The 71,687-nt window shown below is 48.1% G+C and overlaps 1 protein-coding gene across 2 annotated transcripts; it reads right to left on the reverse strand.

Annotated features, from left to right (window-relative positions):
• Positions 1–227: 227 nt before the first annotated feature.
• Positions 228–52,246, reverse strand: Vangl1 (VANGL planar cell polarity protein 1). Of its 2 annotated transcripts, XM_057793784.1 has the most exons (9): positions 52,106–52,246; positions 43,787–43,975; positions 36,273–36,411; positions 30,431–31,038; positions 13,147–13,280; positions 12,131–12,169; positions 11,712–11,844; positions 10,298–10,532; positions 228–4,953 (listed from the first exon to the last, which is right to left on the reverse strand). In XM_057793784.1, exons 2-9 carry the CDS (start codon positions 43,855–43,857, stop codon positions 4,693–4,695), a joined length of 1,620 nt encoding a protein of 539 aa, XP_057649767.1. In that variant the 5' UTR covers positions 43,858–43,975; positions 52,106–52,246; the 3' UTR covers positions 228–4,692. The 2 variants fall into 2 exon arrangements, with proteins under 2 accessions (XP_057649767.1, XP_057649768.1); XM_057793785.1 differs by lacking the exon at positions 12,131–12,169.
• Positions 52,247–71,687: the final 19,441 nt, after the last annotated feature.

A 71,687-nucleotide genomic window follows, 5' to 3' on the forward strand; every position in this document is an offset into this window, starting at 1 on the left:
TGCATACTCCACTCATTTTCATATGAAAGATGTCAGAAGGAAACCCATCGCTCTACACACACTAACTGAAAAAAACAAAAAACAGAAACCTGTGTCCCAGATCAGATTTTTCTGAGCATCTGATTAAAACTCAGTAGGTGCTTTCAGAGGGGTCGAACTGGGGTCAGCTCACGACTCTGGTGAGTACCAATCAAGAACTGCACTCCGGGTTTAGAAACAAGGCATGTTTTATTTATAATGGGATATGACAAGGTTACATAGTAGTAAATTCACAGTAGTGATTTATCTTTTGTGATGTAACAAGATCCATAAAGAGCAAACACTACCTAGAAATACTTTAGGCCATTTTATAACCATTGAGGTCTCCACTACAGGACTCTTTAAATTATCATCCAGACATTCCTGTCAATTTCCATAACTAATCATCGGTTGTTTCTTTTAAAAGTTACATAGTAAACGCACAGAGGCTTCCAGGGAAGTAAACCTTGCAGTAATCCCCATAGTGCTTGCCCTTTCTTTCTTGCTTGCTGTGTGCAGGTTACAGAGGTTCTAATACAAGAACAGATTTAACGGGCAGGCTTGCAGGCTGACAATGGGCTCCCACAGACATCTCCTCAGTGAGGGGACAGTATAAGGGATAAAGGAGAACACAGACAAGGAGCCACCTTAGAGTGACCCTCCAAAAGCTGGGGGCTCGGAGGAACTCTCTGAAGAGATGTAGACCCCACAGGCTGCCATACACACATGTACACATGAGACATACACTGATTTGGCCACATGAATGTCACGATTGCCAATAGGCAAACATGTCTACCTGGCAACACATGCTCAGAGAAATACAGGCGGAAACCAACCCTCCCCTTTCTTGGTTTGCACCCACACGTAGGGAGTCTAACACAGCAGGGCCAGGGTTGACAAGTGTAAACCAGGGACTTCGCCTCGTTGTTTCCCTGGGTCAGTGGTTGGCAATGAGGAGTGGGAAGGCAATGTCTGGAGTTCAATACATTGATAGATGCTTACAGAGCTCTGCACTGGCTAGTTTTATGTCAACTGGACACCGCCTCGTTGTTTCCCTGGGTCAGTGGTTGGCAATGAGGAGTGGGAAGGCAATGTCTGGAGTTCAATACATTGATAGATGCTTACAGAGCTCTGCACTGGCTAGTTTTATGTCAACTGGACACAAACTAGTTATCAGAGAGGAAGGAGCCTCAATTGAGACACACCTCCACAAGATCTGTCTGAAGGCATTTTCTTAGAAGGTGATCCATGGAGGAGGTCCCAGCCCATTGTGGGTGGTGCCACCCCTGGGTTGGTGGGCCTGGGCTCCATAAGAAAGCAGGCTGAGCAAGCCATGAGGAACAAGCCAGTAAGCAGCACCCCTCCACGGCCTCTGCATCAGCTCCTGCCTCCAGGTTCCTGCCATGCTTGAGTTCCAGTCCTGATTTCCTTTGATGATGAACAGTGATGTGGAATCATTAGCACAATAAACCCTTTCCTCCCCAAGTGCTTTTGGTCATAGTGTTTCAGCACTGCAATAGCAACCCTAAGACAGGCTGTTACATTTAAGACATGCGCCCAAGAAGACGGTATAGAAAGGAGACTGACTACCACCACTCAAGGAGTGGCAAGAGTGAGCACCGTAAGACTTTGTAAGACTCACCAGAATGGCCAGGCCCCCCATGCTCCTAACAATGAATTGCGGTGAGACAAACACACATGAGCAGGCCACTGACTTCACCCTCTCTGCAGTAAAGAACCTGTCTTCTTGCAGATCTCAAAAGGGAGATCAGAGGAAGAAAGGGAAGCAGCTACTGTCAGGAGATCAGGGGCGTGATGGCTAAGCATTTCCTCTGGGGCTTACTTTGTGAACTTTAGCCAAAAGATCTTGACTCTGTGGCTAACCTAAGGATGAATGAGCCTTATTACTTTAAATCCTATTCAAATTTCCATGGTGCAGACTTTTTGAATAGTCAATTCATAAACTATTAAAGACTGTTCCCCCCTTTTTTTATAGCACACACTTTTGAACAAAAGTTGTCTACTTTTGTAGACAACTGAAAATCACCGGGGGGGGGGGGACAGCCATAGGGAACCTACTCTTGGCATTGAATTCTTTCACACTTAATGTTAGAATTTTAATAACTTAGGTTGGAAGTTATAGGGGAAAAATCTATAAACATTTGGGTTAATGGAATCCTGTGTACTCTAACAGGATCATGCATCCTACTAGCTTTAGGGCACAATTTACGTCCTTTAAAAAGAATAGGCTGTGGGGCTCCAAGAAATGAAATAAAAATTTATTGTCTTTAATCGTATGATGTAGCTTTCTGCATCTTTCCACTGTTTTTTTCCAAACTATCATTCACATGGTCCCACTTCGCTAGTAACTCAAGCTGTTGAGATGCGAGAGCTACAAGGGCCTAATTTGCCTTTGATTTTTGTTTCTCCTTTGGGAAGAAATCGATGCAAACTTTGTGTTTTGCAAAAAAAAAAAAAGAAAATCGATATTCAATTTACAACCAAAACAATAATTTCAGGAAGTCTGAAATTCTACTATGTAAAGAGTCATAGAGGGAGAGGGGGGCAGGAGAGAAAATAAATTAATTCCTTAATTTAAACCTTTCTTACCCTGCTGCAAATGCACATACCAGTACAGGGCTCCAACTTAACCCCTTCGAGAGCCAGGATCTAAGACAGCGTAGGGAGCACAGTATTTTAAGCGCTGATGCGCAGTGTTACATCTAACCCCACATTCTGTACATTTATGGCACTTAGAGCCACATGGTATTCGTGGCCAAGCAGCTAGCCTGTGACATTACCCTCCACACACAGCCAGTCTCTCCCAGACTGCCCACCCCTTACCTTACCTCCTAAAATATTCCTGAGAAAGACATCACAAGGAACTTCCAGTCAGAAGGGACCTAACGGGAAAAACTAAGACCAAAGCACCGTGGTTCCACTCTGTGTGTCCTAAACAGAGTCATGCTACTAACACAGGGTCTCCTGGCTCTGTGCCTTGCCCATGCGATTCCCCTTCCTTCCCCAACACACCTTCCTGAGCTAAAAGTTGTCGAGTGAAGAATGTTCGCTTTCCCAAGTATAAATATTACAAATATCCCAAGCCAATTTTGATTTTTTTAAAAAATGACAGATAAAATAGTGTGATTTACCAAGTGCATAAACAGGAAGGGACACATGCAGGGACAAGGGGGCACGGTGACAGCGTTCTCCTTTCCTGAAACCAGATCCCTGAAGCCAGGAAAGGAAAGAGTGAATACTTGGGGGATCATTGCTTCAGATACAGGAAGGTAAACAGAGACCAAGACACCCCGCTTTAAGGTTTCAGGACATGGCTCTGTTGGCACACCCTGGCACAGGGTTCTATGTCTACTTATGTCTACAAATGGTCCTCTGAAACCTGTTACAAAACTAGCTGACAAAAGAGGCCTCCTGGACTGCAATGCTGACCGCCCCCCCACACACACTCTCCCTTTTCCAAGCACCCCCTTTCCCTTTCTCTTCCTGACCAGTAATTAGCGGCAGAGTACCCCTTTTCCTTGCAGTACATTGCACAGTGATGGTGGTCACAAACCACAGCGACGAGACAGCAACAGTTGCCAGCGTGTGGGCATTGTTTGGTCTCCTGTGATAGGGCAACTTGGCACATAAACTTTGTGAGTACCCGTCTCCCTGGGAAATTAAATGGCTCCAAGGGGCACCTGCCAACTGGGAGTCACAGTGTTGGTCTCTCCTGGTTTGTGAGAAGCAGGGCTAAGGAAGCAGGGGCCCCTGTTGCAGCCTAAGGGGGGCTCTGCAGCCAAATGGCTCCCCGGGGTCACACCTTACTTCTGAAAAGGACTCTGCAGGAGAGGCTGAGGCTGTGCAAAGAACTTGTGGACACCCTGGGAAAGCTCTGTGGGGGGTGTAGGGGGGGGACAGAGCTAGCCTCGCCAGGGCCGCCCACCAGGTGGGGCTGTGGTCTGGGGTGCTCAACAAGGGCTACAGTGGGGTTTAGGTGGTCAATCCCAGGGCTAGGGAAAGGCTACCTGCCTCAGGCCAATTAGAGGAGCAGGGCCAGATACAGGGCAGGTAGTTCTCTCCATCGGGAAAAGAGAAAGCAAATCACTGAACAGCTGCAACCCGGCAGCACACAGTTTCTGTTGGGCTCTTTCTCTGCGGAACTTAAGGCAACAAAGAACAGATGCTGGTGGGTGGGTAACTTCCTGGACTGCCCAGGAGGGTGTAGTGATATGGATAATTACAGGTGCAAACACACGTGTGCATGTGTAGTTTCCTGAAGCAGGACAAAGGGAGTTCCCTAGAACCTACGAAGGGTCGACCAGAAGTACAGGGGAACATGGTAGTGGGGGCGACAGGCAGGGACCAGTAAGGCGAGGCTCCCAAGGACACAGCAGCCCCACTTTGGTTTACAGCTGTCACAGGAACTCCAGGGAACAGCTTCTCCAGAAGTCCCATCTATTAAAGTCAGATGCCACCAGTCGCTTGTCGGGGTAGACATCTGCTTCCTTCCAAATAAAGTGCAGATGGTCGAAGGGTACTGGTCTATCATCTGCCAGTTTCAGTCAGCATTGAAGAATTAAAAAAAAAAATCTTTATAAAAGGACCCCCCAGGACATATATATCTCTATATATTCTTCTTTTGTTTTTCATAAAGCCACAAATATAGACCTTTCAAACCGACGTCTCGGACTGTAAGCGAAGAACAAACTTGTGAGATTTGGGGTCTATGAACTCTTCAGAGAGTACGATGAACGGAATTTTCTTCACATTGACTACGAGGCTGAAGTCCAAACATTTAAGGACGAAAACAATTCCATCCCGTAACCCGTTCGTCACGGCTTCGTCACTAATAAGTCTCCACTGTGTCGAGAGCCAGCGATCCTTGTCATACTGCAAGGTGGGACCCGCGCTGAGGTATCGTTCAAGGAAAGCCTGAAAGCCAGAGAAGAGTATTAGGAACTCACAAGGGCGGCTGTACCATGCAGCCAGGGGTCATCTAGTTTATTCCTCGGAAATGTTACTCCTTACACAGAGACCCTAGACCAGAGTTTGACTCCTTAGGCTAAAGCCCCATGAGACTTTCTCTGGGGAAGGAAAACTTCTTGGGCTTCCCCATTGGTTTTGCTTGCTTATTTGCTTTTGTTTTGTGTTTTGTTGGTTTGTTCTGGAATTTGCAACTGAAGGATGAGGCGAGAGAAGTAGAGTAGCTACTAGCATTGGTCAGAAGGCATTTCTAAGGTGACAAGGCACCTGTAGACACAGGCACCACTGTACACGCTCTTCCACCTCCCCCGCTAAAGCAAAAGATCCTCGAGGGCAGGTCAAGTACCTGGTACAGAGGGAAAGTCAGTGACTCCAAGACAGACAGACAAGAACAACCACATAAACAAAACTGCATGCTCTTATCACCTGCTGGCTGTGCCTTTGCTCAGTCATTCACCCTCTGTCTGGGTGGAGGTGACACTATCTCACTCCCTGGGCTACCACGAGGTGGGAAGGTTCGGTTCCCGCTGGAGCTCAGCTGGCACACGGTGACTGGCGGTTAGGACTGAACCCGCGAGGCCAGTTCTAGGGACAGGCAGACGACCAACGTCCCCTCCCCTCTTCTAAGCTCTTGCTCCAGGGACACCAAGCTAACCGAAGTTCTCCGCTTCTACTAAATCCTCCCATGTGCCGTTCCTCCTTAAACTATTTCCTTGACCCTTTCAGATGATCGACACGCTCTTCCGTAAAGCTCTTGAAATGACTGGGATGATCCCGTGCCATAGCTTACTTTCTGAACTATGAACAACTTGCTGTCTCCTCCCTAGGCGGCTTCATGCTCATAGAGGGCAAGACCTACATCAACACTGTCCTCTTCTTTTTAAAGTGTGACTTTCTGGTCCGTCTGGCACAGCATTAAATACACAAGTCAGTTTAGTTGAGAGAAAGAATGAGCCAGTAATATAAATTGAAAAATACTGGCATGTATCCATCTGGTCCTAGGCCGAGGTCAAGACGTTTTCAGTTTTCAAGCAATCCTCTTTCGTAACTCCTCTACCCCACTGCGCACTGCCAGCAGCCGTAGCCATGGTGATAGGTACACAAGGAGGTGTGGCTGTGTTCCAGTGAAATCGGAGTCACAGAAACAGCCAACCCCCGGGCTTTGACTCAACTCAATTCAAATGTGCATCAACAGACAAGCGGCTAGGCAAATCTGCGGACCTGGCGGAATCAGACCCAGCTCTTCACAGGGAGCAAGTCGGAGCTGTGCGAGCCAGGCTAGAGGGTATGGAAAAGAAGGTCCAAGAAGCCTTGAGTGGAGAAAGCGGGTTTCCAAAGTACGAACACGGATCAAAGCATTTCCACCCTAAACACTAGAACACATGCCAGCTCTCATCAGTGAGAAGTGTGGGAGTGGAGGAGACAGGGCTTTTTTTCCTCAAAAAAAATTTTTTTTTAATTTTAGTTTTTGGGTTACTGATTACTTTATTTAGTGTGTGTGTGTGCATGCATGTGTGTGTGTGTGTGTGCACGTGCACCCTCATGCTCATGCATGCCTTGGCATGTGTGTGACCTGAAAATAACCTTCAGGAGTCCTGTCTCTCCTTCCAGCATGTAGGTGCTGGGGCTTGAACTCAGGCTTGGTGACAAGCGCCTTTATCCACAGAACCATCTCACCAGCTCTAGTGGCTTTTGTTGTTTGTCTGTTTGTTTGTTTTTTGTTTCCATGAAGGGTCCTTCTAGGTAGCCCAGGTTGGACTAGAACTTACATAGCCCAGGGTAGCTATGAACTCATGATCTTTTTGCCTCAGCCTCCCAAGGACTGTGATTACAACCTTCTACACGCGATTTTTCTTACTCTATGATATATATTCAAGAAGGCATAAGTTTTCAAAAGAAATGGGAAGACATCAGACTTTTAGCAACCCTGAAGAAAGGAGGACAGCTGTCTCTCGTCCTTGCCAGAGACCACTCCTCTGCACAGAGACACGCAGTTTTCTATTTATACCCTGTGTTCATGCTCTGTTGGATTTGGAGTTTTGTAACTAAATACTCAAACATCTTTTTCCCCACATTCCAATAGATGATATACCACATAGCATGTTAGACACATTTGTAAATGATTTCCAGTTTGGAGTCACATAGAATATTCTGGATGGGAGCAATCCACCTTCAATGTATGGTTGTGCATACAGATAGTAATTGAAAAGCTGATTTCAAGAAAGCCCCCCATATACTAAAATCTGATGTTCAAGCCCCTAATATAAAATGGCACAGCAAGTAACCTGCAGACATCTGTATACTTTCGAGTCCATCATCTCTAGGGACCTTACAAGATCTACTACAACATGAAGCTAGCTGGTGGCTACACTGTGTTGTTCAGGGGACAGTGATGGGGAAGTTATGTACACACTCAATGTATCAGGAAAGCATGCATACGTGCTCAGTGTGACGGGAGCGTGTGCACCTGCTCAGTGTGACAGGAGAGTGTGTACCTGCTCAGTGTGGTGGGAGCGTGTGTGCACGTGCTCAGTGTGACAGGAGCGTGTGTACCTGCTCAGTGTGACGGGAGTGTGAGTGCACATGCTCAGTGTGACAGGGGCGTGTGTACCTGCTCAGTGTGACAGGAGCATGTGTGCACATGCTCAGTGTGATGGGAGCGTGTGCACCTGCTCAGTGTGACAGGAGAGTGTGTACCTGCTCAGTGTGGTGGGAGCGTGTGTGCACGTGCTCAGTGTGACAGGAGAGTGTGTACCTGCTCAGTGTGACGGGAGCGTGAGTGCACATGCTCAGTGTGACGGGAGCGTGTGTACCTGCTCAATGTGACAGGAGCGTGTGTGCACATGCTCAGTGTGACGGGAGTGTGTGTACCTGCTCAGTGTGACAGGAGCGTGTGTGCACATGCTCAGTGTGACGGGAGCGTGTGTACCTGCTCAGTGTGACGGGAGTGTGTGTGTACCTGCTCAGTGTGACAGGAGAGTATGTGCACATGCTCAGTGTCACAGGAACGTGTGTACCTGCTCAATATGACAGGAGCATGTGTGCACATGCTCAGTGTGACGGGAGTGTGTGTGCATGCGCTCAGTGTGACAGAAGCGTGTGTGCACGTGCTCAGTGTGACAGGAGCGTGTGTGCACGTGCTCAGTGTGACAGGAGCGTGTGTGCACGTGCTCAGTGTGACGGGACCGTGTGTGCACGTGCTCAGTGTGACGGGACCGTGTGTGCACGTGCTCAGTGTGACGGGAGCGTATGTGCATGTGCTCAGTGTGACAGGAGAGTGTGTGCACGTGCTCAGTGTGACAGGAGAGTGTGTGCACGTGCTCAGTGTGACAGGAGAGTGTGTGCGCATGCTCAGAGTGACAAGCGTTTGTGCGCATGCTCAGTGTGACAGGAGAGTGTGTGCGCATGCTCAAAGTGACAAGAGCGTTTGTGCACATGCTCAGTGTAACAGGAGTGTGTGTGCACATGCTGAGAGTGACAAGAGAGTGTGTGTATGTGCTTAGTGCAGGGATGCATGTTTCCATTCATGACCGGCTGACACCACGGGTGAGGAGCCCACAGATACAGGAAACTGACTATGGACCTGACTGTGTTGGAGCGGTTTCCTGGGTGAGAGACTACTGAGTGAAAGAAATGGAAAGCGCTACAGTTTCTCTCTGGAGATTTCTGCACGGCTTTTCCAAGTCTGTAGCACTGACACCTGTGGGACATGTAAGAGTAACATGTCCTTAGGACAAGGCCTATTAATTATTACCTATGTACCAATGCCAACGCCATTCATGGTTCCGTATGATTCACATGCTATGTAGCCTTATTTATCATCATTTCCTACACAGTGACCTTGTCGAGCAGATATCCCTATTTTATATGGGGGGGGGTGGGAGTACAGACAAAACTTATGCACAGCTACAAACCAACTGAGTGGTTGGGGCGAGGACCTGAACTCACCACACACCCGCTGCACCCACCCTTTGTCTTTTGGCCACAGTTCTCTACTAAATCACATTTCACTGTAATATCCATCCCTAAAAGTGTTTTAATGCCTTTATCCAAAAGTGCAGTGGCATTTCATTTGTATTTTAATAAAGTTTGCCAGAAGATTAGAAAAGTAAGTCAGCCATACTGGTCAGTCTTACAGACCAGGCAGCAATGGCACACACCTTTAATCCCAGTAGCCACATTAGCCTGCCATAGAACCCAGGCAGTAGTGGTGCACGCCCTTAATCCTAGAGCTAGAGAGGATTATAAGACAGGAGGAGTCAGCTCTCAGTTTCATTCTGAGGTTTCCTGGAGGCAGGATCACCATTTTCGGACTGAGGTCAAGGTAAGAGTCAGTGAGTGGCTGCGATGCTTCTCTGGTCTTCAAGTTAAACCCCAATATCTCTAAGATTTTATTAATTGTGTTTCAAAAAAAAAAACTGTTCAGTAAAACAAATTCTACAACATCCAAATTGGTGGCACCCTACCAAAAATCGATAGTTACTAAGTTAGGCTTTATGAAACGACAGGTATGGTGTTAAGCATATGACAGGAATTAACATGAAGTGTTAGGAACACCCTCAGTTTATAAGTTAGGGAACGGAGGCATAGCACTAGAAGCTATTTGCATGAGGCAATACAGCCAGACAGTTGGTGGAAGACCCAGGTTACAATGGGTCGGTTTAGCTCTAGGGTCCACCCTAGTCACTACACTGTACTGATAAAAAAAGAAATATTGTTTTCTCTGTCATAGAATCGAGAGACCTTCAAAACGTACATTTAAACAAAACAACTGTACTGGGCTGTGAGGCAGCTCAGTGGGCAAAGTGTCTGCTGTGCAAACATGAGGACCTGGGTTCAGATCCTCAGCACTGCCACAAAAGGCCAGCCATGGCAGTTTATGCTTGTAACCCACTACTGGGGAGGCAGAGAGGAGGGGCCAAAGGGCTCACTGATCAGCCGGTCCAGCAGGATCACTGAGTTCTATGTTCAATGAGAGACCCTGTGTCAAAGACGAAGTGGAAGGGCTGGAGAGATGGCGCAGCAGTTAAAGAGATCTTGCTGCTCTTCCAGAAGACCCCAGTTTGGTTCCCAGCACCATCAGGAGACTCAGTCACCTGCAACTCTAGCTACAGGAGGTCTAACTTTGTCTTCTGGCTTTTTTTTTTTTTTCTGTGGCATCCAAACACATGCGAGAGATGCTCACACAGAAACACGCAAGTGCATATAAACAAACAAAGCAAAGCAATGTGGTGGCAACAGAGGAGACACAGGACGTCAGGTGACTGCCCACCCACCAAGCCTGGCAGCGCACCTTGGGGGTCATGCTGTTGGTGATGCAGAAGGCCAGATGCTGCAGGATGCTCTCCATACTGTGGTAGTGCTGCTGCCGCGTGGTACGCAGGTACTTCTGCAGCGCCCTGGCCATGGAGGGGAAGATGGCCTGAGCTGCCTCCCTGGGGTCCATCACCTCTCCAGGAGACTTCTGCTGCTCCTCAGCCTGGAGACGCTGGATGTGGATGAAGGCTTCCTCTACTGCCACTACCAATCTGGGAGGAGATGAGGCGCAGTCGTCAAGGCCGAGCCCACTGCAGGGTTTGGGGACAGTCCCCTAAGACCCAAAGGGCCTCTTGTGCCTACCACCAACTTCTCCAAGATTCTGTCACACTGCTCATCCCTAGCTGTCCTCCAGGGGATGGGAAGACACCAGGAGAAAGAAAACTAACAGGAGAAATAAGGTTGGAGGGGCTGGGGTTGGGGTAGGGGTGAAGGTGGAGATTATTCTGCCAATAATGAGCTCAGAAAATGCACTTTAACCTGTGCTTTAATTTTTCCAATAAAAGGTGAGATAGAAAGGCTTCTGCTCAAACTCCATCTGGGAAGAGGAAATGGGTTTACAGGAGCAGCTGATGAAGAACCAGAGCTGGGGAGCGTCTGTTGGTGGCGTGTTTGCCCAGTACCACAAGACCTAGGAGAGATCCCCAGCACCTCATGTGGTTAAGCATTCCTGAAAGCCAGCACTGAGGGGGGGACATGGTGAGAAGTCAGACTGACAAGATGGCTCAGGGTAAAGGCCTTTGCTGAACTCATGGTGGAAGGAAAGAACCAATCCCCAAAGTTGTCCTGATCTCCACATGTGTACTGTGGCATACATGAACAAGTACATGGACACACGGGTACACACACACACACACACACACACACACACAAATAGATAAATGCTTTAAAAAAGGTTTTAAAAAATAAGTTCAATGTTATCCTCAGATACACAGAGAATTCAAAGCCTGAGCTACAAAAACAGAAAAGAAACCAGAGCTTGGGCCCCCTTGCTCCACCCTCCCTCCCACCCCAGCAGCTCAGGAAAAGGAAGAATGGGGCAGCAGGCATAAGGGAAGTCACCTCTGTCACCTTCAATTAACAGGGGAAACAGTGTGGGTGGGGCAGGCATCCTCCAAGGGCAGTGGCAGAAAAGCCCCTGGGAATCTGCGCTAGCTGCAAATTCCAAGCCCCATCCTGGACCCTCAGACTGTGCAGGAGGCTATGAACCTGTGATGGGCATTAGAGGTATATCTGGCTGGTGGTGATTACCCCTACACAAAATCTGAGAAACACGAGAGTACAGTGGACTGTCAGCAGGCACGCAGGTCATGTTTGCAAACATAAAATTAATCCTAGAGGTGAAAACAAACTATTCCACCAGAGGGGCCAGATGCGTGAGGGTCACAAACCTTGCTCTCCGCTTCTTCACCCGCCGCTCGTGTTCAGCCTCCTCATAATACAGCTCATTGTGGCTGGAGTCCCTGCGCCGGGCAGCTGCAGCAATCATGGCTCGGGACTGACCAGAGGCATTGTTGCTGGGCCCTGGGATGAAAGGAGAATGGCGGGATAGCTTTAACATCAAAGGCCAGGAAATGGAACAGAAAAACAGTACCAGGGTACTCTCCCACCCGCCCCCTATGGAGCGCACAGGGATGCTAAAAGTAACTTCCCCTGGACACCGTACTCCATAGTCACAGCAGCCGAGAAATCTAACCCCAGCCTGATGGGGAAATGGAAAAGGAACTCTGAAGAGGCTGCAGGAGGCTCAGCACTGAGAACGCTGGCCAAGAACAACACCCCCAGAGCGGCCGAAGATGACGTCACTTACCATCTGCGACACAAAGTTTCAGTTTGGCCATAAGGGCAGCTGGGACGTCACATGCAGCGGACAGTGAGAGAGAAAGAGCAGGACAGGAGAACAAGGACAGACAGAGAAAAAAGAGAGTCAAAGGGCACGCACAGTGACCACACACAGGAAAACACGCTAAGCCGGGGAGCGGCCTTTACAGTCCCCACCCCAGACACCAGCGACTAGCGGCCACAAAATGCCCCATCTGTGAATGTCACTGTGAGTGCTATAGGAGAGATGTGGCAGGACCTCAGTTTCTTCTGGGTGACCTGCTACTGAGGATTTGGTCTCACTAAATTTTTCCATGGGGTGAAGCTTACACTTTATAGAGAGAGAGAGCGCGAGAGAGATTGCCATCACCAAAGCTGCTATGTATGTAAATCAGCTGACTGGCTGACGATGTGATTCTCTTCTGGAGTCGGCCAAGCCCTGTTCTTATCCCAGGCGCCCAGCGAGAAATGACACGGAAGGAGGGAGTCCAGTTTCTCACACTTAAGCACTTGACACCCTGAATGAAGCTGGGCTCTGACTCCTCAAGTCTGGCTCCAGCTTCTCGCCACCATTCAACTCCTGCTCCTAGCCAGGACTGAGAAGCCCGAGGGGAGCTCTCAGGTGCCTGAACTACTGACATGTCTCAGCCTCATGCCTTTGGAGGAGCATTCTAGTCTTTGGGTGAGCTGCTCCAATTTGGAAAAGCAGCCCTTTCCCGAGGGCTTCCAATCGAAGATGCTCCCAGCAGGAGGCAGGAAACACAACTACAGTTTCCAATATCAAAATCCCCAAATGCATGAACTTGCCATGTATGCAGACCGTGAACTGACATTCCCCTGGAAAACATGTTTGCCTACAAGTAAAATAAAATAGAAACTGTTCTGAAGTGGGGAAGGCCCGCAAGGCAATGGCGGAGCACAGGAAGAGGCAAATGTAACACAAAGTTTAGGTGACGAAGGCGCCTAACTGTGGCCTTCGCAACACACGCACAGTTTCAAGCATACCATCTACATTGTAGACTTTCAGACCAGCCATGTGCTTCGCAGCTCGGAATTTGGATGCCGTTAGAAGGTTGGGGTTGTAGATGGTGAAGTCCTTGTAGTAATTCTCCAGAACCACCAAGGCTGCTCTCTGGATGCTATGAAGGGAGAGTAAAAATTAACACAGGGTTGTCACGGAATACCACCAGTCTGCAATGAGAAGTCCTTTGTGTCAGGTTGGTAACTGCAAAGCACGGAAGTCTGCTGCCTGCACTCCTCGCGCGGTCCACTGTTAAGTGGCTCCCTTCCCTCTCCTGGGCTCCGTCATTCCCCTTATCCCATCCAGCCAGTGGTGGAAGAGAAGAAAGTTACAACCTGAAACTGAAACCTAGGGTTAGCATATACAGAACTTTTCCTGCTTGTCCTTAGTTTACAAAGGAAAAAAGAAAGCTGAGGAGCCTCCCACCCACCCAAAGGTAGGAGGTGTGAAGGTGGTCACAGGGCTCGTGAACGAAAGAAAGGTCACGGTTTCTGAGGCCCTCACTAATGCTAGGTTGCACACAGATTACAGTGATGGCCTCCCTATGAAGCAGAGTCAGCTTGAAATGAGGCTTCAGTTAAGACCGTCTGGTCATAAGATCCTGGGAGCCCCTGCCCTTGCCATCTTGGTCATCCTGCGGATGATAGCTCCAAGCTGCCATTTTTGAGCCTGGAGATAACACCCATACCCAGGACTAAGGGTGCATGCTGGGAACTGTTTCAGAGAGATCACCCAGAAGTGATGCAGGAAGGGCCTACATCCGGCCCATCTCATCTGATACTCAAGATCACTCCAGGCAAGAAAACAAAGGTACAGAAACCCATAAGCCACACAATGGTATGGCATGCACTATAGTCTGACTAGAACCACGTGCAGACCAACAACCCAGAAGCTGGCTTTTCACTCTATGCTACGTGTTCTGACGCCTGCAGCATCTGAAGACATTCACCAACCCCAGCGTGCTAAACACCACGGCTCTGTTTTATCTTGCCCTCTTGCGTCTTCTTCCCAACACTCTAAGATGGCAGGCTTATAAGGATTATTTACAATAGCCAGAACCGCAGGACAGGGACAGTCTTGGATTCCTGGACGACCACGTGGCATCCCAGTGCTCTGACAGTGGCTCATAGACCTTCACTTCATTCTGACCGTGCAACCCTTAACCAACCAGCTGAAGCTCTTGTGTGCCCCCGCCACTCCCTTTGGAACTCTGCTTTAAGAGCTGAACCCAGGTCGCGGTGAGGCTCAGTTGGCAGAGTGTTGTCCTCTGGACTGCAATGGCCGAACAGGCACTAAGACAGTGTGGGATGCAAAAGTAACTTCCCCAAGGGGTGGCCCTTGGTTGGCAGGGATTCAGCGCAGATTTTCATGTATTTCTGAGCTCTGTTCAGTGTGGCTTCCATCTCTGCCCCACCCTCCTCTGTGACTTTCTCCATTGTGGGGCAAGGGTTCCTTCACCTGCACGGGACCCAAAGGTATGTCCTCCTCCATCACATGCGTGCTTCCTTGAACACTGCTGCTGCTCTTCTGCCTCTGCCCACACTAATTTCCTAGAACCTCTGGGCCTAAGGCAAGGTAAAGGCCCTAAGCACGAACATAAGTCTCAGTTATATACAGACACACCAGTTCAAACTAATCCATCCTGTGCTTCTACACCAGCAGAAGAGCATCTCTAGGTGCCTGGATTATAACAGAAAATTCTTCCATAATCCAAAGTTAAGAACTTGCATGGAGGGATTGAGAAATGGCTTAGCTATCAAGCACTGGCTGTTCTCGTAGAGGCCCCAGGCTCAGCCCTCAGCCCCCATATGGCAGTTTAAAGCACCTGTAACTGACATTTCAGGAGATCCAATACTCTTCTGGTGTCTGTGGGCTCCTGCTTACATGTGGGGCACATAAACTCTGAAGGTACATACATATTATCAATAAGTAAATAAAATAAATCCTTTTTTTAAAAAAAAAGTGAAGAATTTAAAGGCAGTGTCAGAAGTTCTCCCCAGGGCCATCTTCAAAGCTTCTTGTGGTGGCTGCTGGGTTTTGATTTTCATCCTGGCTACAAGCAGGGGCCCATGCGCTGAGGAAACGGTATTGTTGCTCAATGCCTTCGCCCCACAAATGCCATCTTTAGAAGTGGCTTTTGTCCTTGTCTCGCTCGAGCAGAGCACCTACCCTGTCACCTTCCAGCATGGCTAGAACAGGCTGAGACAAGGCCCCTGGCTGCCAATGTTGGGGCAAATCCCTAGGCAGCTGGTGTTCTGGGACAGAGACCTGCTTCCCACAGGGGCTCAGTCCTCCCAAGGCCAGAGGAGCTCATCTCCTAAGAATCACAGAAGAGAAGAGCAGGCATCCCGCTCCTTCCCCACCCCATCATCTCACAGAGGCACCAGGGTGACTCAGAGCCCGGCAAGGGCCTGGCCAGCTGCCCAGACTGACAGGCTAGTTCAGGAGCTGACTTACACTCACGCCAAGTTTCTAAACTCCTCCAAGAGCTGTGCACACTCTCGCCTACAGAGAACCATTTGTTTGGCATCTAACAATATGAGAGAGTGAGAATTCCCACAGAACTAAGACAATACATGACCAGTGTCCCCAACTTTAAAGGGGACCGTTTGGGTTAAACGCCAACGTGTTTCATCTTTTTACAGAGCAAACCATGGTGCGACAGGCCTGAAGTTTTGTCGAGACCTGGGATGGTGATTCTCTGTGTTCACGGCTTAGCTGTGCTTCATACGTAACCGCTGAAGACTTGGGTCCAATCATCGGCTAGAGGCCACCTGTCCCCATGCTCTGCTCCAGGCTATGGTAACAATCGAAATACTCAGAACTCGACGGCTGATGTCATTTTCTACATTCTCCCTTGTTGTTGGCTATCAAAGTCATTTCAGTGGCTTAGATGCTGGCTTAAGTCATAGCCCTGCAAGACCAGGACATACAGTGCAAGCATTCTTTCAGCCAGTGTCAGTGTTCAGATACCATTCTTGCCTCTGTTTCTCTGTATCCTCCAACTATGGTACCACACAGGGCCAGGGCAGGCCTGGCCTCTTTCAGGAAGTTGTTCACATTCTTTAGACCCCATGGCCTGTCCCTAGATTCAGAGTACTCCCAGTGCCACACAGACCGTTGTCATGCTACACGGAGTCAGGCAGTGCAATCTCTGGCTCTTTAACAACTCCTTGCAGAAGTCCCTCACAGGCAAGGGAGGCCTCCTTTATTTCTTCCACACAAAACACTTGTTGGCTCAACTTGTTCATTTATGAAACCTTAGAATTCCCATAGGTTTAAGACTGGCCAAGAAGTATTTCCTAAAACCATTCAAGGCAAAGGGGGAATGAGAGATGCATGAAATCAAATCCTTCAAGGTACCCTGATTCCTAGACAAGATCATCTCTGGGGAGTGAGAGGGGCAAGGGAAATCAGACTGATGAAGAGCTTGGCATCACGCTGTCAGCACCAGATTCAGAGACAAGAGGCCAAGCCATCTTTAAGCAGGAAATCTGGGACACAGGCTGTGGGCACAACCCTACCATATTCCCAGAACTGTAGGAATGAAAGCAATCTCCTTCTTCTCCCCAAAGTTCAATAATCAAACAAATCATAATTCATCTAGCCCAATATCCCAATCCATGAAACAATTCTATTGATAATACCCCAGACAACTCCTGTCTCTGGAGAGAAAAAAAGAGGGAGATCATGTCATCTTAAATTATTCATTTCATTCGTTTTTGTCTTGAGTAGGATGGGACTAAAAACCCAGAATACCTGGCTCTGCCATGGGACGTGGGCTCCAAAAGCTGGCTGATATGAAGTGTGTCACTGGAGGGTGAATGAAATGAATGGGGCAGGCTGGCGAAGTTAGAAATTCCAGCGAGAGACCCTGAGGTGCTGGCGAAGGCTGGCTTCAGGGAGAGCCGCCTTCAGAGCTTCAAGGCTGGCGGGCAAATGCTGAATTCAGACTTTCTCCAAGTTCACTCTGACTGACATTTAGGGCAGGAAAAATATTGGAGCTTGGGGATTTTGCCTTCTGCCTTTCCACATTGACTTGTCTGTTTAGTTTAGGCTTTGTAAGATTTAATAAGATAATATAATTTAAACGGTCTGGTCTGAGGCACATGCCTCATAAATTATACTGCCATGAGTTTCTCTATCCATGTGTGTGCTGGGGAGGCTGATCTGCCCCGTGTGCACCCATACCAATCTCTCCCACCCAGGAGGGCTGCCTTTAGAATGAGCCAACGTGGAGCCCTCTGAAAAGCTTTCCCTGGGGAGAGGAACCACAAGCACACAAGGTTCCAGCATCCTTTGACAACTCGCAGCCTCTTGACAGTACGGTCTACTTATTGGGAGGCAGCCATGACTCACAGGTGGAGAAAACACTGGCCTCCGAAGCAGAAAGTCGAGATTCCAGATCTGATCTTGTCTTTCTGTTACTTTCTAGACTGTTTCCTCTTGGTTTGTGATGAAGAGATAAAAACAGCTACCTTATGAAGCCGTTGAGATTAACTGAAATCATGCCTGTGAATGTGTTTATAAACCACAAAGCCTTATAAAAATAGCATCATATTATTGAAAATGGGTATAATCATCCTATAATAGGGAATAGGGTTGATTGGTTCATGCCACTCCTGGGCATAAAAGCATGGCTCAAAATCCATTTATGCTGAATGACTTGTTAAGCTTTGTGTCTTCAATGTTCCCTTCAAAGACTATATCCTCAGGGTTCAGTTGCCAGCTTGGGGAACTGTGAGGACAAAACCCTTGAGGTAGAAAATTACAGAAGGTCACTAGGAGTGTGCTCTTGAAAGGGACACTGGGATTGCTGTTTGGCCCTGTCTCTCTTTTTGCTTCCTGGCTGCCATGGGTTGAGCAGCTGGCTGGACTATATGCTCCCACCCCAAAGCTCTGCCTGGGCCAAGTGAGCAAAGACAAAACAAACAAACAAATGAAAACTGAAATTGTGAGCTGAGCCCAAATAAGTCATTCCTCCTAAAAAACTAACCATTTCAGGTATTTTGCCTCAACAACAGAAAACTGACCAACATATTCCTAGAATTCTAGAAATGGAAGTAACCTCACTGCTCTGCCAGAGATTCAAGAATTAAAGAAATCAGAATTCATCTGGTTTAGTTTTGCTAATCTATGTAACAACTCCCTTGATAACACCCCAGACAAAACCAACCTCTGAAAAGAAGACCATTCTCCCACTGTGCTGAACTAATCTCTAACTTCTGCTATTGTCCTCATTGCTTTCCCTGGGGACATGTCCCTCTGACTGAGGAGAACATCTCATACTTGGAGGAACAACTGTGGCCATAAACCATCTCTTTTTAAACCATCCCCTAGGTTGCAGAAAGAGAAGGATTGAAGTCTAGAGAAGCATGCACTCACGCACATATATGAGGTCATACATACATACATACATGTATACCTCCACACGCAGTCCCTTATTTACTGTTCATTTGCTTTCCCCTGGCTTGACTGTGCCTTCTGCAACCAAACTAGTCCACATGACAAAAATGGCTAATGAAAACTGGCACCTAGGCTAACTTCCTCACATCCCCAACTCCTCTCTGACCAAGGGAAGACAGCGTGACACAGGTAAGGCCCTCTTAAGTCTTAGCCTTTTCCAATATTAACTGGACCTGTCTAGCTCAATGAAACAGCTTTCTCCACGAGGAGAAAATGTGAACATCTTCCTTATATGCAACTGCCCCCCATCAGCGCCTGACCACTGTTCCGATTACCTGGGTGTGTGTTGACTGAAGATGAGCATTAAACAGTTTTTTCATCATAGCAAAATCTGGAAAGATGGCCATTTAGGGCATGTGCTCATTCTTCGAGTCAACTACGCCGACGTCCAGAAATGACGTCTCCATCCCGGCCATTGCAAACCCTGAACACCTGTGATATTCCAGTCACTAAGCTCCAAGCCAAACTTTGTTTTGCATGCTTTTTTTTTAATTTATGAATTTCACATTGTGCACCTCAATCCTGCTCATTTCCCAGTCCTTTCATATCCACTTCCACCCTTGTAAGCATCCCATAAAAGAAAATAAGTTGTGGTGTGTCAGTGTGTCATACCGCATATCCTTTTGCCCAAATGGCTTTACTCGCAAATGTTCATTGCAATGGGTCATTGGCTTGGCTCAAGGCCTCTGGCTTTTGCTACACCGTCAATACTGGCCCCTCACCGAGACTCCTCTCGGCTATCTGCTGTTGCCCTGAGTCATGGAGATCCTGCAGCTTTGGTTCTGCAGGACCACTCCCTTCGGGTGCTCTAGCATGGGGTAGACGCTGGGGCAGGCCAACTCAAAGCCCTGAATCTGGGACTGAGTGGTAGCTGAGTTGGTCAGCCTGCCAACTCTCCTGAACTGCCCAGGAGAGGGACAGGATCAATTCTCCTGTTCCCACAACATTGTTGGCACCACTGTGCAGTGGCTGGTGAGAGGTGGGGCCAGCTCAGCATGGCACTGGTCATCAACATATACTCAGACTGAAGCTCAGACAGGAAATCTGTATGGTCTTTGTTGGTAACATTGGCCAGGTACCCTAGGTGCTATAGGGCCACAGACCCAGATATGGCCCTTGGCAGCGGCATGGCCCCAGATATCACCATGACCTCAGACAGCAGTGCAGGCCTCTCGCCACAGTCAAGTCTCCAGCTCTTCCTCTCTTCCCAGTGCACAAGCCTGCTTCTCTCTCATCTCTCTACCACATACTTGTTCATTGTAGTGGCGCCTGCCCTGGGCCAGTGTGGCTGTGAGCTGGGCCCGTGTCCTCTGACAAACCAGACTTTGGAAAGGACTTTCATTCTTCCAATAGGCAGTGGCAAGCACCCAAACAAAGAGTACACGTGAAAGGCTCGCGCAAGTGGCAGCAAACACATATGTAGAGGAAGGGGGTGGGGTTTTAGCTGAGGTCCACCCAGCAGGCAACACTAACTGCCCAAGCTAAGTCTTAACAGGTGAATGCTGGTCCCACTCTGAGGACACTGGACTCCAAAAACTCCAAGCGGAGGAAACAGTATGAGTAGAAAGATATGCAGTGGGAACCACAGGGTCAGTGTTCACCACTGGATGGCTCTGAGAAACCCAATGTAGTTTCTCAGACGGTTTCCTGAAATCTGCATCTGTCTGGACCCTCGGAGTGTGACCTGAACTGGAGATGGCATCTTTGCAGGTGTCACGGTCACTCAACCTGGTATGCCTGACAAGATCTAGGGACAGGGAGAGCCAGGACGGTCAGCATACTACACCAGATGCAGGAACAGCTGAGGAAGGGGTTCCCTTAAAGCCTTCAAAAGGATTGAGGCCCTGCCAAGATGGAGACCACAGGTGTCTGAGACACCAAAAGCTGTAGCCCCTTCTTCTTGCTGCCCCAAGAAGCTAGTAAGAAGATGAATCAGGAAAGAAGGGAAGCTAGTCAAGGGTAAGAGGGGAGTGAGCTCACTGGTAGCTGAAGTTCTGCACAAGCACGAAGGGAAACTGAGGCACTTGGACAATAAAGAGAGCGCCGAAACCAAGACTACCAATAGAAACGTCGACCGCGTCCCCTGTCACCTACCCTTTACGGTATGGCTGCTGCAGGGGCTACATTTTAGGGCTCACACTCAGGTCTTCTTACAACAACACAAAAAACACAGGATCTCAAGTTCAAGTTGACTCTGCTGTCAAAAACTCCCAGCCCGGGTAAGACATCTGTGGTTAATACTGACAGCAAGCTTGAAGGGACCTGAGCATCACTTTGGAGACAAAGCTGCGAGTAACGATCTAGGTTAGTTTAAGGGAGCTGGGAAGAGCCGCACACAAAGGAGCGGATGCAATACGACCAGCCACCTAAGGATCAAGCTGCCACGACTCCACAACTCTGGGCTGTATCCTGAACCCAAACAAAGCCTTTCTTCTGTGGGTTGCTTTTGTTAGGTATCTGACAGCAACAACCAGACAAGTAACCAACAGAACCGTTAGTGCCCCCCACCCCCTGCCCGCACCACCATTTAGCCAACGGCCAGTTCTCCCCAGCAAAGTATATATGAGAGCCGAATCAGTCTGCATGCATACAGCTCACTAGCCCAGAGCTCTAGCTAGACACAGCTGGGGCTCACTTGCAGCTATATTTGTGTGAATCCCGGAGAAGCAAATAGAATTAGCCCCCGAGTGCCGCTGTTGCCCTGGCCAGGCACAAATAGTGTTTACATTTCCAGACCCTCTGCCGTTTAATTAAGATGTCTGTATTTGCGAAGCTATCTTGAGATCAAGTCCCACCCAAATAACAGGCAGCACGCACCTTGAAACTCAAGAGACCAGAAGGGGCAAAAACTGGAACCGGCTTATGTTTATTATCCAGGAGATAGAGTGAGCTTTCTGGGACAAGGCATCTTGTGGTAATTTCTTGGACCCAGGCTGACTGCGATCTTTAACCACCAGGCAGGCACACTACCGATCCCGAAGGGGCAAGCAGATCAGTGGCCTCAGTTGGCTGGGGAGGCTGCAGGAAATCCCAGTCCGTCGCCGCCTGGATCCACAGGTGATCCAAGTCTGCTAGTGCAAGCAGGAGGAAGCTTTGAATCAATAATCACAGGCAGCAAAGTGTTGCTGGCCTCCACACTGACTACCAGAGTGGGGCGAGACTCACAGCTAATCCTTGTCCTTAGTGAAGGAAGGGCGAACCAATGAGAAGCCTGGGGTACCGAGACTAGACCGCCAAGACAGAACCAACAGAACTGAGTCACCACGGCATGGCCTCCAAAGTGCAGGGTAGGGGACACCTTGAGCACTTTCCCACGCGTTCACTGTCGCCATGTTAGTTTATAATGAAAGCGAAACTCTGAAAGATAGTCACTTTTGTACTGCGAGTGGAGCCACACACAGAGCATGCGCACACTGGGAGGGGCGCGTGAAAGAGACCTGCTTGTTTTGATCTCGGGAAAGAAACGACACAAAGCTGCCACGGGCGTGCACCGTCCCTGGTCATCATGCATGATCCTATGTAGGGCTCTGAGTGTGGGGGAGGGCACTGATAGACACTGGAGCCCTCTCACATCTGGTACCAAGGAGACCTGTTCCGATAGACGAAAGCCCTGTGGCCCTGCCACTAACTTCCCAGAGGGTTGTAGCTCTGCCTCAGGCTGTAGCATAGAACCCCACCATGCTCGGGTGGTGGCGGCAGTGCATGCCTTTAATCCCAGCACTCAGGAGGCAGAGGCAGGTGGATTTCTGTGAGTTTGAGGCCAGTCTGGTTTACCAGAACTAGTTCCGGGATAGGCACCAAAGCTACACAGAAAAACCCGTCTCAAAAAAACCAAAAGAACCCCATCACACTGTCACCTGTTTGTCAGTCCCGTCTGGGCCAGAGTCCCGATCTGGAAACTGGCTTTTCTTAATTTGATAATTACTGTGTGAATCATACAAAGATCAAACACCAGAGACCCCAGGATCAGAGACCAGGGCCTGCCTAGCGTGTCTGAAAGCAGCCATGACGGAGACTAAGGCCTGCAGACACAGCTGAGAGGCGCTGCTGGCCTTCCTGTCCGTATCCCACCTTCCTCGATCGGCCCCCCTAGCTTTAGGAAGGCTATGGGAGCACAGGTCGTAAGTCTGGGCTCCAACAGTTAACAGCTACCCAATGGAACCTGTGACTGCAAGACGGGGCCAAGCTATACCTGGAACAGAGCTGAGTGCCATCCAATGAGTCAGAGGGCAGAGGCGCCAGGCACCACTTCCCTTCTCGGCGGTGCCCCGACAAGCACAATCACACCTGTATTTATGGGTGAGAGCTGGAGTGTGGGACCAACCCACAGGAGCCCTTCAGGGAAAGGGGTGGTGTCCTGTTCAGGAAGCATGGCCGTTTCTCTTTTAGGGCAGCTACCTTCACCAGCATGATTCCCCAGGAAGGTTGCCTATACTCACACTGTTCTGGGGAAGGTTCTCTATGCCAGCATGGGTCCCAAGTAGCCTGTCTATGCCAGCGTGGCATCCGAGTAGTCTGTCTACACCAGCATGGCCCCCAAGTAAGCTGTCCACACTAGCACGGGTCCCAAGAAAGCAGTTCATGGAGCTATCATGGATCTTACAAAAATACTGGTTGGCCTCCATACAAACATGGTCCCCACGAAGGCCTTCCACACCAGGATGGGTCCTAAGAAGGCATATATAAGCATAGCCCTTAGGAAGGCATTCTCAACTGCCACAGCCCCTGCCACCACCAACCCCCCCAGCCCCCCCCCCACAAGGGAGTGGAAACCAGCTTGCCTTCCGTGGGCACTGTGCCCTCTGAGAGTGAGTCCTCTCGCCACGGCATGAGGCTGTGGGCAGACGCCATGCACAGCAAGCCACTCCAGCTGTGGCGGCTGCCAGAGAGCAGCTGTATAAACAGAGCGCCACAGTGTCCAGAAACTTACACTCCCATTACAACCACTTTTAAGAGGCACCACAGCACCAAACCACAAACGGCAGCTCTGAGCCTGCCTCCAAGTTCTCCTGCGGCACAGGCTGCACGGACCCCGTTCCCTCTAGTCTTCAGCTTGCATTCATTTTTAGCTGTTGCTTTTTTAAGGGAGTGGGCATGGGGACTGGTGAAATATTGTTATTGGAAAATGGTTACAAGTGAAAACACTCATTTCTATATGAAATCACGGTAGTAATAACATGAGCCAAGGACTGCAGTAAGCACTTAAAAACACTCCTGGTGTCAGGGCCGATGGCTCTGGGTCCTCAGCAGCCTCCCAAGACCATTGGTGCCGGTCCCTAGTGTAGGAGGGGAGGCGGGTGTCAGCTTCATGACTGAGCCTGACCCACAGCCTGAAGGGCTGCTTGTTTACTACTGGAGTCAGAGTCAGGGATACAAGCCTTCCCAGGGTGCCTGACTCTCCCTTTCTTGTTTTAGCTAGAAAGCATAGAATTTGCAGGGAAATAAAGCCCCCTACTCAAGCCTGGAAGAGAGTGGATGAGCCACCCAGATGACAAGACCAACCCTGTTTCACTAGGGACAAAATGTGCTTACTGACCCCACAGATTCCTGCGTTTTAGTGTCAAAAATTACCAGTTCTGATAATAATCCCATCTTAGCCTTGCCTATGATAACGTGGATGAACCCGAGTAAATTATGCGACATAAATCGTTTTCTCGCAGTTTTGAGGCCTGGAAGCCAACATCAAGGTTTCAGTCGATTCGGTTCCTGTGATAGCTCCTATCCTGGCTTTCAGATGGCTGCCTACACTATCTCACATGGCTTGTGTTTGTGTGCACGTGGAAATAGAACAGGGTGTTCTGGTATCCCTGTACATAAGGATGTTAATCCTATCTAGATTCTTAGCTTATGACTTCAAATGAGGCAGTAATTTCACTACAGCCCATCTCCAAATACTGCCACATTAGGGGCAAGGGTGTCACTGTATGTGTGGAAAAAGGAACATAAAACCACCTTTTAACAAAGCCATCCAACAGCTGTATATAATTATAATCATATATTCCTATGATTTAGAAAGCGATTCCAGAACCACTTCTTACAAAGCATAGAAGGTCCTCTGGTTAGATACCAGCCCTGTGACGTAGAGGTTCATGTTCACTGGCAATTTATAAGGTACTCATAGTCTTACTGAATGAAGCATTGAAAAAGACAGTTAAAATCTACAGGGGGCTTGCTGCGAGTCCCATGGACATTCGTGTGTTCCTTTTCTCTCTTCCTGATGATGATTATCATCAACAAGGTATTCATATTTGTGCACCACCTCAGAGAAGCACGTTGTCCCCACTTGTAACCTACTTCTAGTCCTTTAAGATAGAGAAATTAATATCAGAGCTATATGCAAAATCAAGTTTAGCAGACTGGGAACGAGGAGCCTGGGGTGGTAGGTGTTGACAGGATCCAGGAGATCCTAGGAGATAAGCCTGGAAGAGATTATTTAGACGGTTAGCCTCTGAGCAGGGTTATGAGAGAGGAAGGGCTGACTGGGTTAACGAAGGGCTGGTGTCCTGGACTGAAGAAGGAGAAAGTGAACAGAGCACCAGCATCCATCTCTCTCTGCCTGTAGACGCCATGAAAGCACTCACCTCAAGCTCCTGTAGCCATGACTACCCCACCATGACTGACAACATGCTCAAACCGGGCCAACACAAACTCTTTATATCTGGGCTTGCCTTCCCCAAGGAAGAACATACCAAAAGTGATGCCGGGCCAGTTCTAGATCTCAGCTCTCAGCGCCTGAGAACGACTTGGATATCTTTTGAATCCTTGAGCTACCACTGATATCTAGATACTGACGCAGAAGCAGTAAAGAGCCCATGAGGGGATGGAGAGTGTATCAGGACATGCAGAAAGAAAGCAAGGCACAGCCATGCTGGGTCATATGTGTGCGTAACTGCACAGGGACCCAGGCAAGATCTATGGAAGAACCATCCAGCTGAGTCCACCCCACACTGCAGAACTGTTAGAAATAAAATGATGGTTGCTTTATGCTAGCTATTACACAGCACCAGGGCAAAGGCATCTTTGAAGCAGGTAAAGTAGGGAAGGTAAAAAAAAAAAGGGTCCACCAGAGCCTCCAACACACTGCGGCAGTCCCAAGGCCCAGCCTTTGTCAACTGGTGAATTAAAGGACTGCTGGAGCCCAAGGGACCAGAGAGAAAAAGCCAGTCTGACATCTGCATCCTGGCCACTCCACTCCAAAGAGCCGGACGAATACAGCAGTACCCACGGCATCAGCTAACACCTGCCAGGCGTACACTAAGCCCACACAGGGTGCTTGCAAGTCCCTCATGTGCCCTTCCAGCAGGACCATGAACATGAGCACAAAACCTCCATCTAGGGCCAGTACCAGGAGTGGCGAAGGCCATTTCTGAAACCACACCGTCAGGGTTCAAATGTTGTCTCTCACAATGGCAAACACCTCCGTGCCTCCAATTCCTCATCTACAGGTGAAGAAGACAGTGCCTCCCCCACAGGATTGTCCTAAAAATTGAGTTTTGCATTCAAAGTTGAGAAGGCGTCTGACGGCTGACAGCCAGCTAGGTAGCTGCTTGCTATCAACTACATCAGTGCCTGCTCCAATATTTATGGAGTTTTGCTTTAAAGATTTCAAGACACAGAAAATATTGATGTTATTAAAGGTCATTTAAAGACCTGTCTCCCACATTCTTCTGTGTTACTCCCCTCATAAGTCAGCTTTTAAAAAATACATTTCTAATAAAGTTAAAGAAAATTATCAAATCACTGTGAGAACTGGGCCAAAGAAGTGACCAGTGGAATATGTACGAGCAGCTGACACAGACCTCCACACCCACGTCAGGTGCCACAGAGAACATAGGTCGTGCTGCCTGCCAGTAACCGCGAACAGGTCCCTTAACCTGCCCTCAGTGGGAAAAGCTGTATGCCAGTGTTCCACCTGCTCTGACCCCCAGAGGTGAGGTAAATTAAGCAAACATGAAAAGCCCTTGTAGCTCCTAAGGCATTAGTTAAAGGTTAGTTCACATCTTGCATCTATTTATGGAATTTCACAGCCCACAACAATGATCTCTCCCATTTTGGAAGGTTTTCAAATAAACCCCAAATGATCCCTGCCCACGAGGGAAGCCACAGCCAGGGCCTTTTAAGGGGGCTAAGAAGACCGTTTCCTTTATGAACCTGAGGAGGAGGCATTCTTTTGAACACTCTCAAAAATAGCTCAGCCCATTCAGGAAAACCACCTTTGAACAGGGAAGAAAGAGCTCCCCATCGCTCCGAAACGAAGCACAATAGGTCACTCTGCACAGCAAAGGCTTTGCATAAAGGGAAAAAGGAAGGGCATGGGGTTTGGTTGGGTCTGGTGAAGACCTGCTATTCTGACATCTGGGGCTTGCTTTGTCCATCCTGCTCCCCGCTTCCCTCCTGTCTTGAAAATTCACAAAAGGGCTCAGAAGTTCTATTTCTGGCCCAGTGATTGTTCCAGCCACTGCTGGGTTCGGACTGGATTTAGCCCACGGAGCAGCAGGCACAAGCGATAAGACCTGCACAGTGCCAGGGGGAGGAGCCAACCCTGCTTCATCTCTCTGAGCCTGGTTGTTACAGGACACCTAGCCCTGACCAAGGGCTCTATCAGAAGGAGAGACGGGAAACCTCTCCTTCCACCTCAGAATTCAGAATCACCACGTAAGGGACAAAAATGCCCCGATAAAGGAGGGGGAGGATGCTCCCCTCCAAGCCTGGCAGACATGTAGTTTTCCTGAAGTGTTTATTAGCAGCAAGCCAGGAGCCACAGAGTAGTCTGGCTTCTCCCACCAGTTCTGCCCCTTACCCACATAGTTAAGCAGTTAGATACCAAAGCTGCTTGTCAGTTTCTGGTTTTTTGTTTTGTTTTTTTTTTCTTTCTTCCTACTTTCTAGAAGCTGTTGGGTTGGCGCCTTCCATAAGCACCCAGGTCCCATGTGCAGTTGAGGTCAACCTGTCTCAGAGCAGGGTGGGAACCTAGGAGGAGCCATTTGTCCCAGCAGCCTGGACTGGCCTACAGTGAGGAAGAGTTCACCCTTCCCTGTGCAAGTGGGAATTACAGTACTCAGAATGAAGGCCAAGACGCAAGGCTGTATCTGGTCTCACTCACAGCCTACAGCTGCCACACTCCCGAATGCTGTTCCCCTGCTCCAGGACCACAGGTTTCTCTGCACAGTGTTGACTTCAGCAAAAATCGCCTCAGAACTAGACCTGTTTCCCAAGAGGCTTTATAGCTGCCCTGTCAGAAACCCCCTGTTCTCCTGTGCCCCAGTCCCCTATCTTCAGGCCCGGCACAGCAACTGCCCACGTCAAAGCCATATGCTAGTCTCTTTCCAGGTGCCTGGGAGCTGCAGGAAACTCTTGGCTTGGGCTCTGTAAGGAATCGTCATGGGGGTCCCTCTTGAGTACAAAGAGAAGAAAGTTCTCTAAGGTTCCAATGCCCCAGTGATTTATTTGCATCCGGAGCTTTACTTGCACCCTTGGAGGATTTGGAACACCAATGTATGCTGCACAAGCTCACTCATCCAAAAAGAAACTCCTCTGAGAATCAATCATGGTGGCTGCAGCCTGGAAAACTAAACCAGTTAGTCCTCAGGCAGTATGAGCTGAGCCAGAGACATGGATGCAAGTACACGCCAACGAGACATTAGTTGGACAGTGGAATCTGACTCCAAACTGGGGCAGGGCCACCTCTGTGGGTAGCCAAAACAATGACAAAGCCAGTTCTTCCAATAGCCACTAAGGTGTCCTCACCAGTCCTGACTGCTTTGCCATGTATGTAACATACATCGGAATTTACTACTCAGGCCAGTGAAACTTTAAAGCCAGATATCCAAGGTAGGTGACTTAGTTATTTTTCTATGACTGTGAAGAGACACCATGACCAAGGAAATTTATAAAAGAAAGCATTCAATTTGGAGGGTCACAGTTCCAGAGGGTGAGAGTCCATGATCATCACAGCAGGGAGCATGCAGCTCAGAGCTCACATCTCCCTCAGGCAGTGGCAGAGAGAAGAGAGAGATGGTTGGAAATGCCATGGGTTTTGAAACCTCCAAGCCACCCACCCTCAGTGACACACCTCCTCTAACAAGGCCACACCTCCTAATCCTTCCCGAACAGTTTTACCAACTGAGGACCAAGCATTCGAATATATGGGCATTTATGGGGCTCATTCTCTTTCAAACCGCCACACTGGATCACTCACCCAAGGTCCATAGGACTGCCAACTGTGTACCATGCTCCATGCCAGGCAACAAGGGCGCCAGAAGGAGTAAGGCACGGCTTGTGGTCTCAGAGATCTCACAATTTACGGAAGGAAACAAACGGAAGAGTAAGCTGCTACGGGGAAGGAGATGTGTCATAACTGGATCATTAATTCAGCCCCAGGACATGGGAGGAATCCAAATAAGGCGGACATGCTATGTTGTGCAAATTACTTACACCCTCTATCCCCAGTTCCGCGTCCAAAACACTGGGATTAATAATATCACAAGGTTTCACAGTGATAACCAGCATAGAGTGCTTACCTTCCTTTATAAAAACAAACAAAAACCAAACCATTCCCACCCTTGGAATTAAACACGAAATAATGCACTAATATAAATGAGTTTTAACCTTTCCTTGCACAGACATTTTATAAACACTTAACCCTTACACATTTGTGGCCTTCAGTCAGAGACTCCTTTTTTTTTTTTGAGACAGGGTTTCCCTGTTGTAGCCCTGGCTGTCCTGGAACTCATTACGTAGACCAGGCCAGCCTTAAACTCACAGAGTTCTGTCTCCTGAGTGCTGGGATTAAAGGCATAGGCCACTAACCCCAGTCAGAGCCTGACACTTTTATTAGTCACTAGCATGACTACACAACTGATTGACCAAATCAGATTATCTCTGAAAGTGGAAGTGAAAAGGAAGAGCTACTAATCCCACTGAGGCACCAGAGCAAACCAGAGTGTTTAAAAAATGGTATTATAGTTTTGAATACTGAGTTCAGGGGTATTAGGTATATTTGCTGTACAAAAAGTAATATATTTCATAATGATGCCTTAGATGAAATATGTCATGTATTTTAACCATACTCATTCCCATAGCACCCACACACCTCTCCTATTCCTCCTTCTCCTCTCTTAAACCCCCAGTTCCCTCTGTTTCCCTCCTAAGTAATTTCCTTCTATTTTCATGTGTGTGTACGTGTCTATACATCATACATACATATGTACACCTATAAAACCTACGTTCTATATGAGAGAAAATGTGATTACCTATTCTGTAGGTCTAGCTTACTTTTGCTTAACACAATCATCCCCAATTCTGTCGATTTTCCTGCCAATGACACAATTTCATTCTTTATAACTAAATAAAATTCTACCACACACACATACACACATACATACACACACCACATTTTTTATCCATTCATCTGCCAGTGGATAGCTAGGATGATTCCAAAACTTGGGTATAGCAAGTACCTGAAGCATCATTTTGGACAAAATGGAATAGTCACCTTATAGTCATCATCCATAAGCCAAGTTTTCAGGCAAGGTAGGTAGCTGTCACTATGCCTATCTTTTCTCTGCTACTTTAGAAACTGCCAGAGAGGTAGGGAATGAGTCCGATAAAACCCTGAACACAGCCGAGAGCCCCAGTGTGAAGGCATGGAGACCCCTGACCTCACATAGCCCCTACTAGACCCAGAGAGTCCGGCCCCAGTTGTACATTTATATCTAGGACTGCATCTCAGCCCGGCCAGCTGAGGACCAGCTGTCTTTTAGTTATAGGTCATCCTTTTTGCTCGGTGTGCATGCCCCTTACCTCAGGTGTCCCAAGCTGTAGAAGCGGGACTCTCCATCAGTGGAGCGGACCACCTGCAGTGTGAACATAGGTTGTAGCTGCCGCAGCTCCAGCAGCACAATGGCAAGGTAGTGGATAAAAAGCAGCGCGTCCACGAGGGAGACGGCATATTGCACAATGTCCTTGTAATTCTGGTCCCTAGAGTCCAAGATGCGGACCCCATAAAAAAGCCAGTAAGAAACCACGAACAGGAAGATGAGGACCAATAAAAGGGCTCGGAACACAAATACCCGCGGCACATCTGCTCTTTGCTTGCGGAAGAAGAGTGCCCAGGTTCCGATGAGCAGAATAAGCAGTTTGAACGATACAGAAATGAGGAGTCCCTCGCAGATGGCGCCACAGGGTTTCAGCTCCTCCCTCCACAGGATTGGAGGCAGCAGGATGAAGGCTATGGGGGTGAGGAACACGAGCAGTCCAAGGAATGCGGCGACAGTAAGGCCCAGATAGCGCTTGCAATCCAGCCCCACGCTGTCCTCCATGTCCTTGCTAATCCTGGCAATGTCCTCTTGGGATATACTGTGCTCCGAGGTGCCCGTGATGGCTGTGGTGGTCTCTCCCCAGTTGTCATCCTGATGGCAGAGGAAACAGGGAGGGGGATTTGTAAAAAGCCACGGCAAAATAAAACAGAAAAGAAAGACACTTCAGTTACCCGACCTTCTAGGAAGCGAAAGTACAGTCAGCTTTTCATTTTTATGATTTATTTTTTATTATATGTGCATTGATATTTTGTCTACATGTGTGTCTGTGTGAGGATGCCAGATTCCCTGGAACTGGAGTTACAGACAGTTGTGAGTTGCTAATGTGGGTGCTGGGAATTGAACCTGGGTCCTTGGGAAGAGCCATCTCTCCAGCCCCTAGAATCAGCTTTTAATACAGGGACGCTTTTAAACTTTAGCCATTTTCACTGACATTTTCAAAATAGATTCTATATTTGTCCTTTGAACACAGAAAACACAATCTAGCTTTTGAATTTGTTTGGGTGATCCATCACTGTGATGCACTGTCATCCCTCAGGCTGAAAAGTCCTGAGAAGCCCAGGGGCCTGGCCTTTCTGCTCCGACTTGACTAGCAGTTGTTAGACTAAGCTGCAGTGAAGTTGTTACAGGAGGGTACCCACTACTACATACCAGTGCACCCTGCCCCTGTCACCCACTACCACACACCAGTGCACCCCACCCCCTGCTAAGTTCTAGGCTTACAAAGCCCAAATCTCGCCTCCAGTAGCTCTGCAGAGCAGAGGGCATAAAAAAGGAATGGGCATCACATCACACGAGTTCAAATGCACCCACAGCTGAATCCCACATTATCTAAACTTCTGTATGACATTTATAGGCTTTACTTCAGTGAGGAGCAGCAATAAGAACTCTTCGATAACATTTCTCATTGACTAAGCAAAGAAAATCCAAAACTCTATCTATGGCTAGATCAGCTCAAAAGTTCTTTCTGAAACATGTTTTCATGATAAACTAAACAGCAAGGGCATAGTAAATATCGAGGCATGGCATTTATTATGGTTATTATTTCTTTAACTCCATTGCTTTCTTCCTTTAAACTTCTAGAGAGCTGCTAGTGGGAGCACTTGACCCGTTCATTCAACGAGAGTCTGTTAAATTCTTCCATGGTTTTTCTGTCAACTAGGGCTCTATCTCAGGGCACAATAGAGTCAGGAGGCACCAGAGATGACCATGTGAGTTCCACGCGTTATGATTTAACTGAAAAACTTAGTCATATACAGTAGCAAAGTGGTGGGATGAGGACATCAGCTTACGACAGATGGAGTTTCAGTACATGGATAAAATGGCGGCATAATCACTCGTGACCAAAGAAACCACGTTCTCACCCATCCGTGGATTCTAGCAGTGAATCTTTGGATTTGTGTATTTCATTTGGAGTACCCATCAGAGAGGGACCACTGGTGGGGAGGAAGAAGAAGAAGGATCTTAAAGGAGGGGGTGTGTAGGATACAGGCAATAGGAAGGGAAGAGGGAAAGGGAAGTCTAACTGGGGGAGGATAAACTTCACAAACACATTTATTCACATAAAAGAGTTTAATTGTAATCATCCTGCACAAGGCATCAAGCTCCTCCCAGAAGCCACAGGTTACCAAATAAAAAGCCCAGTGCTGGGTGTGTGTGCCCAGCAGAAGCAGACGGTAAGACATTACTGCTCAGACATCACATCCTTTGGTCTCAGGGAATGGGAAAACCAAGTAGGCACTGACAAAGATTCCTCCCTGCTGGCTAGTTTTTCTAGTACAGAAGATGCTGTGCAGGTGGTTGGGGAGTTGGGGGTAGGGGAGTCATCAATAGTTTGACTCAGTTCAACTGTGAACTCTCTGAGCTATAATAATGACCAGTGTAGGAAGAGAGGCCCATGGCCGCAATAGTGGCATGAATGTTATGATGGTAACCAACTGGTTTCTGATTGGACTTAAAGCCAATGTGGCCAAGAACCCATGGTTGGGGAGGTCACAGACCTCAAAGGGACACCACTGCCATTATTCTGCTAAACAGATGTAATATCAAAGCACCTTCTAAAGTTGCATCTCTTTACCTCTCGGCCCTCATCAGAAGGATTTCTTTGTGTACTGGATGACAATTAACACAGAAATTCGGAACTAGAGCAAAACCAAAATGTGCCTCAGTCACAAACGGGATATCTGTATCATAACCGTTCTGTATGAGGACCATTGCAGGGGAGGGGAAGCAAAGACTGTAATGACCAGAAATCAGGGAGAAAACAGGAAGACAGCAGCATCTCTGGAACACGACAGGACCCTGTACTCATGAACTCACAGAGTTGTGGTTGCCTAGACAAGAATCAAGCCAGCCAACATTCCAGTACAGAGCAGGCAAGGGGCTCACAAGTCCTCACTTCTAACTGAGGAGCTCTTGGCAGCTAATGGATTCTGGAGGCGAGAGAGTCAGTTGTTTGTTTCAAGGTCTGGCCCATAGCAGGTTGAAAACACTCCAGGGAATGACTCACGCAAACACATATCCTGGACTAGGTAAGTTCTTTAAAGAAGAAGATGTATAGTTGGGAGGGGTGAGAAGTTGAGAGTGGATGTGGGCAAAGTTATTGGGAGGAGTGAATATGATCAAATAAATTGTATGCGTGTGTAAAATTCTTAAAGAATCAATAAGAACATCACATTTAATTTTTAAAAGATCCAGGCTAAGAAATATTGTTTTATCATTAAAAAAATCATAATTTATGAACACATCAGCAAATACTAGGGGTGAGTAGTAAAGATTTTAATCTAGGAACACACAGGTTATCAACTTGGGAAGGCAGAGGTATCATGGGGCGTTAGAGAAATGAGCACAGACAATGGCCAGAAGCAGCCAGGCACTGCTGGTGGAGGTTTAAGATGGTTTACCACTGCCAGCAAACGGGCCTGACACTTTCACAGGAATTTAGATACATATTTAACCACACGGCCCAGCAATTCGACTCCTAGGCTTTACCAAAAGTTAATGGAAATATGTCCACAAAAAACTTATATAAATATTCATAAGAGCTTAATCCATTATAGAATTTGTATACCTCCAAGGTCCACCCGCCAGTAGAACAGATAACAAACTGTGGTCAGTTCAATGGAATACTAGTCAGCAAAAATAATAAAGGGTGAACTGTTGAAACACATAGACCATGGGTAAATATCAAAATCATCATGCTGAGTGGGGAAAAACTCATATGATTCCAATTATATTCAATTCTCCAACAGGCAAAACCAATTCACTGAGATGGAAATCAAAATAGCGGTTGCCCTAGAGAGGTGTGGATGGCGGTGTGGATCAACTAGGAAGAGCCAGGAGAATTTTCTGAGCCGAAGGGTGTGGGTTCATCTGTTGAAACTATCAAAGTATACCCTTGAGAACAATTTGATTTCTGCGTGTGAATTTAGGTCAGTTAAGAAAAAATGCATCAGCGGGAGAAAACAAAGCACAAAGACATACAACTTGCTGCAATATAAGACAAATTCACAGGTTAAAGGAAACAGTTGGCCTTGGAATACTGTCTCAGGGAAGACAAATGCTGGATTCTGCACACGTGACTGATAGCCCTGCTGAGGTAACCAGTACTGATGTCATGTGGACATTTTGTTCATAACACTGCTCTGACTCAGCTGTGCACACAACTTCCTGCCAGTGAGTGGCTAACTAAGTGCCTGCTCATTTTACAAACCCATGCACATCTCTGTCTAAAAAAAGTATAGCTGTACAAAGGCGTCTCTCAAATTCGAGGTCTTCAGGGAAGAAAAGTGCATCTGAACTTCACCAATCAAATTCCCTAGATTTTTGGTAAAGAAGCTGAGGCCAACAAAAGTTGTAGTTCCCAAAGTTAACATGGCTGCTGAAACACACAACCTCCAAAAGTCCTTCCCATCACACCATCCTGCTGAAAGCATCAACAGTTTCCCAGAGAGCTCAGGGTACAAAGAAGGAAAAGCCTACACGGTGGGTTACTGGCACCTCTGAATCCACTTCTGGGGGAAACTGACCCGTGAGGCTTTTAAGGATGATCCAGTCGTAAGACTGACCACATCCATCCGTCATCCATCCATCCTTCATCCATCCATCCACACACACATTCGTCACCCATTCATCTACCATCCATCCATCCATCCATCCATCCATCCATCCATCCATCCATCCATCCATCTGTCCTCTTAGAACCAAAGCAAGCAGCAAACAGTATTAAAAGAATTTGCTCGCTCCTGAACAAACCCCACATTCAGTGGGGAAGCATAGTTATCAGTCCCAACGGCATTTGTAGCCTTGAAGGGATTGTAGTTTCAGGGTTCCAATCTGATTATAAATGCTTATCTGTGGGTACCTACAGGTGTGCATGGGTATATGCTTATCTTTGTTCCTGTATCTTTATGGCTGTGAATTCGTGCAATGCTTTGTTTGTGTGAGGCAAGGCTGGGCATGCAATATTTCAGACGTGGGGGTGTGTGTGCAAACATACTTCTGAGTATAGCTCAGATGGTTATTTAAATCAAGTAGGCTGCCAGACAGTAGGGACTCAAAAAGATCCCACACATTTTATTAAAGTAATAAAGTGTTGATATTTTAAAACTGGTTGACTTCATATGAGGTCCAAAAGCTAATATTTCTGAAACAGGTCAGGCCTAGTAAACCCGAACTCCTGCAGTCCTGAGTGGCAGTGGTCTGGAGCAGAGAAGCTTTGTGTCTTGCCAGAGGAAACCCCTTCTCCAATTTGTGCCAGCACCAACCAATAGCCTTGACATTAAGGTGCCCCAAAGACCACAGCTACTAACCCCGAAGTTTGCTGACATACTTCTGATTCTGATCTTTGACTCTAGTTCTCTCATTCATTCAGATTTCTATGCTTGCCATCCAAGAGCCAAGGACTTGATTTCTTCGTATTCCGAGTTTCTGGGCCGTCTTCTCTCGTCAGTGTCAAGCATTCCTTGGGTGTTTTTTGGGGAGGGAGTTTCCCGCCCTCTCCGGTTCCATTCCATTTTGGAATGAGTCTCCAGGGACTCTTGCCTGGAACTTCTCCCATTTCTGACTTGTCATCAGCCAAGCTGGCTTCTTCCCAACATCATTCAAAGGAGGCCACCAATCATACTTCAGAAGGACCCCAAACTGCCCAATGGTAGGACATGTCTCTTAGACCAGCAAGAAAACCAGAGAAATACATAAACTCATTAAGATGTTAGAAAAACAAAAATTAAAAACCCAAGAGAACTTACTGCGACAAGACTTAGGAAAACACGGGAGGAGGTGGGGCTGAGTAGCAGCCTGCCCACAGGGGTGCCTTTGATCCTTACCTGAACTTCCTCTGCGCCTGTGGGGATGGAGTCATTTGCCAGCAGGGGCTCTCCAGTGGGAGCCTGGATAGTGACAGACTTTTCTGACCCTCTGCCATCTTTACTCCTTGGAGATTTGTGTCTTTCTCGTGTTCTCTCCCTGGGGAGAAATCCAGTAATCAGATATCAAGCTTATGCCAAGTTCATTACTCTCTAGCTCACTGAAACATAAATTTTATTTTGATGTTAGGGAAATTCTATGCCTATACCTATACCCCACTCCCACCTGTACACATGGCATCTGTTGCTACCCATCCCCACAGCCTGCAAGGAGTAAGATTATCTTGAATCCCCTACTTAGTATTTCCTTTCTGCCAGTTTAAAACCCAAAACAAAGACTTGGCCACTCCTCCACCAACAATGATCACTTTTTTTTTTGTAGCCTAATTTGAGAAATACTATGGCTAAGGCATATTTTACTATAATAATTACTCAGTTGATTTGGTTATCATTTGCCTAAGCTACTTAGAAATGCTTTTTACTGCATCATATCTAAACTTTGGTCTGGCCAAAAAAAAAAAAAAAAAATCTGGGACACAATGTTACCCTATACTTTGGGGGACAAGGACAGAAGAAAGGAAATTCTAAACCCAGACAGAGAATCATTTACTTCTCATTCTTACAAACCCAACATGAAAGCCATTCCTGTAGGTTTTGGCGGAGTTCAAAGACACCCATAGGAACAAAGAAGGCAAAACAAATGACCCTTCGGGGGGGGGGGGGTGTGTGTCTTCAGGCCACCTGAGAAAAGCAGGCTTTCCACACTGGCACCCCAGAGGGACTTTGTGGGTGGTCCTCCAGAGACAGTGGGAGGACACCCTGTTGTTAAGTCTTAAAACTACAAAAGGACTCAGCCACAGTGGCCAAGCCCTAGAGGTCACAAGCGGGTCAATAAGCTGTGGCTCAAAAGCAGCCCTGTGGCCAACATCCGAACATCCCATCCCGGTTTCCTGGGCCTCCTGTCCCCATGTGCCATTTGACAACAGTCTTTCCTACTGCCACCTCTCCTCATACCCAAGGTTTCCCATTCTGTGTGCAGAGCCAGTTAGCTCTCGATCTGCCCATGAGATGTGTGACCTTGTGCAGGGTACTTGACCTCAGTTTCCCTTCGCGGGAAACATAATGGGGGCCATGAGGATGCCACACAGACAAGGAAAAGTGCATGTGCCCAGTACAAGGGTGTGGAGGGAGCTCCCAACATACAGTGGCCATTATTAGCCAACGGCAACAACCGAGTCTGGACCTTGGGACAGAGAGTATGCCGCCCTGAAGAAAGGGCGTAAAAGAGCCACAAGCAGCACACTACCAAGCCTCTTCCTCGCTGAACATCTATCTCCTATTAACCTACTACTTAGCAACAACAACAAAGCCCTAAAACAAAACAACGGAATGGCTGATCTCTTGGCAGACTCCTATCTTGGGAACCCCTCCCTTGGATAAGCAGTGGACAATTGCTTCAAGGAACAAAGGGTTTCCCACGGCAGGCAGTTTTCTAGCGACAATACCTCCGTTCTTAGCCTGTTCAAAAGAAAGAGAAGTGCTCTGGTTAGCTGTGTGTGCGAGTCAGGCAACCAAACAAGCAGAGGATCTAGCTCTTCACCCAGGGCTCTGGGTAATGCGGCCAGCTTCCCCTGCTCTGACCCAGCCACACAGCACTGTGGAGAGCTTGACTGGATTAGCGCCATTCAATTCTAACAAATGGCTCTGAGGCCAGTATTATTGTCCCATCTCACAGATGAAAACGTTGAGGCTCAGGGAGCTTGAGTGCTTTCCAGAAGTTGTGGTAGGGAGCAGAACAGGAACTGAAGACAAGTCTGTTGCCACTATGTCTATTCAAAGCCACTATGTTATACTGTTTTGGGAGAACAGTGAGATTTTTTTAATTAGCATAAATAATTCTGTAAAACAATGGGATTTTTACTATGACACTTTCCATACCTGAAGATAATGTACTTTGATCACATTGACCCTCTTCTACCTTCTTTTCCTCCTCCCTACTGGTTCCCTTTCTCTTCCTAAATATCTGAAATCTGGAGATTTTATAGCGTAAATATTCCTAGCGCTCACGTTCACACCCCCGTGCAATCACACTGCTGGAGGCGTGAAGCCGGCCTTTGAAGCCGTGACAGTCAGTAGCCTTAGCTGTGCCGTCTGGGCTGTCCAATACCAGCGCTCCAAAAGGCATTTTCTGTGAGCAACATTGAGCTATGTGGGGGATTCTTGCTAGGTCAGTCTTCAAAATGAACTTCAGGCTAGGTCTAGAGCTGCTTTTCCACCAGGTCCCGCCTGTACCTGGATTGCCCAGGGGTGACCCCATGCTCTTCAGCTCCCCCGCACTGCTCTTCTGTTTGTCACTCTCTTGTTGGCCAGTGGCTGAGTCACATGCTTATCTAACCTGACTCTCTATTGAAAAACCTCACAGGTCAAATCCTGTGACGGCAAAGATTGTTCTGGAACCAAATCCTTCCACTTCGTGCTAGCTTCTGGTTCCTAAACACCGCCAGGGCTGAAGCAGATAGAAACTAACAGGAACTAAAAAGGACCACACTCCTCTCTCTGGACCACCCAGCTGGCAGGGCTCGTAAATGGCCCCCGAGAGTGCTGACATGGAACAGCCAGTATCCTGGCAACTCTGTCTCACAACACCCCGGATAGCACCGGAAGTGAACCAGGTACGAACTTGATACATAACGCTCCATCCTCCCGCACCTGCCACTCTACACCAGTGCCTCCCGTTTCTCAGACCCTTTGTGCAGACAAGCCACCGTGGGTGCAGAGACTGGGTGGCCCTGCCCTCAGAGAATTTGTCTGGAAGAGAGACAACAGGAATCTACTTTTTTTTTTCTCACCAGCACCCCAGGCCATCAGGACGCAGGTGATGCAAGGATTATTCCTGAGGACTTTCCCACCCCCTGTTCCGGGCAGACAGGGGCGGGGGAGGGGGGGGACGGCGCTGTGAAAATTCCTACTTAGAAGTCTGCCTATGTGTGAAAAGCCTTGGGAATGGCAGGGGATCAAAATCAGGGGGTGCTCGGCTGTGTAGCGCTGTAATACACAGTGCGTGTTTATTAAAATAGTGGAGCTGGAGAGATGGCTCAACAGTTAAGGGTGCTTTCTGCTCTCCCAGAGGTCTGAGTTCTGTTCCCAGCACCCACATGGAGAGACTGGCAAACACCTGTATTTGATAGTGTAACTCCTGCTTCCGGGTTCCATGAGTACCTTTAGGATACACAAACACGGACTCGTAAATAAAAATAAGTCTTTTAATTTTGGTAGTGCACGGATGAGGTAAAGCACACAAGCCCAACTGAGGGTTACCCAGAACAGGGAGGCTCTCATCGGCACTTCCCCAAGTAAGCTAGCTGTTCCCAGTACTGGTCTCGCCATAGAAGGGAGTGAGACACACCATGGTAGCTCCAGAAATCACTGCTGCTAGTTACTGCTCCGGGCAGGTCTCCAAGTCAAGCCAGGACTTGAGAGTGATGTCCAAGAAAAACACTGTTGATCATCCATCCAGGACTTTCTAGTTTGCAGAACTACAAACCTCTAAGAGGTCATTCCACTGCAGAATATACCTCAATGCTCATCTCTGTAGCTCCAGAGGCAGTAACGGGGCAATGGAGATGGAGCTCAGACGGTAGAGGGCTTGCCTAGCTTTACTGAAGCCCTGGGTTCAATCGCCAGCACCACATAAAACCAGACATAATGGCACACACCTGTTACCCTTTCAGAATTTGAGGCCAGACTGGGACAGCAAACTGGTGCTGTGACCTAAAGGGACATCTATCTGTGGCTGTCCATTATCTTGGAAGAGAGCTCTCCAATGATGAAGCTATGTCGAGTCAAGGGTGGGGGCGGGGGCGGAATAAACAGTTTACTAAACCAATAAATGGAACATTAAGACGCACTCAAGATTTAACTGCCTAAGTGGTCGGGATCACCTGAGGCTCTTGCTGGGCAGCCTCATCACCCACAGGAATCTGCGTCTTTATCGCTAAATCTGTCTTCCTGATTCCTTGGCCCACAGGAGTAAAGATAAGGCTGTCAGGGCAAAGATAAGTGTATCTGTGCACTGTGGGTACACAGGCACGAGAGGGTGGGGAGGGCAAGTGGCAGCACGCAGGAGGCAACCGTGTGCACAGGCAAATGCATCATCATTTAGGCAATTTGCTAGCCGAGCCGTGGGGAGCTCTTGTACCCCCCTTCGGTTTAGCCGGAATGCCTGAGATTCCCACACTGTCCCTACTTACAGTCAGCATTTCCTGGGAAGGCTGTTTCCTCCTGTTCCGTTGCTTGTCCGTTTCTAAATGGGGAAAGCCATCCCACCGGTTACTCCTCCCTTTCCTCCCCCACCACCACCCACTCATTACCTGTCCTCTGCCTGTGGACTGCAGGCCTGCTGGGTGTGGAGAACAAAGAGGCTGATGGGGCGCGGGGCTGGGGCTCCACCACTGCCTGGGCAGCCCTTTACAACAATGCATTCTAACACAGTAGCCACATTTTCCTTCCAAAGGACCAACAAGCCTGAAACTTGCCAAGTGGTCCTACTTGCCAGGCAATATCTGGTAGCCATGTTCCTCTCTGTGCCTCAGTTTCCCCACCTGTAAAACGGTGCCCCCGATCCCCAATACTCTAGGACTGTTGTAAGCATGGGAGACGGTGACCATGACGGACCTTGCAGGGACTCTCAAAACGATGCTTCATGTTCCCAGCAGCTGCTGGCCTCAGGAGCCCCACAGGTCAGGCGAGGTTGGCTGCAGTTTGTACCACTCTCTCGGCAAGCTAACTAACTGGACGCTCTCTGGAGAACGCAGGCATCAGTGATCTCTTTGTCAGAAAACGGACTTGGGCAGTGGCCAATCCTCCAAGACCATCAGTGTCCTCAGGCACTTCATTATTCTTTTCTGAGCTGGAGCAGCGCTAAAGTTACCAAAAGACCTGGTCCCTTTCTTTTCCTACCAGAAATGCCCGAGGCAGCTGGTTCTCGTGCCTGCGGAGGGCTTCTTAACCATTGGACATTCTTCGCACCCTGGCTGAGCACTCCACAGTACCCACTGTGAGTGGGTTACAAACTTTGCCCTGTGGTTCCTATGACCTCTGTGGTCCTCCCTCGGGCAACACAATGCAACAGAAGGGGGGGGCTCCAGAGATCCACTAAGTGCATTTACTTACACAGCCCTCCAGCTCAAATCCCGCACTCAGCTCCACTCGGAATGGGCACTCAGCAGTATTCCCTGATCAACCGTTGGGAAGCAGAGCTCCACTCGGGCCTCCCAGCAGGAGCTCCACAGCGTTCCTTGATCAATTGATTAAAAGCCTCAGCTCCAGCTCGCATCTGCCAAGTACTTTCCACAAGGGATCAAGAAAGAACTAAGCGTTCTGCGTGTCATCTTAATTGAAAGTTATAGTCTCTTACAGTTCCCATAACAGCACTAGAGCCATGCATTTCGGGGACCCCAGGAGGTCCGGGGAAGCAGCAGCAAGCAGCAATGGGCCAGGGAGGTGCACATCTTGCTGGGTGTGGAGACAAAAGAAGCCGGGGCTGGCTCCATTCAGAATTTTGCAAGCCACTCTCCTCTCCTGCTCACCCCAAGCTCCAAAGAAACCCCAAATTCCTACTCATACTATAAAGGTGAGGAAGCCTGACACCCCAACAACCCAGCTGCTTTTTCCAGTTCGGTCCAAAAAGCAGATATTTGAAAACAGCTCTTTCTGGTATTTTAGGACAAATCTGTTAAGCTTGTCCACTGATCAAAATCTGTTATCATTTTTAAAACCAGTGGAAGAGGGGGGTTCTGACTTTCTCAGGATCTGGGCTATAGAATGTCACCCCCAAAGTGACCACTCCGCGCCTTCCGTCCTCACTGGAAAAGAGAGCGGGGCTCCAGCACAGGGAGTTATTAAAATAATGCAGGAATGTTTGGAAAAGAAAGCAATTAAAAAGAAGAACCACCCAGAAGCCTGTTTCTTTGAAATAATGTCGTCCAGTGAGCACAGTCTTGAAAAGCTTCCCTTTATGCTATTATCTCATTCGTTTTACCGTTTTGAAGACAGGGTCTCACTGCGGAGCCCTGCCTGGCCTGGAACTGGCTACTTGTCAGGTAGACCAGGCTGGCCTCCAACTCACACAGCTAGCACGCCTCTGTTCCCTACGTGCTAGGACTAAAGGCCCCTGCTCCCTTATCAAGGCTCCATTCACTTTTATAAAAAAATTACAAGCTACACATTTGTACAGAAAAATCAAGTTTACTTGGATAAGTCGCCACTTCCCAGGCACCACTGCCAGGAGCCCCTTCCCTGAAGATGCCACTCTGGCAGCCTGGACAACACTTGGAGGCTTCTTTCCAGGCGTGGCCATCCACACAGGAGCCACAAAACATATATCCTAACCTGAAATCTCACTCTGGGCACAGTTACTTATATGGTGATCTGCTCAGGGAGATAAACAAGTACCAGGGTGGTAACCATTCCATACAGCACACAGCTGTGGCCAGTGGCCCTCCGAGCTAGGGGCAGAGGTCACCTTCGAACACAGGTGCTGAAATACCAAGACTAAACAGCATGGACACAGCCTCTAGCGAGAGGCCTCCTACTATGGCCGAGCCACTCATTTCCCAAGCATAGCTCATTCAGTCTAGGAGAGGGACTCCCTATACCCATTTCACAGAGGAGGAGACCCCTCACCTGTTGTATTCTTACCCTGCACAGTACAACGCCACCCATTGCCTCATTTACGTGTCTGTTCGTCCATCCATTCCTGTGCCCCGCGACTCAGCAAGCATTCTGCAGGCCAGAACGCACATGGCCCTCTGAGTACCAAAGCAGGCCTGTTTCTATCAGCAAGGAGGGAGAGTTGGTCCCCACCACGCAGAACAGTGTTTTCAAATCATGAGCTTGCTCACTTGGAAGACTAGTCAAAGAGAGATCAGATGCCAGGCTAATCACGCCCATGTGTGGGTGTCAGCGTGTGTCCCCCCTCCCACCCCTGGTCCCCTTACCCCTCCCCCCCCCCCGTCCCCTTACCCCCCCCCCCACATGCCCGAGATAGTCTCAGGGCAGATGCTTAATGGCCTGTGAGTCAGCAGCTCGGGGTGAAGCGAGAAATTAACACCTACTTTTAAACTTTCATTCGCATTCACAGAGTTGGTAAAGCTCTGGGAGAACTTTCCATCTATGAGAAGTACTTAGAAATGAGAACCATTTCCACTGCTGGGAAAACTTTAATTTAAAACCAATTGTGAGAAATTAAGGTCATCAACTCTAATGGCGGCTATAAAATGTAAATTGGCAGAGCCCTGTCTCTGCCAGCCTGTCAGCCGCTCTTACAGCTTGGCTTCTCACGCACCAGCCGGCTGAACCCTTAACATCCTCAGCCCTTTGGGCAGGCTGTTGAAAGCCTGGTTCTCTGACAGCAAGCCCTACCAACCTGCAGGCATTCCCAAAGAGAAGCGCCGACTGAGGCATTGCTTACATACCCTTGCCTGTGAGATTTTTTTGAATGGCTTGAGTAGTAGGAATATCCAGAATATGTGGATTCGGTATCCATAGCAATGGCGAGCTTCCCCGGATGGCGGACGGAGCAGGCTCTCTTCTCCCACGAGCAGTCTCACCCACTGGCTCCTAAAGTCTTGTGGGCCTCAGAGATGCTACTCTTCAACAGGACTCTGGGAAGGGGAGAAAATGGAGAGATTAATCCTCAAAGTCAATCATAAAAGGGCGGAAAAATAAACCGACAATAACCGACTCTCCTTGGAGATTCCCGTTATGGAATATGGGGTAAGCATAAAACTCAAACCTTCAAATGGGCTGCTCACCCAGGAACAAGCTTCGCAGGTCTCTGAGAGGTGAGAGGGGTACCGAGCGTGCTGGACCCCATCACAACTACAGGAAGAAGGTTTGGGAGAAGCCTGGGCATGGAGACATGTATTTCTCATGGCTTTGGCTGTAGGAACTGCTTCTCACACCAACCCCCAGACAAATGTCTATCCCACCCCCAACTGTCAGTTATAAAAACAACTCCCAGGGAAATCACTTAGTCAGCACTTTGGCCATCGTTTCCAAAAGTCAATTAAAGTTTTTTTTTTTCCTTAGTCTCGTTGAGAATCCAGACACCTAGAAATTTACCTTAGATAATTAAAAATCAACAACCACCACAATTGCCTTGCTGCCCTATGATAATAAAAAGCCAGAAGCAATGTAAATGCCTCCCCAAGCCAAGGAATAGCTAGGGGGAGAATATGATTCAGTCCGTCGAAGAAAATACCATGTATCTGTATAAAATGACAATTTTGAAGAATGGAGATTTTAATAAGCAGGAAACAGGACTGCAGGTAGCCAGTGAGCCTACACAACTGTTACAATGATGTACGGAAGGCGGGACTGCTACACAGGGCCATCAGGAAAGGTGATTTATTAGTTGCAAGGTCCTAGGTCCTTTCCCACTTCCCTCAAATATTGCTCTGCAATAAAAATAAATTGGAAACACTTGCGAGCCCATTCCTGCGCCTCCTCATGCTCAGGCTCCACTTCTAGGAAGCCGGATCTAGAGTTCTGCCTCGGACCGCACCCCTCTCCCAGGCCTGGTCTAGGCCCCGCAGGGTTTCCCAGCCTGCAGTGTCCTGGAGGTTAAAACTCAAACAGGGCCAGTGAGATAAAGTGCGCAGAAAACAAAGGAGTTGCAAAGTCCACACCCAGCCCCGGTGCGGGAGGAGGCTGGGGTCCCAGACCACAACAACAGCTCAGACTGGGAGACATTTCAAACTGGGAGCTTTAACTGGGCCTGGATGTCACAGCTGCACAGTTACACAGGCCTAGAGCCTAGAAGTGGCATTTTCTTCCTTCCAGGATGGAAGGTTCTTCCTAAAGAGATCCCGTGCCTAGGGGTTACCTGCCTTGTTCTAGATGCCTCAACTCATGATTTCACTAGGAACTGACCTCAGAGCACTAATTCTTCATGCTAAAAAGAGATCTCCCCACTCTCTAATGTGAGTAAAAGCTAAAAGCGATGAAAATGTCCCCTAAACCAAGAGCACATATGGCCCAGTCACCCCCAAAATAGCACACATCGGTAGGAAATGATAATTATGGAGTCCAACCCCAAGGCCACTCCTTGCCCTCCTGCTCTGTCCATGCCTTTCTCACGGCACTGATGCATCTATTTCACGTCCGTGTTATTAAGGAGCCAGGAGACCCTGCTCCGGAGTGCTAGAGCCACAGGGCTGTGGCAGGACGGGCTTCTTTCCCTGGCCCTGCCCATTTCCGATCGGATGCCACTCATAGCCCTCTTTCTCTACCGCTTGGTCTTCTTTCCCCATATCAGGTTATTACTTAACAGCCGTCTGTCAGCAAGAGCCAAAGCCTAGTCATGGGGAAGCGTGGAGCCCAGGCTATGCTTAGGCACCTGTGATCAGCCCCTCTCTTGCCTTCTTGAATCCAAATCTACTCACTCGTCACGCGCAAGCCGCCATCATCCCATAGCAGAGATATAAACAGACACAGACTCGACTCGCTTCCTAGCTGTGGGGCCTCAAACGATGGAGCCTCTTTGAAGTCCCATCTATAAAATGTGAGCCTCGGGAGCATTTGGATGACTGTACGAGCGGACAGAGGTAACAGTACCCAGCATGAGCACCAGATGCGCTGGGTAAGTAAAAGTGGGTGGCTCCGAGAGCTTCCTTTGGAGGTTTCTAAACTCCATGATCTCCTTGGTCTTTCTCAGCAAGAGAAAAGCTTAGAGGGCACCTCCCTCTAGGCTATCCCACCCAAGGCATACCTGCTGCAGGTGGGCAGAACGGGGCTGCCTCTCAGGTGGCCTGCTCACCCACCAGCTTGTGTACTGGAAGAAGTTTAATCTTGGCGCTGTGGGTTTCCTACCTAGTAAAAGGAAGTCAAGCAGCTTGCTTGGGAGGAAAGCGGTGGTGGTAAAGACTAAATGTGAAACCAATCAGGCACTCTCAAAACACTAGCTTAGCTCCAGGGCTATCTCCCAGGGATTTCACCAGCCATTCACCAAGCTTTCAGCACGCAGGAGTCTCCCTCCTTTCTGCTCTGGGCTATGATCCTGTCACTGGCCTTCGGGCTGACAGACAAGCACCCTTAGGAGGTCCAGCCAGGTTAGGGAGCCTAGCAGGGACCAATCCTCTTTCCTTGATAGCCCCTGGCCCAGCTGTCTGTTGACCTACAGATTCCATGGTTTGCCTCCTTTGTCAGAAAGCTGACCATTCTCTGCATTCATAACTGACTCCCCTCCATCCTGACACTTGCTTCTTCCACCTTCCAGCCTGTAACTCCTGGCTCTCCATTCTACCCTAACTTCTGATTTCTCACCAGCGATCGAGGGGCATCTTGGAGGAAGGTAGCTCCAACCCAGAACACCATGAGTGATTCTGTGTTCATACTGCCTTGCTGTTATACCTCAGGGCAGGTGCTTCTGCTCTGTCCCATACCCAAGTTCCCAGTAAGATGACATCATTAATATTCCCTTCTCAAGGTCATTATGAGGAATAAACAAGACTCCTGAGTATAATCTCTAGCGCATAGAACCCAAATCTCTTTCCCTTCTCCCTCTGCTGAAGGTCATCATCATTCTTTGTCCTCATTAAAATGTGGACCATCCATTAAGGCAACGCCAGGCATGTCCCTCAAAGGAAACCCCAGCTCTCAATAGCCCCCCTCTGGGAAACGTCTCTTCCTAACTGTACCAACTACCCTCAGGTTTTCTCCAAAGAGAAGAATCTTGTATGAGATCCACCCCAACCTCATACCTACTGCCACTAAATCCTCCATCCTTCCCCCTTCATTGAAGAAACTCTAAGTTAGCCAGAGACTGCCTTGAGTCATCTCCAAAGGTCACACCCTTGTCCTCTTTCTCCTGGCCCATCTTAACCCTTTGATTCACCCCTTCATATTTCATGAGTAGCCACCAGACCCTGCTCAGTGAGAGAGAGATGACTTCAACGGGGGCACACATCTGCCCTCGTTAAGTTTCACTGATGTCTAGCTTCTAGCTCGATGGCACTTGTACTGTTTGTTGTCCCTTCTCCTCTAACACATCTTCCTACAACCCCCCTATCAAGTTTTCACCCCGTATTCTTCTCCGTCTCTGGTGATAAACTCCTCAGAGTCAGGAGCAATGGTCCTCTTCCCCAAATATTATAAACACTTCCTGAAAACTAAAGCCAAATGCCCCCCCCTTTTTTTTCTGCTCTTTCAGCTCTTGTCCATAGCTGTGCTCTTTGGTCTTGTCTTGGTCTTTCCGCTATCCTCGGCCTGTGATGCTGCCAGCCGAGTCAGTGGGTGGACCCGCTCTTGCTGTTTTCAGTACTCTCTCCCGTTCATCCACGCATCCCAACAGCGCCAAGCTCTGCCTGTCCTCAGGTCAGCCCCCATCCTCTCCCAGTACATGGCAGCAGAGAGGTAGCCTAGAGAACACCTCCAGGTTTCCAGGTTTCCTCACCTGAGCCAGCCCACACAGAGCCTGGCCTTCCTAAGTCTCTCCGCTTTCACTATGGTTAACCAGCTCTTGCCTCATCTAAGATCTGAGTGAGCAGTCAGGAGGGACACTGATAAGAGGCAGGGTGAACGCCTTCCAGAACAGGGCTTGACCTCAGGTAGGGGCGCCCACTTGAGTTAATCAAGGCACACATCCCGATGCTCATCTCTGAAAGGATGAACGTATAAGGAACTAACGAAGTGCACGAGGGACACCTTTATCAGCAAAGACAATAAAGTAAGGAAAAGAAGTCCCTTTCCCTGGGCAGCAAGCTAATGACAGGTTGCAGTGCCCAGAATGGGATAGAGGCAGGGAGGCGTGTACACGGAGAATCCTTGAACCTGCAGCTGTCTATCATACTGGCCCCTGACAGGACCTGTATTGTGTTTGGTCCAGGCAGGGTAGTAGCCAAACTGGCCTCACCCACTTGCTTTCAAATCCCCCCATGGTGTTCCCTGGACTTTAAAACACATTTGATCAGCAGTCTTGCCAGCTGTTCCAGTTCCTCCGGGGCCCAGTTCCTTCCAGCCCCAGCACCTTAGCAGAGTCCAGTTTATCTGCTGGGGCTCGTTCTTTTCACACGTACCATTTTGGCCAATTCCTCTCCGTTTAAACACACTTCTTTGGCGAGACCTTGTTGACCCTCCAGTCCACACCTGGCCAGCCCACCACCTGCATTCTCCCTACTGGTCTTCCAAGTTACACATTCACTTGGGTGACAACTGAGTGAGCATCAGGCTCCCTGAGAGGCTTCTGGGGTGCAGGGACCATGTTCCTTACCCTCTCCCCGGCTGCTGGTAAACAAGAGGCCCATTAATAAATATTGGCCGACTGAACGAAGAGAATGTCCTGAGAAGTGCATGTCTCAGGCCACAGAGGCACGCCTTTACCATAGAAGAAAGCCTGCAGAGAGTAGATAAAGTGGAGATCTGGGGACTATCCGGAAGGAAGCTACACTGTTGGTGCACAGGGCAGCTTGCTCAGCAACAGAACATGTGGTCCAGATGTGCTCAAGGGTGACCAGCACCATTGCTTCAGCTACTATCCAAGAGCATCCAGCCCTGGTCTGAGCCGGAATACACCAAACTACAGGCCCTGAGGAACATTGCATTGCCGAGACAGCATCTCACACTGTGCAGTGAACTTTCCCCACCACCCTGGACTAAAACAAGGTCAAAGTCAGTGACCTCAAGGAGAATCTTCCCCTGAAGTCACATTTACTCCTATAAAATACATGACTCCTACTTGAAAGAAAGACAGTGCTCAGGGAAAAAAAAATCATATAAAGGAAATAACAGGTTATGATAATGACCGTGGTAAGCGGAAGCTAGCCTCTGTGAAAAGGAAGTTATAAGAAACTCTCAACAGTTTCTTCCCAGAGCAATTAATTACAGGGGCTCTGCTTGGGAAGGGAGAAAAGCTACTGCACAGGGGGTCCAGAGAGTAGCGTGTGCAGGTTCACTTGGAGGCTCTCAGGTGCAGAAGGATGGTGCGGAGGGGCGTGGCTAAGACGCCTTGCTGAACTCGCACCTGTAAATCATAGAACAAGATCCAAGACGGTGACAGGAGGCTCTGCAGAGCTCAGGCGCCCGTGACAAAGCCATGGCCCTTTCCCAGCAGGAGAACTCCTCAAAATGCAAGGCTGAGGGCCACTGTTCACCTGGAAAGAAAATGCCAGCCTCATTTTATACCTGGCTTCCCAGAGCTCAACTCACACTCCCAGACCAACTGCGATTGAGTCTTTAATCACCTCTGGAACACCTCTCGGCATCTGGACACAGATTGTTGAAGAGCTGTGGATAGTTACTGTGTCTATGATGGAGAGTCACTTTGTCTATGATGGAGAGTTACTGTGTCTATGATGGAGAGTTACTGTGTCTATGATGGAGAGTTACTGTGTCTATGATGGATCTTTTTTTTTTTCAAGCAAACCCTTGCCCCCTCCTAGATCTGGAAGCCCCAGAAACAGATGTGATGCACTCCACATATTCCACGGTGCCAGGTACAGCGCTCTAAGTGGGACTGGGGTGGGAGATGGGTGGAGACAAAGCAGCAGAGATGCGGGCGGCTTTTCTTCTGCCTTCAGGAGGACCTAGACAGCTATCAGAACGAGTCCAGTCATAGCCACTGAATTTGTCCTCCTTATGGGCAGCTTCGGGCAATCATGCCAGTGTGCAGCAGAGGCGCTGGGCACAGGCACTTCCCGCCACAGCAATGATGGCAGTTCCAGTCTGACAACAAGTGCTTACTGTGTGTTAAGACTGAGGTCATTTGCATGAAATACCTCAATCCTCAGAACAAGCGTAAGTGGACAAAACAGAACGTTATGGTACAGTTAAGAAAACAAGGTCTCACAGACACAAGGAAGCGCCCCCACTTGAACTTCAGGAGTCTGCTTTTAGAGAGCCCAGGAAAACAGAAAGATATGTAGCAATTACCAGAATTGTTTGTTTACTTAGAGAAGGCAACAATAGGGAATTGTTCCAAACCACATATAACCTTAAAAGAATCCTGCAGTTCAATGCCTACTCATAGGCTCAGTAGGGCTGGGAAGTGGAGCTTGGGGATAGACAGGACTGGACTTTAAGGAGAAAGGAAGTTCATCTTAAGCAGCCTCCATCCCAGGTGAGACCTCTGATTATTAACCACTATAATCAGGACCCATTCAACCCAAACTACAGCAGAGGCAAAGTAGGGTGTGCCTTTAGGGGGATTAACAAAAGAGTATTCGCCACAGTCAACACATTAATTCTTCAACAGAGGGTGTCACGGAATTGTTGCTCGGTAAGGAAACTTTTCAATTTCCTGTATGGTTCCGTCCTGTTGCTCAATAAATAAGACAATAAAAACGAGACTTGGCAAGCAGTCTCAAAAATATGACACTCTCACAATTCTCCCATTTTATTTACAAATTAAGTTGTCACCAAGTCACAATGTCAGCGCTGCAACCCTGAAAATTTTCACACTGGGTGTTTTTTGGCTAATCATACTAGGAGTCATCAACCTTTGGAAATGCTAAACGCGCCAGGATATTTCTTTGAAATGTAGAATAAAACAGTTTCCTCCCACACATCAAAGCCCCAACTATATCACACTGATTTAATTCAATTCTAAAAACTCTAATTAGTGGTTACATAAAATGACTAATTATGCCTCCCTGGGTTCAGACAGTTTCTGCCATCTCACTTACGGAGCCTAGGAGCTGTGTAATCAACACACCCACTGGAAGGATAAGGCTAATTAACGTTGTCGATTGGTGACACAATTTACAATATTTTTCAGCAAACCCTGTAAAAGGCATAAACATGTCAATGAAAACAGTAATCCTCACAGCTTGCTAGCTTTCGGAGTTAGCTTGTAAGAACACATGCACTCTGACCATAGTCCCCTCAAAAGGATTTTAACTAAACGCACGCGCCAACCACACAATCATCATGATAAATAGCCCTGACATCTCCCCATGAGCTTCAGAAGGAGCTCACCTTCCCAGTGTGGGCATCATACCCGGTTTGGAGAAGTGAAAACTGAAATTGCCCGGCTCCAAGTCTCCCCTGCTCATCACCCAGCCGCCAAGCTGTGGCTCCGCCCCACTCCTGCTTCCACCGCTGACGCTTTTAAATTTTTATAAAGCTTCACAGGTCTCTGGGCGCGTTGCTTGGGGGCAGTTCAATGGCTGCGGGATGAAATGAGGTCCTACCGGTGCTTCCCGGGCACGGCGAGGTAGCCCCGGACAGGAACTCCTCCTCGGGCTGGGACTGGCTGCACGCCTCTGCTCCGCCCCGGCGCTTTTGAAAGTAAACTCCTACCTGCCTGTTGCGCTCCGCGATGCGCAGCGGGCCGCGCCCCCCAGGCCTCCAGGGCTGCGGTTTTGTGAGTGAAATGTGAAACCTAAGCCAACTTGGTCCCGGTACCCGAGTACCGGCCAGGTGACCCCGGGCGCTGGCGTAGACCCCGATCGTGTCCTGCCCTGCGCGGCGCATCTTGCCGCCCGCTGCCTCGGACACGCCGTCATTTACCCGCTGCTGCCCCGGCATGCGCACCCAGGGGCGCACTCCAAAGGCTAGCCAAGGCAAAGGGACGTCCGAGGTAGCATAGGCAGCCCCGGGACTCGGAGAGACCTCGGGACAGGGATGGAAGGACCCGGGTGCCGGGAAGCGCGACCCGAAGCGGCCCGGGGGCTCCTGCCCGAGGCCCCGAATCCCGGTCGGAGTGCTGGGGAACAGGGACAAGCGCAGTTGGGCCTGACCTCCCGCCCAGCTCAGTCCCCCGCCGCCGCGCCGCGCCCGCTTCTCCCGGGACTCACCCCGGCGCCGGCCAGCCGCGCTCCACGACCGCGCTCTTGCTGCAGCGCCCCGGCTCCGCGGCCTGCGCTGGGCTGCAGTGGAGGCACAGCCCCGCCGCGGTCGCCGCTCTCTGCTGCTTTCCGCTTCCTGTCCCGGCGCCGCCCCGCAGCCCCAGCCCAGCCCTGCTAGCCCAGCGCGGCGTCCAGCCAAGAGCTGCAAGCGGCTGCGGCCCCCGCGGCCGGCCCGGCCCACCTGCAGCAGAGGGCGGGGCGGGTCCCCCAGGTCTGTCTCTGTCTCTCTGTCTCTCTGTCTCTCTCTCCTTCTCTCTGTCTCTCTCTCCTTCTCTCTGTCTCTGTCTCTGTCTCTCTCTCTCTCTCTCAATCTCTCTGTCCCTCAATCTCTCTCTCTCCTCGGTTTTCTTTTTCATCATCAAAGCTTCAACTCACATATTCACGTGGCTCAAGAACCAATTTCTACCCCTCCCCCAGACTCATACATATTTCAGCTCACATAACACTCACACTTAAACTCCAATGTAGCCCAAGAGGTGACCCAAGCAATAACCACATACGCCCACACCTCTCCAGCAGCTTCTCCCTGCCCCTCTCCTACCAGAGCAGGCATGCCCTGCTCTTCCTGGTCTACTGGAAAGGGCCTGAAGAGCGCACCTCTAAAGGCAGAGAGCCAAAAGTTCCCAACTGACTAAGACCACTTCCCTTGCTGAGCCTCCTTTCCCTGTCTGGACAGTGCTGAGGACGCTAATGTTGACCTTGAAGAGTTGTAGTGAAAATTCTAGAAAGCGCTGAGCAGTTGGCAGCTACGTGTGTGTGTGTGTGTGTGTGTGTGTGTGTGTGTGTGTGTGTGTTGAATATTTGCACCCTTCGTTCTTGGTTTGAATAGAATCCGTGCCCAGAATGACAGATCTACTGCTGCCATGACAAAAGCTCGCAGGAGGGCATGCACAGCAGGAAGTGCTGAATTTGCAGTTTGTCTGCAGGAATGCTGGGAGTGATTCGGCTTGGGAAACTCAGGCTCCTTCTGAGGCAGCCTTCTTCAGGAACCTGCAACCTCGAGAAGCCCTCCTCACCCTCCACTTTTCCCTACACCTCCGTACCCAATTTCTCCACTATACATGCCCCTTCCTTCCATGTAAACCAGATGTTTAAGGTAGCTGACTGATACTCCCAACTCCTTGCCACCAGACTCCACTGGCTCCAACCGTCCGTGCAGCTACCTAAACCCAGCCTCTAAATATAACTCCAGAGCACAGATCTAGACCCCAGCAACCTGATTCCAAGTAAAGCCGACTGTCTGTCCAACATGATTAGTACGTAGAGAACTCTGGAAATTGAGTCTCACTCATCTTAACTTTTAGAACCTTCCAAATTAAAGCAACCCAAGAGGATCCTGTGCAATACGAACAGTCGCATGAATTGTCATGGAATGGATTTGCAGCTCACTTTAGGAGATTAGGTTGAATAACCTAGGATGCTTTTTGTGTGTTGGGAGGGTGGGCTGGAAGAGAAGGATAGTCCAAAATAAACGATTGTAAATGACTAATTCACCTTTAAGTGCCATTTGTTTTTACCCAGCAACCTTGAGTATCAGAGCTGAAAAGTTCAGCTGATGATGTTCAGACACTGAGTGGCAGTTCCAACGGCTGAGCATTGTCCTGGAACAATCCAAGTCACCTGTGGCGGAGCTGTTCCATGCCGCTGGGCTTTCCTCTTCCAGCTTTTTGCCTTTATCAGTAATGAAGGTGACACCATGGGCACCATCTGCTACTCTTTGTTTTGCTAATTCGTGTATTCCAAACTGAACAGGGGAAGAGGGACGGTACGTATTGGTGGTTCTCAGAACGTCAGCCTAACTGCATGCAACACCTGCATATCCTCCCCCCCCCCCCCCCCCCCCCCGCCTTCTCCTTTTCGTTTTCTCAGGGCTTGTAAGATTGTAACCTGCCGTGATCAGTCTACCAAGACCCAGGTGTTGTGAGACAAAACGTTTCCTGGGGAGATGCAACACACAGGTCTACTCAGCCCAGACAGAGAACCTTGATGGATAAAAGTACACATCCCATTAAGGCCAGCTTGGTAACCAGTGAGTTTTATTGGGGTTACTTACAGGAGTATGAATGGGGGTTATAGAAGCAGAAATGATTCAAAGATGGCTACATCACCAAAGCCCACCACAGCCTGAGTGACTGGTCACAAAGCTGGGAACTTGCATTGCAGTGCACAGCCTGCAGGCAGCTTAACAGGTTGGAGAGGGTCCTTTTCAGGTGCCTCAGTTGGTCCAAACCTCTTCCAGGCAGCTTAGCTGGTTTCTGCTTCTTCCAGACAACTGGTCTGGTCTCAGAGTCTACTTTCTGGCTTGACCCTGTTCCTCTGAGAAGGACTCTCAGTTTTTAATTGCTTCCTCTGGCAGGGAGGGACTTAGTGAATCTGGTCAATTTCAGGGACTTCCTGAAACTATTTTGAATTGTGTATCTTCCTGCTTAAGGAGCTTCCCTGAAGGATGGGCTGTTTTAATTCTAGAGGATATTTACATAACACCAACTCAAATCCCCAGCTACAGAAAGCCCTCTCCAGCAGTTCCCTTAACCAAAATGTCACCACCTCCCAACACTCTGGGCTTTTTTTATTTGTTGTTGTTGTTTTTTTTTTTTTTTTTTTTTGAGACAGGGTCAACCCAGGCTGTCCTTAAATTCCTGATCTTGATTTCTTCACTTCCTGCGTGCTGGGATTATAGATGTGTGTGCCAGCATATCTGACCTGTCCCCCACCCATCACAGACCTTCCCACATACTGTGTGCTTAATTTTATTATTATTATTGAAATTCATTTTAAATTATAGGTATATGTGTGCGACAGTTGGGGTGAACGGGGACGAACGCAGCTGCCAGAGGGGTCCAGAAGAGAGTCACAGATTCTTTGGAGCTCGAGTTACAGGTGGTGGTGAGTCACCTTCCATGGTTGCTGGGAACAATTGATTGAAAAGTCAGGACATCCATACCTGAAGTAAGTGAACAGCAGCAGATGATGCATGTTAAATATGGATAATACTTTCACTGAAGTCAGCTATCTCACCTCCAGAACTCGGAAGCTAATAGGAAAAACAAAGCAAAAACAGGACTTAAATGAGAAACATCTCAATAGAAAAACTCATAAACATCAGTTTGTATGCACGGTAAATCAAAGCCTGACCCTTTGCAAGAACAGATGCTGCTAACCTCTGGGCCATCTCCCCAGCTCTATACATCCTAGTTTAAAAGAGCACAGATTTACAAGTAGGAGACTGTCTTACCCACACTTAGAGATCTTTTTGGGGATGTGAAAGGGCTCATCGTGAGAACTGTGGAGGTCCAAAGCTCACTTTACTAGACATTTCTCCTGGCACCTCAGAATTAGAGCTAGCACACAAAGGGAAGACAGGGAAGCTGCAAAGTAAAAAATAGGAAAATTAACATCCATAAATATTTCAGCTGGGAAAAGGAACTGATCATTTAAAGGGCCATTACATGTAAAAAGCTATGCAAGATCTACATATGTTTGGTGTCTTTTTGTTGTTGATCATGCTGGTGAGGAGCCTGGGTGGCCTGAGCTGTCCCCAGGGAGGGTCAGTTCATCTTCACCTTGAGGAAGGAGAGAAGGAAAATAGTCTCAGGTGGAGGGTGATGGCAGGAAAAAGTGCTGAGTCAATGGGCCAGCAGTGTGTCTGTCTGACTGTGGGCATGGGCGTGGAAGGAGCAGCACCTGGAATCCAGTCAAGACAGGGAATAGACAGTGTGAAGCTAAGGAATTATACAGAGACATAGGGAATTCAAAAACCGGTGAGAGGCCAGAAAGTAGGGAACATTGAATGCAACATTAGTGCACTTTGAAGCGGGAGGGCTCCCTGCAGCTGCCGGTCTGCAGTCTGGGCTGGGGAATGAAGGAACTCTGAAGAGTCTGAGATCCATGAGAGGGTAGGACATAGGCCTGGAAGAGACGCAGTGCTCAGAGTTCAGGGGGCGCTGTGCAGCGGGCTTTGAGGTGCTGGTCTTAGGCGGCTGGTAAAGGGGACACATCGCAGACGGGACACAGACCTTCACTGAGTGTCCAGGGTGACTGGGCGGGAGGGACATGTGGAGCAGAGAGAAAATAGGGAGCTCACAGTGGCAAACGTACCTGAGAGAAAGGAGCCACCACAGGCAGACTGGGAATGGAGGATCAGAAAACACAAGGAATTTAAGAAGAAAAGGTACATTCAGACCCAGGCATGCAAAGTGCACGGGTCCCTGGGGAATGCACGGGTGCCAGGAACGACAGGCCACTTTTACTGAGCATTTGCTACCTGTCAGGGGTTGTTCTAAACCTAATCGTGACAATGGTGATTCACCCACGTGTGTGCCGGCCAGGTCTATATCAACGTGACACAATGATGACTAGAGTCATTTTGGAAGACGGACTCCTAGTTGAAAAAAAAAATGCCCCCACCAGATTAGCCTGTAGAAAAACCTGCAGTGCGTTGATTGATAATTGGTGTTGGAAGGGCATCCCACTGAGGGCCATGGTCCTCTGTGCTGTGTAATGTAGTCTGAGAAAGCCATAAGGGGCAAACCACCATGGCCTCTGCTTCAGTTTCTTCCTGCAGGTTTCTGCCTTGAGTTCCTGCCCTTGGTTTCTTTGATGACAGACTGTGATATGGGAGTGTAATCAAATAAACCCTTTCCTTCCCAAGTTGTTTATGATCATGGTCTTTATCACCCTAAGATAACTGCTCAGTTGGTACCTCCAAGGTTGCTCCTGCACTGTGTGAGAAGCCCCGTCTCTCTCTCTTTCTCTCTCTCTCTCTCTCTCTCTCTCCAAACCCCAAGCTCTCAGAGAATCCCCAATAAAGGCACCAAAAAGCCCAGTTCTGTATTCTTGGTGGCTACGGCAGCTCCTCTCCTGAAGCTGCCAGCAGCCAAATCCCCACCTAAAGCATTCAGTTCTCTACCATACTCGGGCACAAACCCAGCTTGTGGAGGACACATCATCACCCTTCACCTACAGGCCACCTAAGTTCCCTGCTCTAGTTCGGGAGCGAGATTTCTTCGGCCTCGATCTCTGGGACTGGAGAACTCACCCAGGAGTGGCTTTGCTCAAATAAACATGTCCTTTTTTAGAGCCTGTCCTGAAACTAGCTCTTGTAGACCAGGCTGGTCTCGAACTCATAGAGATCCGCCTGCCTCTGCCTCCCAAGTGCTGGGATTATAAACATGTTCTTTTACTTTTTCAATTTGGCTTGATCTGGCTTGCTGATTCAGTGGAGAAACCTATTATCAGGCTACAGAAGACCTATTAATAACTTTCTACAGAGAAAAGATACAGAAAGGCCAAATAATGTGCCTGAGATGACTCAGCTGCTAGCAACTTGGTCAGGCAGTTCTCTCTCTCTCTCTCTCTCTCTCTCTCTCTCTCTCTCTCTCTCTCTGTGTGTGTGTGTGTGTGTGTGTACCCTCAGAAGACAGAAGAGGGTGTCAGATCTCTGGAAGTTGGAGTTACAGGCTGTTATGATCTTCCTAGTGTGGGTTCTGGGAATCATAGTCTGGTCTTAATACAATAACAGCCAGAGATCTTAACTACTCAGCTATTGCTCCAACTCTCAGATTCCTCATTTTTAATCCACATATCAATGGGTCATGAAGAGGATTTAGAGTGATGGCTCAGCAGTTAAGAGCACTTGATATTCTTCAAGAGGACCAGAGATCGATTCCCAGCACCCACACAGTTACTCACAACCATCAGTAACTCCAGTTTGCTACCCTCTTCTGACCTCCGTATGTACCAGGAATGCATATGGTGTGCAGGCAGACCAGTCATACACATAACATTAAAAAATCTAAAAATAGTAAAGACGCAATCTCATGATAATGAATATAGTTTGGGGACAGTCTGTGCAACCTTCCACGCAATAAAGAGGTGGGTGAGGAAAGACTGGCCATGTGCAGCAGAGATAAGGCAGGGGTGTACAGAGGTGAAGCCGCTGTCATGGTTGTTTTGTTGCATCATGGGAAGCTCTGAAACCTTATATAGGCCAGAGAAAGGTGACTTCAGAGAGGCTAAGGCTTAGGAGAGAAGGGTTAGGTAGTTGCAGGTGACAAAAGTCTTGTGATGAAGGCCACGGGCCTTGGCCCCCACAGGTACAGTCAAAGCTGAGATGGCCAGGATCAGGTGATAGCAGGAAGATGTGGCAGAAGGCAAAAGCTCCAAAGGTGCTGATAGAACCCGGGAAGCTGAGAGGCGGAGTCAGGTCAGAGGAGGAGGCTGGCCTGATGGCTGCCCTTTCAGAATCTGGTGGTCATTGCCTTGGAAACCACAGGGAAATGGACCCCTTCCCCTCTTTAGCAAGTTATGTCAATTAGACCTTGAGGCCCTTCTGGAGATCCCAAACACAGTGTGCTATATGGTCTCTTTCACATCGAAGGATTTCTGACTTCCACGCTCGTGCTCTGTCACTGAGCAAATCCCTGACCTGCGGCTTTCGTCACTTCTCTCATTGCTGTGGCAAAATACATGATAACAGAAAGAGTTTACTGTAGACTGAGGGTGCAGGCCATCATGGAAGTGCTGGTGGCAGGAGTTTGTGGCAGCCGGTCACATTTCAGCCATAGTCAGGAAGTAGAGAGAGATGAACACCCATGTCCTTTGCCCTTTGCCCTTTGTGTCAGTCTAGGACTCCACCCCATTAGTGGGGTGACTCTTCCCTCTTCAGGTAAACCGCTCTGGGATCACCCTTATAGACACATCCAGAGGGGTGTTTCCATGGTTACTCTAAATCTCATCAAGTTGACAATGTGTCACTTGTGGACAAGTGTATATTTCATGTGAAGTCATTGGCTCCATGGGTGCCTAAACAGTCGTGGTCTATGGACCAAGAATACTCCCTCCCAAGAAAGGCCAGCCCTCTGGATGCCTCCATGATTCTCTGCAAGTCTAGGCAGGTAGGCCAATAGGCTCTCAGGCCCAGGGAGGGAACATGATGCCAGGTGTGTAGATATGTGATCTCAGAAGCAGGATCCTTCCCGGCCTACAGGTAAACCCTGGGCTTGTTATCAGTGAGAAGAATAATAATCAAGCCCACAGTAGAGGGCCCAGTAAAGACACCGGCCTGTGCACATGGCTCTGGGGATGCTGGGTGTTCCCCAAATGATCCTAATTACTTCGGCAGTATAGAAGGTTATGCTCATGGGTCAACCACAGGCAGAGCTGAGCTAGGCTCCTGATCCTTTGTGGGCTGCTGAACTTCCTTCTTTTATGCTGATTTTTTAATCTGTGATAGCATCAGTGGCCCATTAACAATGTATGAGAAAAAAAAAAAACCTTGAATAACACACCACATATGGTGTTAAGCTAATTATTTGGATTGACACCAGGTGGCATTATTTTCCAAGGGTGAGGCCAGCTTCTGGAACTATTAGCCCCGCTCAGACTCCTGCTGTGTAAGAGCTTCAGGCAGGCCTTGACTTCCTGTGTCCCCACATCCCTAACCGCAGACCTGGTCTCTCTCTCCTGAGTCACAGACCGGTGTGTGGGAGAGAAGCAGGTGAGGTAGGCCAAATCCAGACACAGTAGGACAACACAAACGTCTGAGCCATTAGGGTCGCTATTAACCATTGAGCTCTTTTTTAAAGCGATCTTTATTTTACGTGTCCGGGTGTTTGACCTGAATGTATGTTTGTGCTCTAAACGCATGTAGATATCTGTTGACCACAGATGCCGGAGGAATGTCTCAGAATCCCTGGAACTGAGTTATGGAGCAGTGTGAGCTGGGAGCCAAACCCAGGTCACCTGCAAGAGCGGCAAGGGCTCTCTCTTAACTGCTGAGCCATCTCTCCAGGCCCCAGTCACACCTCTCTAATCTCTGTATTTCTGATGTCTTGACATCTCTGGCCCTCTGGCTCATTTATCAGGCTTCTGCGGAACTCATTCATTCTGGACTTCTGTGGTCTACCTACCCTAAGCACCTCGGGGCCTGGTGCCAGACAGGAGAGATAACCTTTATCCTGGAGTCTGGTGAGATTATTCAAACTAGCCCATCCTGTCCTGTCCCATCTGATCCTCCTCCTCCAGGAACCACAACAAAGCCTCTTAGCCCCATTTCCCAGGATGAGAACATTGCTAAACAACAGGAACCAAGAAATCAGCAGACAACAGCGGACAATGACCTCTGAGAGACCGGAAACAAACAGGCAAACCCTAGCATTTAGCAGAAACCCAGCTTTCTGCCTAGAGAGGGCTCAGGCTGTGAGGCTGGGATTAAACCTCTGCTGCTCTCTCTAAAATGAGGAAGCAGGGCCGGAACTCAAGAAGGGCAAGGAGACTAGAATCTGAAGAGCAAAATGTCAGGTGAGCGCACTGGAGAATCTAGGGGTCTTGAGGGCTCCCTCGGGTACTCCACCCAATCCAACATGTTCAGTGTAAGAGGAAAATAGCCTCTGAGTGGCTGAGAGGGAGCAATGCCAAAAACTCACACAAGGCAGTAAGTAGCTACGAGTAGGTAGGTTGAAGAACCTCAGCATCCATGGGTCGTTGGTAGGGTAATCAGAGAAGTCTTGCCTTGATGATAAGACAAGAGAAAAAGAAAGCTCTGGATTAAATGCTTCAAGGCTTCAAAGACTCGAAAGTGTCAGTCTCTTGCCAGGACTTTTGGTCACAGAACAAAGTTCCAGAATATGTATGGACCATTGTACCAACACCCAGCATCCAACAAAGCAAATGTACAACGAATAGAATCCTGGGAGAAATGGCCCAGCCTGTAAAGAAGCAGAAGAAAAGCGAAGGAGAAGGGAAAAGGCATCCCTGGAAACCTGCCTGGACTGACTCAGGTGACAGACTCAGAAGGGACACACTGAAGTGACCGTTCAGGAACATTCGTGTACGTTCCGAATGCTACAGGAGGGACTGACTAGGCACGGCAAGGAAAGCCGCGGGCGCGTTGGGATGCAGAAGCTGAGCTTCTAGAGATGAGAAAGAGGATGTTCTGTTTACTTTAGTTTTTTAACGTTTCCCCCTTGCGTTTCATTTGCTAATTTCTGTTGCTTGATCCTTAGTTTGCAAACCTTCTGCAGTGTCGTTTCTTCAGCTGACCCCATGTGGCAAACACTTTCCCTCAGAAATCTTCATTTTTATAAAAATGATTATACACACACACTCACACACACATACATATATCTGTGTCTATGTGAGCACATGCCATATTTTCACAGGTATCTTCAGAAGCCAGAAGAGGGCATCTGATCCCCTGGAGCTGGAGCTACGGAGCCTGTGAGCCACTGAATGTGCCAGCAATCACTCACGTCTTCTGTAAGAACATCAACCCCTGTTGAGCTGTCACTCCTGCCTCAGAAGAGACTATTGCTGTGGTTCAAACACAAAACATCCCCCAGGTGTTGAGCACTCCCTGCTGGCAGGACTGGTTTGAGAGGTTCTGGGGCCTGGCTGGAGGAAGCTGGTTTGGAGATTATGTCATTGTCCAATCCCTTTCTTGTTCTCGTCTTCCTTCCTCCTTCCTCTATTTGCTCCTACTGTGATGTTCTCTGGCTTTCCAGGTCCACAATCAACAGAGCCCAGAGCGGTGACTGAAGTCTCTGAAATCCTGAGCAAAAATAAAGCATTCTTTCTTTGCCTTGCATTGTGCCACAGTTTTACAGACGCTTCTGTAACTTGGAATTTGCTACAGTTTGCCCATCTCTGTCCAGTAAAAATATCTTGCCAAATTTAAGGTGAGGGGCTGAGGATATGACTCAGTGGGTAGATGCTTGCCTGGCATGCGGGAAGCCCCAGGGTTGGTCTCAAGCATTGTATGGAGCTGGGTATGGTGGTGCACGCCTGTGTTCTCATCCCCAGGGAGGATGGGAGCAGGGGCTCAGAAGTCAAAGTCACCATTGGCTGTGTAGCTCTGCAGTGAGTTTGAGGCCAGCCTGGGCTCTATGAGACTGCCCCAAAATAAACAAAAAACAAACATACAAACAAAAAAACCTAAGTTGTAACAAAATAACAACAAAACACTCCATCCAGATTTACACAGTCTGAAAGAATTCTTTTGACAAAAGTTCCTTCAAAGTCTGAGAAGTTAAGTTCAATAACCTTTCCTCATGTCGCATCTAATCTGCTCCCAATCCCACTGGGTCCACGTGCTTATTTTAAATGCTTTCTTCCCTGAATTTTATTTGGATCTCTTCTGCATCTCCCATGTTTCTCCTTAAAGTTTTGTAAATGTGGATTGTAGCTAAAATACATATTTTAATGCTCTTGTCGGCTAGATTTAACACCCATACCCATTCTCGATTAACATATTCTTTCACTTGAATGCTCCTTTCCTGCTTTTTGACTTGCTTGGTGATTTATTAAATTGAATTTTACACTTTGAGAAGTTTGTCTTGTGTGTTGGATATATTTTATATTTCTGTAACTATTGTTCAGCAGGATTGCAGAGATGGCTCAATGGTTAAGAACAGTTGCTGTCCTTCCAGAGGGCCAGGTTCGGTTCTAAGCACCCTCATGGTGGCTCACAACCATCCATAACTCCAGTTCCAGGTGATCTGATGTCTTTGTGACCTCCATGGGCATAAGTCATGCACAGGAATATATACACAAAACACCCATCCATATAAAATAAATGAATCTAAAAAAAAAAACCCTCAGTTAAAAATGCTACACAAAAATTTAAGTGTGTGTGTGTGCACACATGTGTGTAAGCTACTGTCTCTGACACCACTAAGATACTTGGAAACAATTTGGCCCCTTAGGGCTTGTTTTCTTTTTTTTTATTATTTATTTATTTATTATGTATACAATATTCTGTCTGTGTGTATGTCTGCAGGCCGGAAGAGGGCACAAGACCTCATTACAGATGGTTGTGAGCCACCATGTGGTTGCCGGGAATTGAACTCAGGAACTTTGGAAGAGCAGGCAATGCTCTTAACCACTGAGCCATCTCTCCAGCCCCTAGGGCTTGTTTTCAAGGGAGTGTATTAGTTACTTGTGTGTTATATCACAGCATCAGACAGAAACAGCTTCAGGGAGAAGGGCTTGTTTGGTTTACAGTTTCAGAAGCACAGTTCACGTTTCTTGGTTCTGTGCCCCGGCAGTGCGGGTGTGTCGGAGGATAGCTGTTCACATCGCTGTTCACATCGGAGCAGGCAGGAAGCAGCAAGCATGGCGGGATGGAGGGCTCTGCTGTGCTTTCTAAGGTCCACTCTGAGTGACCTACTTTTGCCAGGAAGATCCCACAATCTCTCCTAACAGTGATCCCACTGGCTCGGGAGCAAGCATCCAAAACATAAGCCTCTGGGGGCTTTTCAGATTCAAGCATATAAAGGAGCGGGAGGAGAACAGAACCATGGTTTTCACCTATGTGTGGCTTCAGAGACTCTTCCGTGCTTCTTCTCTGGTTCTTAGTGCCATCTCCGCAGCAGACAGTCTCTCATGGCTTTCCAGAGCTCGCTTTCCTGGGTCATCCTAAATCTTACCATATTTTCTTCCTGTCTCCCAGGGAACACTGCCCTCAGTAACCTACAATTCTATATCATTAAAGACATCATCTTGAGTGTTTTGTGCAACCTGTTGGCTCAGAAAGCAGGATAAATCTGCTCACTGTTAATTCATCTTGGTTAAAGCAGAAGTTCTAGACCATTTATATTTTATTTAATTATTTTAAAATTAACTCTGTTACTACTATAAACTATATTTAATTTATTATGTGGTTGACTTCAGGTACTCTACATTGCTGTTACTTTCTACTGGATTTGTTCTTTTTCCTGCCACCTTTTTTTTTTTTTTTTGGTTTTTCGAGACAGGGTTTCTCTGTAGCTTTGGTGCCTGTCCTGGAACTAGCTCTTGTAGACCAGGCTGGCCTCGAACTCACAGAGATCCGCCTGCCTCTGCCTCCCGAGTGCTGGGATTAAAGGCATGCGCCACCACCGCCCGGCTCCTGCCACCATTTGAATTATTTATTTGTGACTAATTTTATTTTTAATTGTTTTCTAATTATTCATCTTAATTATCTTCAGTGGTTGCCCTAGGTTGACAGTATACATGCTCTCATCTTGTTATATGTTTTGTGCCAGTCATACATGGCTATAAAGTTTACAATAACACGTACATTATCATTTTTCCCTTCTGATATTTAAACATAAGTTTTAATGGATTACATAAAATGTATAGGTATTTTGTTTGTCATCAGCTAGTCAATAACCTCATAATGCAATCCAGGATAAATAGAGTGGTTCATTTTAATTATCTCACTGGCTGTTGTGTATATGTCCTTCCTTGATTGTTTTTAGATTCCAATTTGATATCACTTTTTTTTTTACCCAAAGGAATTGGGTAAAATATTTAAAAAATTTAATTTTAATATTTCTTATAAAATGGTTCTGCCTCAGATTAATTTGCCCTGATTTTATCTGTCTGAAGCACTGATTAGTTTGCCTCCATTTCTTAGAGATATTTTTTCCTGGGTGTAGACATTTAGGTAGATGGTCTTTCTTACCCCCAATCACCGTTCTGTCTCCTCCGGCTTGTATTGTGTCTGGTAAGATTCTCGTTTTACTGATCTTTGTCTATGCGCATGTCTGTCCTCTTACACTTTGGGTTTTTTTTTTTTTTTTTTTTTTTTTTTTTTTTTTTTGGTATTAGCAATTTGGTGATGATGTATCTAGTTTTTTTCAAAAAGTATTTGTACTGTTTGGGTTCTCAATAACTCTTAGATCTATAGCTTCACATCTTTGATGATTTAAAAAAAGATTTCACAAAGATTTGGTCCTCAAATATTTATCCCATTTTGACCTTTCTTTCTAGTCCCTATAGTTACATGTATTAGACCTCTTGATAGTGTCCCATAGCTTTGAATACTTTTATCTTACACTAATTTTTCTCTTTGTAATTTAGTTTGAATCCTCCCTGTTGACTCAAATTCACTGTGGTTGATATTTTTTTTCAGCTGTGTTTTCTTTACTCAAAGCCCTGCTGGAAAAAAAATGTTCATATTTGGTATCATGGTTTTGATATTTAGTATCATGGTTATAATAGTAAAAAAATAAATTAATAAAATATTAATATTTAATATTATCCACCTCCCTCAGCCTTTTATACTTTCATACTTTAACAGGCTATGTAGTTACACTGAAGTTTCTCTCTGATAGTTCAAGCGTCTGAACAATAATTGATCATGATTTCTAGCTAACATCACCTTTTTACAATAGCTTGTTTCCCCTTACAAAAACCATTTTTGCTCAATTTTTAAAAATCAGATATCATGTGGGAGAATATCAGAGACTGGCATAGACAACAGCTATACTTTCTAAAGTGCCTTAGGTCTGTATGGAGGCTTGTCACAGACTCACCAGAGTATGGGTGTGGAAAGGCAGAACCCCTACACAATAAGGTGAGAGAGAGAGAGAGAGAGAGAGAGAGAGAGAGAGAGAGAGAGAGAGAGATACAGAGAGAGAGAGAGAGAGAGAGAGACAGAGAGAGACAGACAGACAGAGAGAGAGACAGAGACAGAGAGACAGAGACAGAGAGAGAGAGAGACAGACAGAGAGAGAGAGAGACAGAGAGAGAGAGAACACGAATCAGTAGAAGCCTCAGATGCACAGCAAGCCAGTCCAGCCCTCCACGGGTCAAAACATCTATTCAGGGCAGACGGAGTCTCAGCTACTTGCACCCTGCTTTGCATTCCAGCTGAGGAGCCCCCAAGTACTCCAGGGTGGCCATCTCCCCACATTCCACTGTGTTTTGTCATCTGGAATGTGGGAGCTTCAGTGCTGTGGGACTTCCTGTTCTGAAGGAATGGGGACAAAGCCCAGCAGAATGTCTTATTTTTGACACCTCTTAACCGGAAAACTGAAGGGACCTGGGGAGTCACTGAGTTAGCTAGGCATCTGGGGGCTCGGAAACGCACACTTGGAAATGGAATTGTTTATTTTCCTGCCAGATCTGCAGCTAGGACAGGGGGTGGCGGTTGCGACTGAGGTTGCCCAGTCAAGAACTGACTGGTCTGGGCTTCTTGTTCTACCGCTGGGGTACCAGTGAGTTTTTCTTGGGGTTTCTGTTCCCCAATCAGTCGTGTATTTTTCCTCAGTCCTTACACCACAGGGTATTTCTCTCCCTTCCATTCCCCCATCATCAGAATTCGGCTGCTCAGTGCGAGGGCTGCAGTAGGGCAGGGAGTGATCTCTACTGTCCTGGAGTGGCTCCCTCTTAAGGGAAGCATGGGTGGGGAGAAGCCTTATGTGCCTTCTTGCCTTTCTAACGCTGATGCTATAACTAAACTGTGTATTGTGCCTGGCACCACCCTCAAATTAGTGACCTTTTCCCAGTCACAATCTCTTCTGTGTCAGGGAAGATTCTGGAGCCAAAGGGGAGAAAGTTTTGCTTCCATTGTATTCGCCTGTGGTGGCTCCGAGAGAACACTTCTACCTTCTAAAAAGAAGGAGCTTTCTTCCTCCTCTTCTGCAACGAGCCTGGACCTAGGCTGTCTCTCCTGTAGTGGCTTAGATCCATGGCAGGAGGGGCCTCATGGGCATTAGCAGGCTCTGTACCCACCATCCGTCAACATCCGTCACCTTCTCCCCTCTTGCGCCAGTGTGTCTGGCTGAATGTGAAGTGTCTGCTACGGACTCGTGTGTCTGAAGTCTTGCTCCACACCTGTGGCATTGTTGTTGGAGACTGTGGAACCTTTGGGATAAGACCACTAGCTGGGTGATTTAGGGCTGGAGGGGAGGGACTTGATAGGTGGGCACGACATCCAGCTAGAGCCAAAGATGCGACCAACTCCCTCAAATCCCCGCCCCCAGCCTCTCCACTGGAAGGAGTTATTCACGTTTTAGCGCGATCTCCCTTTGCTTGTTTGGTGGTCTTGCCTTTCTCTCGTCCCCTGTGGGAAGAGAGGCTGTGTGTGTCCGGTCCTGCCTCTGAGGTCTTATCCCTCTCTGGAATTTGGTTTGTTGGGAAGCTTTGTAGCCTCGCCTTTTTCAGACGCTCCATAAAATTTTATCTGGCTTTTCCTCGCTGTTCGAACGGGAACAACATTCTTTCTAGCCTTCCTCACCCTGAGCGGCTGGATTCTCTTTGACGGAAAGACATAAATTTCCCATTTCACATGGGAGGAGCTAAGTTCTCAGAGGTTATGCTCCTCTGTGGACAGGTGGTAAAATTGGGACTCCCAGTCATCGGCACCCCAGGTGGTGCTGGGATGAGCAGGGCAAAGACAGAAACGGTTGTATAGAGGTAGGGGGTCAGTCGTGACTGCTTGAGTCCTTGCCCCTCAGAACATCAGTGCTGCCATCGCCCGCCACTCACAAGCCTTCCTGGGTGGCTTTCTGGAGCACCCCAGATCAGGACTTGCCCATACACCGAGGAAGGAAGACTGCCCGAGAAGACCTGCTGCTGCAGCTTCACACCAGAATAGAGGCTGACACCACTCGCAGCTGCTCACTGTCCCCTGTTCTACCCTAGGCATGCCGGCACTTCCAACCCTATGCCACACGCACCGCCCGAAGTGCACAAGCCTAATCTCGGGATTTCTCCAACACGCAGCCTCCTTCTGCAACCATCATAGGGTGATTCTTCCAAACAGTTGCTCTCTACATCACCACCCTCTAAGACAGCTCTGCCCGACTGAAACTGAGCCTGGGGAGAAAGCATAGGTGTGTGTCCGTCCAAACATTACCAGCTCTGGTGCATTATGGGTATGTGATGTGCATGATGGCTGTGGCACGGATTGGGCGCCCAGCAAAGGTAGTGGATAACTTAGAGGGTACTCACAGGGAAAGAGAGGCAGACGCGGTTGGATTGAGATCCTATGGAGGTGTTAGATCAGTCCCATATATATCACACAAGCTTGTATCGGGGGACGAATCAGCCAGCAGGAATGACAGAACACATTAGGATACCACATTGCATAGCAATTAGCCTAGGCATCCTCTCTTGGCCACCACAGCTGCCCTGCGACCCGGGCCACACAAGACCAGGCACTGACCATGTCTCATCTAGTCACCCAGCGAGTAATCGGCTGAGAAGAAATTGATCCCGGCTGTTCCAAGGACATATCTCATCCTTTTCATATTGCCCACGTCACCTGTGATGTGGTGCCAGAGAGGAATGCTGCTTCAGGCTATGTATATGAAGGTAGCATGATGAGGGGCCCCACGCTGCAGGGTGAGCCAAGGAAAGGTGAGGCACCTGTGTAGTATGGCTTGGGGATCTGGTTTGGGGATAGTCTAATGCCAGAGGGTATGAAATTTCTATTGATAAGGATCCAATATTACCATATTCTGTGCACTATATCATTTTAAAATGAAAAATTTTGAGACAGGATCTCATGCAGTCCAGGCTGGCCCCAAGATTCCTATACAGCTAGGTATGGCTTTAAGCTTATGATTACAGGTGTGTGCTACTACGCTTGACTTACGCAGTGTTGGGAATAGAACCCAAGGCTTCATTCATACAAGCAAGCACACTATCAACTTAGCTGAATTCCCAGTCTCTAAAATGAAAATCTTTCCAATAAGAGTAAAATATTTGATTGCCTTTATATTAACAGTGTGGGATCTATTCTGTTAAGAACCGAGATAAAATCCTGACTCTATCAATTATCAGCAAAGAGCATATGAGACTTTTGACTTTATTTTTAAGCCCTCCTGGACCTTTGCTTCTTCATCAGGAAAAGTGAAAACATGATACTAAGCCATCAGGCCTGTTGAGGGGATAAAGTCAAATAATGAAATAGAATACTTCCTACAACATCTACAGCAAGAAGCACCAAGTTGTGTACATAGTCACCAAATATCGACTGAGAGACTATGAAGTGTTCCTTTCTGGGGGTTCTTCAAAGAATCAAAGATTTCACCACCATAGACTTCATGTGCTAGCGAAGGAAATATATAAATAATTACACACTAGAAGTGAAGTGCTTTGGAGAAGAGTGATGCAGAGGGAGAGGAGAGAGTATCAGGCAAGGGCTCCTGATCCAAAGTGTGTGTGTGTGTGAGAGAGAGAGAGAGAGAGAGAGGAGAGAGAGAGAGAGAGAGAGAGAGAGAGAGAGAGAGAGAGAGAGAGAGAGAGAGAGTCTCTCTTAGGAGGTGATGCTTGAGTTGGGGTCTGAAGTAAGCCAGGGAGCAAGCATCAGAGCTCTTGGGGGAAGCAGGTAGAAGCGCAAAGAGTAGGAAGTAAGTTCTTGAGTTGGTACCATGCTGGTGAAGCTGAGAGTGGGAGTGGGAGGCAGAGCAGGAAATGAGGAGGGGAAGGAGATGACAGGATGGAGCTAAGGGCCAGGAGAAGCTCTGTAGACAGCCTAACTTTTAGGCAAGGTGAAGGCGGCAGCTTTGGCCTTGAGATGGGAGCCACAGACCTGTATAAGTGGAACTACCTTTGGCCTGGCTGCCCCGTGAAGTACGAACTGCAGAGAGGGGCAGGTATCACTCCAGGTAGCTCATGAGGATGTATTTGTAATATTAGGAAGTGATGGCTATGAGGTGAGAAGGGATCAGATCCAGTGTGGGCAGAAGCTGGCCGATGCTTGATGAACAGAATGTAGTGTGTGAGAAGGTGAGAGAGAGCTCGCTGTTTACCAGACTGAGAGGAACAAGTTTGGACAATAGTGAGCTCGATTAGTTTGGGATGCTGGGCTTGATGCTCAAGAGAAAGGCTAAGCAGATGGATAACTATAGGGGATCTGACATGCAGGCAGAAGTGGGGGCTGGAAGTAGAAATGCTCAGGTGAAAGAGAGAAGAATTTGTATGTCCATTCATCTTTCTCTCCCATTTAGGATACTTTTAATGAGGTACAAAAAAAGGCTCTGGAAAAGAGGGGTGTGGCTGTGAATGGGCTCCACCCCTTTTATGTGACGCCTACGCTTTGTGCTTAGTTTCCACCGAGAGTTACATAAGACATGTTCTAGTTGCCTAACTAAACAATGGCTCATGAAGATTAAGACATTCCCAGGAAGAGGTAGCACATCCAACTAGTGTTAACCAGTGGTCCTCCTGGGAAGGCGGAAGGAAGATCCTGAGAGTTAGAACTTGACAGCGCGGAGCGGATGCAGAGTGGTAGGTGAAGACAAACGCAGAAGTGCGTGGGGCATGCTCTTCAGAGCAGAAGGGGCGGTAGATGGGCTTCCCAGTGCTCCCTGGGTTGTTCTGATAGTCCCCTTCCTAGGCTGTTTCTGCATGGGGTCGATTGACCAGTACCTGTGGAGCCTATTTGCATTTCGGTTCAAATCCCGAAGCTCCACCCTGTAGGGTTTCTTAAGGCAACTGTATCCCTACATGGCAGTCCGCTACCCTGGAGAGCTCAGTCGGACCTTCCGTCTCACTGCAGGGAGTCTGTCTTGAGTCGGGGACTCCAGCAGTCTGTGACAGAGAGCCCCTGATGATGACTTCTCTGTGTCAGCTTGAGTATGGAATGTTTCGACAGCTGGTAAGACATTATTTCTGGGCACGACTTTGAGGGACTTTCCAGGAGAGGTCAGCATTTGTAACAGCAGACTGAGCAAAAATCACTATCACCAGTGTGGGGGCCACTCTCTAACTGAGGGATTCAGTAAAATCAAAGAGACGAATGACATGATTATCTTCTTTGGGACATTCATTTCCTCCCTTGGACATCAGATTTCTTGATTTGGGGGGTTTTGGACTCACCCCCAATCCTTTCCTACGCCTGCCTTCCCTCACCCCAAGACTTCTGTCCCAGTTCCCAGACATTTGTATTCAGAGCCACACCAGCTTTCCTGCTTCTCTAGCTTGCAGATGACACATTATGGGGTTTTGTAGCCTTTGTAGCTCCAGGATCCAGTCCAGAATACAATACATCTCCCCATGCACATCTGTGTTTTTCCCATTGGTTTTGTTTGTCCAGAGAACCCGGAGACATTCAATGGTTTAACAAGGTAGAAATTTCAAGTGGCAAAAAAAAAAAAAAAAACAAAACACTGCCACTGGCAATTAAAACTGTCTGAAGGGTACACTTATAGAACAGATTGTAATTGAATAAAAACAAATTAAATAAGAACATAAGTCAAGTCACAGTAAAATGGGTAAGAATTTTATACCATCAGGGCTCCCTGGTTGTTGTGTAGGTATAAGGGTAATATCTACAGTAGAGTCCCCTCTCTAAGCTACTCACAACAGAAGGCATGCCACCTCTGAGGGTCCTGAAAAGGCTTAGATATGAGAATCATTGAACGCATGCTTCTCAGGCACTGTTTTACACAATTGCAGGGTTTGAGAGGATGCTCAGTAGGTAAGGTGCACTTGAATTAAAAAAAAAAAAAAAGAAAGAAAGAGAAGAAGGAGAAAGGAAAGTGAACACTGCACATGTTTATCATCTCAGTAATCCCAGAACCAGGAGGCAGAGACCGAAGATCCCTGGGATTTTCTGGGCAACCAATTGAGCTGAATCAGTGAACGTCAAGCTCTATGAGAGATTCTCTTAAAAAGTAAGGTGAAGAGTGATTGGGGAAGATGCCTGACAGATATTTGGCTTCTACATGAAGGCACATGTGTGCATTCCTCCCATGAACTTACATATATGTGTACACACACACACACACAATTTGTTAAAAACCCTGTGTAGAAT

This window comes from Chionomys nivalis, chromosome 18 (genome assembly GCF_950005125.1).
Source record: "Chionomys nivalis chromosome 18, mChiNiv1.1, whole genome shotgun sequence".
Taxonomy (NCBI): domain Eukaryota; kingdom Metazoa; phylum Chordata; class Mammalia; order Rodentia; family Cricetidae; genus Chionomys; species Chionomys nivalis.

Bases quoted from the DNA above. Each gene is read 5' to 3' on its own strand.
- Vangl1 (XM_057793784.1), bottom strand. From the start codon at position 43,857: ATGGATACCGAATCCACATATTCTGGATATTCCTACTACTCAAGCCAT. The intron at 31,039-36,272 runs GTAAGGATCAAA...CTCTGCCATCAG, and splicing joins CAGGCGCAGAGGAAGTTCAG to GATGACAACTGGGGAGAGAC. The intron at 4,954-10,297 runs GTGCGCTGCCAG...TCTGGCTTTCAG, and splicing joins CCAACAGCATGACCCCCAAG to GCTTTCCTTGAACGATACCT.